Source organism: Cherax quadricarinatus, chromosome 5 (genome assembly GCF_038502225.1).
Source record: "Cherax quadricarinatus isolate ZL_2023a chromosome 5, ASM3850222v1, whole genome shotgun sequence".
Lineage (NCBI taxonomy): Eukaryota > Metazoa > Arthropoda > Malacostraca > Decapoda > Parastacidae > Cherax > Cherax quadricarinatus.
The window spans coordinates 43,599,502-43,671,590 of record NC_091296.1 but is presented as its reverse complement, the minus strand read 5'-3'; the positions used below and the strand labels follow the sequence as shown (position 1 = coordinate 43,671,590).

General features: G+C 41.5%; 1 protein-coding gene across 2 annotated transcripts; it reads left to right on the top strand.

Annotated features, from left to right (window-relative positions):
• The first annotated feature begins 26,972 nt into the window (after nt 1-26,972).
• On the top strand, nt 26,973-67,246 carry LOC128684766 (ATP-dependent RNA helicase DDX55). Of its 2 annotated transcripts, XM_070101697.1 has the most exons (3): nt 26,973-27,133; nt 63,211-63,414; nt 65,039-67,246. In XM_070101697.1, exon 3 carries the CDS (start codon nt 65,136-65,138, stop codon nt 66,936-66,938), a length of 1,803 nt encoding a protein of 600 aa, XP_069957798.1. In that variant the 5' UTR covers nt 26,973-27,133; nt 63,211-63,414; nt 65,039-65,135; the 3' UTR covers nt 66,939-67,246. The 2 variants fall into 2 exon arrangements, with proteins under 2 accessions (XP_069957798.1, XP_069957787.1); XM_070101686.1 differs by lacking the exon at nt 63,211-63,414.
• Nucleotides 67,247-72,089: the final 4,843 nt, after the last annotated feature.

Below are 72,089 nucleotides of genomic sequence, written 5' to 3'. Positions count from 1 at the left end.
CTTGAGGACATCGAGGGGTATAGGGAGGGACAAGACTTGGTGACAACGGAGGGGATGGGAGGGTATGTTGATTCTTGGCTTAGTGCACATATGAGGAGTGTGGGTGTGAGAGAGGGGGCTTTAAGAGAGACAGGGGGATGGGTGCGGAGTGTGCTGGACAGGGACGACAGGGAACAGTTACAGGGGCCTATTGTGGAGGACGAGGTGTGGACGGCTTTAATGAGTATGAGCAGGGGTAAGGCACCGGGGATAGATGGGCTGCCTGCAGAGTTTTACATACAGCATTGGGGAGTATTAAAAGATTTTTTGGTGCAATTATTTAATATCATAAAAGAGAGGGGTGCGTTGGGACCTTTGCAGGCGACAGCACTAGTAGTTTTGGTGCCAAAGGGTGAAAGTCAGTGCACAGTGAGAGATTACCGGATGATATCACTCATGTGTGCAGACTACAAACTTTTTGCAAAAATTTTGGGAAATCGTATAAAAAAGGTCATTGGAAAGGTAATAGTGAGGGGTCAATATGGGATTCCGGGGAGATCAATGTATGAGGGGCATGGGGTTATTAGAAGGTTTATTGAGGGTCCACAAGAGGGGGAACGTGGGGTATTGGCGTTGAATTGGAGAACGGCATATGACAGTGTCGAGAGGGAGGCTCTGTGGAGAATCATGGAGTGGCAAGGGTTCGGGGAGGACATTGTGAATTGGGCACGTACTTTATATCGGGGAGCTGGGATGTGTGTACAGATAAATGGGAGGGTGGGGTTGCATGTGAAAATGGGCAGGGGATTGAGGCAAGGTTGCCCGTTGTCACAAATATTATTTGCATGTTTACAGAACCCGTTTTATAGGGCAGTGGAAATGTGCATACAGGAGGGGGTAAGGGAGGACATACGAGGTGGGAGTCCCAGTATCATAGGTTACGTTGATGACACAACTGTCCTAGTGAGTGGGAGGGAGGGATTGGAGGGTCTGGAGAGAGTTATAGATGTTTTTGGGATGGCAACAGGTATGGCAGTGAATGTGCATAAATCAAAGCTCATGATATTGGGTGAATGGGATGGGCAGGAGGGCGGGGGTGGGGGGGTGAGGTGGAGTGTCGTGGACCGGGTGAAAATTTGTGGAGTTGTGTATATGGGTAATGCTCAGATGGCGAGGGAGAATAATTCAAAGGGTGTGGTAGATAGGGTATTGGGAAGATTGTCAGGATTGAGGCCGACACATCTTACGCTACACCAGAGGGTCATTGTGGTCAATGTGCTTTTGTACAGTAAAATATGGCATGTGGCAGCTTTGTACCCTTTGGTGTATGGGGATGTCCGGAGATTGTTGAGCAGAGTTTTCCGTTTTATCTGGGGTTCAGGATGCGATTGGTTGAAAAGAGAGGTGGTAACACTTCCGGTGGCCTTGGGAGGGCTGGGGTTAATTCATTTGGAAAGAAGGTTGAAGTGTGTATATGTGAAACATGGGTTGCTAAGGGCTCGGGGGGAAGGGAGTGGAGGGTTGGGGATGCTGCAGGGAGATCTTCGGAGATGGTGGAAGGGACAAGATTTGAGAGATGGTGAGGAGTTGTTGCGTCTATTGATGATGGTCAGAGAGCCGAGAAACATGCGGGTAGGGTCCATGGAGAGGAAGATATGGCCTAGGGTGGTAGTGGCAACGGAAGGAGTGTACCCGATGTACGCATGGGAAGACATTTGGGGCCGATTAAAAGGGTTACGCATCCGGCCACGCGTGAGGGAGGTAATGTATAGGTTTCTTCACGGAATATTGCCGTCTGGGGTTGTTTTACGAAATAGGCGAATAAGGGAGGGTGGGATGTGTCAGGTTTGTGGGGTAGATGAATCAGCTTTTCATGTAGTTTATTTTTGTGAAAGCCTAGGGATTGTGCGGGAATGGTTAGGGAAAGTAATCCGGTATGTGGGGGGAAAGGGTTGTCGGTTTTGAGAGCTCTTAGTTTAGATGTAGGTGGGGTTGGGGTAAAGGTTCAAAGGGCTGTGGCTTACTTAATGGTTGATTTTGTGTATATATCATGGGCAATGAGAGACAAAGGGGCGGAGGAACGTAGGATGGCCATAGCAGCATCCTTTTATAGAACAAAGTGTCGCAACAGGGAAATATATGGTAGAAGGTGGGAGAGGGATTTCTCGGAGGGCTACAGGGACTTTCTTTTGAGGGATTTATGGTCTTTATAAGCTGTCAGGGGAATGAACGGGCTGGCCTTCCCAGGGGGGGGGTGTTGCAGAGGTCGATTGTGTGAGTGTGTGTGTGGAATTGTGTGAGTGTGTGTGGAATTGTGTGAGGAAGGATGTTGAGGTGATATTCAATGTGGTATTCAATGTAATGTCTTGGTGTTATTGTGAACACCGATGATTATAATTTATCTAAGGATTCCTTCATGTTTTGTAAGGATGTACAAAAGCATGTTAGTATATAAGCATATTTTAACCTGTAATTATACATGTCTACCTATATATGAGCAATGTAACTTGTCATAATAATGAGTTTTCATACCTGTTTTTTAACTATTGGAACTTTTTGGTATTGTATATAATGTAAGATCTTGCCTGGGGTGTTTTTGCTTATATATTGTTACAGATGTTTTTTCACATTTTCATTATATATGTTCAAGTGAATGAGTTTTTGATCTTGTGTATAGCCAGGTGAAACTGGTCAGATTTTCACTTGGGGGGGGGGGGGTAGGAGGGTAAGTAATCTCTGCAATAGCAGGTCATGTGATACACATGTCATATTATTTTAGATGTCTAATGTTGTCCATTCTCTGTAGGATGTGATGTATAGATTATCTCCGACAGTGTAAATAATCTGTCTGCTGGAGGGAATAATGTGTAAATTTATTTATTATTGTGGTAGGTTTATGTGTGTAGCGTGTTTTTAGGGTGATATATTATAAGACGCTAATTACTATCAAGGACTGTTGGTGGTTATGAGGGGTGATGGCAGACACAGTTACTAGGCATGGGGGGGGGGTTGAAGTGTGCACGATATTAATTATTACCATAGGGTATATGAGGGTAGGGTGGATTGTGTTCTATGGTGGATGTGAGCCATCAGGTTCAGACATTCCTTGTATTATAGTGTCAGCCGTTTAGCTGGCTGGATTGTGTTTATATATATATTGTCATTGAAGTTTTTAATGCTTTTACAAATGTGTATGTATAAGAGATTTGTCACTGTGTATCTAAGGTGAAAGTGGCACGTTTTCATGGGGGGGGAGTGTAAGCTTTACTGGGTGGGTTGTATATGTATGTATGTGTGTGTATGTGTATATGTATGTATATGTGTATATGTATATATGTGTATACGTATGTATATGTATATGTATATATATATGTATGTATATATGTATATATGTGTGTGTGTATATGTATATATATATATATGTATATGTATGTATGACCACCTTTTCATGTGAAGCACAGTACGTACAAGCGGTGTTCATGTGAAGCACAGTACGTACAAGCGGTGTTTGATTTGAGTGCAGCAGCCAGTTCTGTCATTATATATGTGCTTCTTCAGTACTGTGTAGTCACAGTTGATTATTGTTCACTGCCTCTATCTTGTTACATATTGATTATGTACCCATATATTTTGTACCTGAGTTTGAAATAAAATATAAAAAAAAAAATTACAGAGTGTACCACTAGAACACCTAGCATGGCTAGGCATTTCGGGCAGACTTAAATTAAATCTTAAGTTTAAAATATTACAAAATTATGAGGTAAGTTGGTATTATGGCTAAGTGACTAAATACTAGTTTGTGAGTTTAGAAATGTGAATGCTTTTGTTTTGGCACTATACATAGTTTCAGTATTGGAGTATCACAGGCCAACTTATGACTAGTTAAGATTCATTATTTTGAGATTGAGATTGATATTTCTGTTTATGGTCAAATGGGTGAGTGAGTGTAAGTGTTAACCACCAGGTGGTATTCGTGTAATTAGTTGACAGGGTGTATCAGGGAGATAAGATGTTTTCTGTTGGTAGTTTTGAAGGTGATGAATGTGTCTGCAGTTTCAGAATTTTCAGGTAGGGTGTTCCAGATTTTAGGGCCTTTGACATACATTGAATTTTTGTAAAGGTTTAGTCGGACACGGGGAATGTCAGAGATGTTTGTGTCTGGTGTTGTGCCTATGGGTTCTGTCGCAACTATCAAGAAAGCGTTTTAGGTCAAGATTAATATTGGAATTTAAGGTCCTGTAGATGTAGTTTGCACAGTAGTAAGTGTGGATGTACTGAACAGGGAGTAAGTTTAGATCTATGAAGAGTGGGGGGGTGTGTTGCCAGGGATGGGATTTAGTGATTATTCTTACTGCGGCTTTTTGTTGGGTTATTATTGGCTTTAGGTGTGTTGCTGCAGTTGAACCCCAAGCACAGATAGCATAGGTGAGGTATGGATATATAAGTGAATGGTATAGTGTAAGAAGGGCAGTTTGCGGCACGTAGTATCGTATCTTGGAGAGGATCCCAACCGTTTTGGATACTTTTTTGGTTATGTGTTGGATATGGGTGCTGAAGTTCAGGTTGCTGTCGAGGTATAGGCCTAGGAATTTACCCTCATTATGCCTGGCAATTAGAGTGTTGTCGATCTTAATGTTAATTTGCGCATCTCCTGCTCTGCTACCAAACATAATTCAAAGTTTATTCTCTATAAGGATTACAATGCTGAGTTTACAGAAATTTGGTTATTGTGTGGTTTACATGTAGTAAAATTGTGATTACAGAGTGTACCACTAGAACGCTTAGCATGGCTAGGCATTTCGGGCAGACTTAGTTTTATTCTTAATTGTAAAATATTACAAATTATGAGGTAAGTTGGTATTATGGCTAAGTGACTAAATACTAGTTTGTGAGTTTAGCAATGTGAATGCTTTTGTTTTGGCACAGTACATAGTTTCAGTATTGGGGTATCACAGGATTCATTATTTTAAGACTGAGATTAATATTTCTGTTTATGGTCAAATGAGTGAGTGAGTGTAAGTGTGAACCACCAGGTGGTATTCGTGTAGTTAGTTGACGGGGTGTATCAGAGAGATAAGATGTTTTCTAATGGTAGTTTTTCTAATGGTAGTTCTAGAGTTCTCAGGTAGGGTATTCCAGATTTTAGGGCCTTTGACATAATGTAGTAGGTTTTGTCAGTGTTAAGCGTAAGTTTATTGACTGTCATCCAAGTCGATATTTTGATCAGCTCCTCATTAACAATGGTGTTGAGGGTGGCAAGATTAGGGTGAGAGATGACATAAGTCGTGTAGTCAGCAAAGGGAATGGGGTTCAGGTGTTGAGATACGTTTGGAAGATCATTGATGTATATGAGGAAGAGCAGGGGACCAAGGACACTTCCCTGTGGAACTCCAGTATCAAGTGGCTGTGTTGTTGATGCTGTGTCTTTAATGGTGACATACTGATACCTATTAGTAAGGTAAGATTTGAAATATGCAAGCGCATGGCCTCTTATACCATAATGGTCAAGTTTGTGGAGTAGGATGCCGTGGTCTACTGTGTCAAAAGCTTTACTTAGGTCAATAAAAATTCCTAGTGGATATTCCTTATTTTCCAATGCTGTGTAAAGCAGATCTAGCATTTTTATGATTGCATCGTTAGTGCTTTTGTTTTTCCTGAATCCAAATTGGCAGGGGTTGAGTATGTTTTGTGCCGTTATAAATGAATATAGTCTCCTGTGCACGAGTTTCTCAAAGATTTTGGATAGCAATGGTAAGTTTGATATTGGCCTATAGTTGTTTAAATCTGTAGGGTCACCACCTTTATGTATTGGTGTTACCCTTGCAGTCTTGAGTAGTTTCGGGAAGGTGCTAGTTTCTAGTGACTTGTTAAAAAGTAATGAGATAGCATGCGAGAGGACATGGGTGACCGGGTGTGGACATATGAATTGCTCATTACTCTATAATTGTTCATGATTGTAGCCATGTATAAACGTAAGTAAATTTACTTACTTACATGATTCATTACCTTTGTACCTTATTCAGCTATCAAAACTTTGGGGCCCAGTCCCTGGACCCATTATGTACCTCTGTAATTTTTTGACTACCGCCCACAGGATGGGTATGGGGTGACTATCGCCCACATAATGGGTATGGTGTGACTACCGCCCACATAATGGGTATGGTGTGACTACCGCCCACAGGATGGGTATAGGGTGACTACCGCCCACAGGATGGGTATAGGGTGACTACCGCCCACAGGATGGGTATAGGGTGACTACCGCCCACATAATGGGTATGGTGTGACTACCGCCCACAGGATGGGTATAGGGTGACTACCGCCCACAGGATGGGTATAGGGTGACTACCGCCCACAGGATGGGTATAGGGTGACTACCGCCCACAGGATGGGTATAGGGTGACTACCGCCCACAGGATGGATATGGGGTGCATAATAAACATATTAAACTAAGCTAACTCTAAGCTAGCGGAATTATAAATATAATATCTTTATTTACTACAAGTACATGTACAAGTATAGAGACCTAACAGATCTCAGTTACGTCCTACTAGCATGTAGAAAACCCTCTTGTTATGCAGAACATAATAATGTTTCCTAAGCTTATGTTTGAAAAAATAAAATTATACTCAACATTTACAATACAATACAATACTTTATTTGGACATGATACATAGTTGTACAATAATTATAGTGGTTGGGTGTACAATCCAAAAGCCCCTTGCATACAGAGCATTATGGGCAGGCTTAAAATTAACTTAAGATTAACTAAACAATGATATATTCAGTGGTAAAAAATAAAGTAAACAAATTACATGAAGTACAGATTAGATTTTTTATTTTGCCACCGAAGTGGCTAGTTTATTGTGCACCCCATATCCATCCTGTGGACGGTAGCTCGAGAGCATATGGATACACAAAAGGCCTAGGAACTAGGCCCCAAAGGGTTAACAGGAATACATATGGATTTATATCTACATATCTATAGTTCACTTATCTGTTACAAGCAAATTTAGGAAATTTGCTTAGTATATCTGGTATCTTATTTTCATTAATAAGATATCTTGACATGTCACATAGGTTATTATACTGTCTGTCTCTGTATTCCTCAATAAGTGGACAATTAAGCACATAGTGTTCAAGAGAGTGACCATATGCCTGATCACATAATTTACATTTAGTTTGATCATCATCTGTGTGTCTCCCAAACTGCCAGAAGTACTTGTAACCAAGCCTAAGCCTGGCCACTACAACATCAGTCAGTCTGTTCACATTGCAAGTTGCTCCATAAACATACTTATCTACGTTCATGTTATCATAGTGGGTTATAGATCTACTCAGGCTTCTAACTGCATTCCTATAACAATCATTTTCATTATTTACTTCTCTCCTAATATTATTCCTAATGCTAGACACAGTTATACCAAAGTTATATTCTACATTCTCCTTCTGGGTACTCTTCTTGGCTAACATATCAACTTTATCATGAAGGAGTAATCCAATGTGTGATGGGATCCATAGCAATTGTACATTAATTCCTTTGTCCCTAATTTTTGAGTATCTATACCTGGCTTCTCCAATGAGCATGTTGTTGGAGTCATTATATGAGCCAAGAGCCTTCAATGATGACATAGAATCAGTAATGATGATAGAGTCAAGCTCAGTGTCATAGGTTAGCTTTAGCGCCATTAGGATTGCAAACAATTCAGTTCAGTTTTGCAGTTTGAAGTACAGATGAATATTTTAAACAATGAAATTTGAACATTTCAGTTAAGAGGCATTATAGTCGTACAAATTTGTAGCATAACAATGTATAATATAAAAAAATGATCAATATACTATTTGAAGTGCAGAAACAGGTCATATGGTCATTAGGTAAGTTACTGTGCATTCAAGAGAATGGATTATTCTATTAGGTAATGTAATTAAAAGTAACATAGTTTGATAGGGTCACAGGTTACACTTTTATGAAATACAGTTATTCAATATTTATTTAGTTGTGGGTGAGTAAGTGGTTTTTAAGAAGAGTCTTGAATTGATAAACAGACAGTATTTCTTTTGTATTCACAGGTAATGAATTCCAGATTTTTGGGCCTTTTATGTGCATTGAGTTTTTACATAGTGTGAGATGGACACGAGGAACATCAAAGAGTGATCTGTGCCTTGTGTTATGGTCATGTGTTCTGTTGAGGTTGGTAAGGAGAAGTTTGAGGGAAGGGTTTATATCCGAGTTTAGTGTTCTATGTATGTAGTAGGCACAATAATAAGTATGGATGTTTTGTACGGTGAGTAAGTTCAGAGTTTTGAATATTGGTGGAGTGTGCTGCCTGGAGTGGGAATTTGTTATCATTCTGGCTACAGCCTTTTGTTGGGTAATTAATGGTCTGAGATGGTTTATTGTTGTTGAGCCCCATACATAAATTCCATAGGTGAGATAGGGGTAAATGAGTGAGTGATATAGGGCCAGGAGAGCTGATTGTGGAACATAGTACCGCATCTTCGATAGTATGCTTACGGTCTTGGAGATTTTCTTGGAAATTTGTTGTACATGTGTTTGAAATTTGAGTCTATTATCAAGGCGGATTCCTAAGAATTTTCCCTCTGTGAGCTTTGTGATAGGTGATCCGTTTATCATTATGTAAAGAGGAACATCTGTAGTTCTGTTCCCAAACTGAATGAAGTAGGTTTTGTCAATATTAAGAGTAAGTTTGTTAATCATCATCCAGGTAGATATTTTCTGTAATTCGGTATTTACAGTATTGGCTAGTATGACTGGACTTGGGTGAGAGAAGACGTATGTAGTGTCGTCTGCAAATAGTGTGGGTCTGAGTAGTTGCGATGCATTTGGTAGGTCGTTTATGTAAATGAGAAAGAGAAGAGGGCCAAGGACATTTCCCTGCGGGACACCAACTGTAATTGGTTGTGTGGAAGAGTTTGATCCATTTGTGTACACATATTGACTTCTGTTGCTAAGGTATGACTTTTTAGGTAGTTGAGGGAGTGCCCTCTTATACCATAGTGTGATAATTTTATGTGCAACAAATCATGGTCATCTGTGTCAAAAGAGAGAAGGGGTAAGTGTCAGAGAGAAGGGGTAAGTTGGATATTGGCCTGAAGTTATTCAAGTCAGCTTGATCTCCACCTTTATGTATCGGGGTGACCCTCACTATTTTGAGAATTGTGGGCTGGTTCATTTGGCTGATTCATTAAGTTTGTCATGCTTCTGGAGGTCAATGTGAGAGAGAATCCACAAAAGCTGAACTGGAATACCTTAAAAAAAAGTGTGTATATCTGTGCCTAGCTTCAAACACAAGCAAACCGCATTCAGGTCTCAAGCAATTTAGAGCAACTAATGAAGAGAGTCAATGTGAGCGTAGTTTCCATAAGCTTAAGTGGAACAAGTATGGCAAACAAACCAGTTTGTAAGATGGAAGCCTAATTATTAACTCTAATACACCTCTGTATTACAGTACCATCAGTCAGGTTTACAATAATAACACTTTCCATCCTCCCACTGCCAGGGTTCAGGTAGTAGTCAGCCTAGACAGTCTGTGTGATAGTATTCGTTGATCTAAGGTTGTGCATGTGTTCCAGAGCACTGATTTTAGAAACTGAAGTTGAGGATTGAGTATGACTTCGAACAGGCGATAAATGACATGCCTATGCACTCTCCCCCAGGGCCAGACTCATGGAACTCCGTGTTCATCAAGAACTGCAAGAAGCCCCTATCACATGCTTTTAACATCCTATGGAGAGGGAGCATGGACACTGGGGTCGTCCCACAGTTACTAAAAACAACAGACATAGCCCCACTCCACAAAGGGGGCAGTAAAACAATAGCAAAGAACTACAGACCGATAGCACTAACATCTCATATAAAAATCTTTGAAAGGGTCCTAAGAAGCAAGATCACCACTCATCTAGAAACCCATCAATTACACAACCCAGGACAACATGGGTTTAGAGCAGGTCGCTCCTGTTTGTCCCAACTACTGGATCACTACGACAAGGTCTTAGATGCACTAGAAGACAAAAAGAATGCAGATGTAATATACACAGACTTTGCAAAAGCCTTCGACAAGTGCGACCATGGTGTAATAGCGCACAAAATGCGTGCTAAAGGAATAACAGGAAAAGTTGGTAGATGGATCTATAATTTCCTCAAAAACAGAACACAAAGAGTAGTAGTCAACAGAGTAAAGTCTGAGGCGGCTACGGTGAAAAGCTCTGTTCATATCTGACATAGACAAGGATGTCAGCCACAGCACTGTGTCTTCCTTTGCAGATGACACCCGAATCTGCATGACAGTGTCTTCCATTGCAGACACTGCAAGGCTCCAGGCGGACATCAACCAAATCTTTCAATGGGCTGCAGAAAACAATGTGAAGTTCAACGATGAGAAATTTCAATTAATCCGATATGGTAAACACGAGGAAATTAAAACTTCATCAGAGTATAAAACAAATTCCAACCACAAAATAGAGCGAAAAACTAACGTCAAAGACCTGGGAGTGATCATGTCGGAGGATCTCACCTTCAAGGACCATAACATTGTGTCAATTGCATCTGCTAGAAAAATGACAGGATGGATAATGAGAACCTTCAAAACTAGGGATGCCAAGCCCATGATGACACTCTTCAGGTCGCTTGTTCTATCTAGGCTGGAATATTGCTGCACACTAACAGCACCTTTCAAGGCAGGTGAAATTGCTGACCTGGAAAATGTACAGAGAACCTTCACGGCACACATAACGGAGATAAAACACCTCAATTACTGGGAGTGCTTAAAGTTCCTGAATCTGTACTCCCCGGAATGCAGGCGGGAGAGATACATGATTATATACACCTGCAAAATCCTAGAAGGACTAGTACCAAACTTGCACACGAAAATCACTCACTACGAAAGCAAAAGACTCGGCAAACGATGTAACATCCCCCCTCCAATGAAAAACAGGGGTGTCACTAACACGTTAAGAGACAACACAATAAGTGTGAGGGGCCCAAGACTGTTCAACTGTCTCCCAGCATACATAAGGGGGATTACCAATGGACCTCTGGCTGTCTTCAAGCAGGCACTGGACAAGCACTTAAAGTCGGTACCTGACCAGCCAGGCTGTGGTTCGTACGTTGGATTGCGTGCAGCCTGCAGTAACAGCCTGGTTGATCAGGCCCTGATCCACCATGAGGCCTGGTCACAGACCGGGCCGCGGGGGCGTTTACCCCCGGAACTCTCTCCAGGTAAACTCCAGGTATAACAATGAATTTTTAGTATGCACAAGAATATCATCAGAAGAGCTAATTGTGATATTTCTTGGGGTATCTGTATAGATATAAGTAGAACATTAATTAATACATTAAACAGTGTAGGACTTAATACACCGCCTTGCATTTCTTTAGTTTCACTTTTGTATCACTGAAACAATGCAGTTGTGTATCTGTTAGTGAGCTACCCAAGTATCCACTGTAAAAGTGGACCACCAATGACTAGCTTAGCAAATTCGTTGGAAAATTACTCCTCTATCTGCAACAACGAAAGTATTTTTAATATCGAGAAGAGTTTTGTATTTGTTGCCAGTAACTGAAAAATTGTCCTCATTGAACTTCATGTTGCTTTCTGAGGCCCATTTAATGATTTGGTTAATGTTACCTGGAGAGGGTTTCAGGGATCAACCCCAAGCGGCCCAGTCTGTGACCAGGCCTCCTGGTGGAACAGAATCTGATCAACCAGGCTGTCACTGCTGGCCGCACACAGACCGACGTACGAACCGCAACCCGGCTGATCAGGTTCTGACTTTAGGAGCCTGTCCAGCACCTTCTTGAAAACAGCCAGGGGTCTATTTTTAATCCTTTTATGTAGTATGCTGGGAGGTAGTTGAACAGTCTTGGGCCCCTGACACTTATTGTGTTGTCTCTTAACGAACTCGTGGCGCCCCTGCTTTTCATTGGGGAAATGTTGCATCTCCTGCTGAGTCTTATGCTTTCGTAGGGAGTGATTTTCATGTGGAAATTTGGGACTAATGCCTCTAGGATTTTCCAAGTGTATATTATCATGGCACATAGCAGCGTGTCAGCGTGTCAGCGTGCCTCGTTGTGCTCCGGGTTTTCTGGTGTTTTCACGGTCGCTCTTACGTGCTAGAACTTTAATTTGTGCCATCAATCCTATACGATACATCCCTCTAGCGCCTGGAACCAATCTTGGGCGGAAAACATTATATACTGAGTCAAAAAAGGAGAATTAGTGTGCACTACCTAGCAGAATTTACTGCCAGAGGGAAATCATAGGCCTGTGTTCCGTGTGCAAAATAATAATAATAGAACTTTTCTTTGTCAGAGGAAAGAAAGTCTCCCTGATAACATTGTGTATACATAGTGTATAGTGTATACTACAGTGGCTCCCTAGTATATAGATGATAAAGGCTAAAGAGTCATTTGAAAACAGGTGAATTTGTAAATGAAGTGATAAGCCTATAGAGGCAGGTGCCAGAAGTCGCCAGAAACTTACCACAGTGGTCAGCTGTTTTAATAATCTTCCTGGCCTGCTAGTGTACTCGCATATAATCTAGTGATACCAGTGACTAGCAGAATACAGTGTTGTAGTAGCAACTAACCAGTATTATAATGGTACTTAGTGCAGTGGAGTGACTTTCATTAGTTTCTTTTTTCTTGAAATACCAGACGTATACTGTGAATTTCATATAACCTGTAGTTACCAGCGGTCGCAATATACACAACGAGAAACAATTATTACTACAGATAAAGCGTCCTTCCTCCAAAATTTCCACCAGTCAACTATAGTGATAATATAGCATTTATTGTGGTGGAGACGAGAAAAACTAGAAAAGCTAGACACGGCGATTCATAAACAAGGGTTGAGGCTCGACCGTTCGTCACTGTAGGAGCTGCCAGAAATCACCAGTTCTTCAACACGCAAGTTATACTTTTGTATCAATCAAATCACATATTACTCGGGTAGATAATTTCAAGTAGATCCTTCATGTGTTAGCCCAAATCACCGACCAGTATGTTTTAAATAAGTGACCCACTGATCAGATCAGATCGACTGATCCGAACCCTCGACTGGTCCGAACCCTTGATGGTCCAAACCCTTGACTGGTTACAAACGGTTTCGTTGGACAATAAAGCAGACTGTAATTGGATGGGGTTGTAGGCGCCCTTATCAAACACAAACAAATATAAATCAGGAACGTACACGGTAAGCTGTCCAATATACAAGTACAGTTAGAAATAGAAATACAAATAGCTAGAGCTTCATTTAAGGAGGTTATTAATAGAGTATTCAAGAGGTTGCTAGTAGAATTACAGTAAATCAACCATTCAAATCATTATGAAGCTCTGTGTAGTCTGCAGTTAATCAAACAAACGGGCTTCCACATGGATAAATTGTTATTTTTGTGGAAATTGGTGTCATGCCCCTTGTGCAGATATCCAAGAACTAGCTACAAGCAGTATTAAAACAGGGAAGTGTTTTTGGGTATGCCCAAATGAGATAAGTCTGTGGACTAAAATCACATTGGTATTAAAAGAGGATAACATCAAAGCTGCTTTCATAGACAACCTGTGTTGTGATAGAAACACAGGCCTTATCTCTAGGCTTTATTGAACATAGAATCTTCATAGTACTTCTGCAACAACAAAATATAATGACTAGTACATCTAATAATGGCTTCTACAGGGATGGTGATGTCTTGCATATGTCAAGAGAAAAGTTATAACTACAGGCCACATATTTAAACTCACCATGTAATCTGCATCGCTGATAAATGGATAAAGTAGGAGAGAATCACACACCATGTGTTGGTGCCCATGACACACACCAAACTGTTGTTGTTGTTAAGGGCCCCTAGAGGTGGTGCAGTATTATCCTGCTGCTGCTCCCCACAGGACCAGTATCACTACAATCTCCCCCTTCTAAAATATCAGAGACAGTAATCTCCCAAACTGTTAGGTGGGCGACGTACACGTCCCGACCTTCATAGCCCTTGAGCCTCTTCACCAGGTTCGATATTTTCCAGCGGGGTTTGATTAACTGCTGGAGCAGAATCCTCTATTTCCATAGGGGTAGTCTCAAGGGGCTTTCCAGGAGAAAACGAAGCATCTTTCACATCTATTGGTGTATCTTGAGATTCCACACTAATAGGGATTTCAACTGGGGCTAAATGTCTTGTAGATACTGTAGTCTCTTCACCATTTTGGTAGCGAATGTGGGCGTAATGTGGATTAGCTTGCAGGAGCTCTACCTCTTCCACTAAAGGATCCGTCTTGTTCATCCTACGGTGACTCTTCAGGAGAACAGGTCCAGGATGACATAACCAAGTGGGCACGGAGGCTCCCGTAGAGGAACGACGTGAATAGTTGAGGAGTCTTTCATGAGGGGTTGCATTAGTAGCTGTGCACAGCAGTGATCTAATAGAGTGAAGAGCATCAGGTAGGACAGTTTGCCAGTGTTGAACAGGTAGATTGCGCGACTTTAATGTCATTGTAACTGCCTTCCATATAGTACCATTGAACCGCTCCACTTGACCATTGCCTTGAGGGTTGTAGCTTGTTGTTCTGCTGCAGGCAATACCTTTGCTAGCCAAAAACTCCTGAAGTTCGTTACTCATGAACGAGGATCCCCTGTCTGAATGGATATAAGCTGGCATACCAAAAATAGAGAACAACTGTGAAAGACAACTAATAACAGTTGAAGCAGCCATATTTGCACAGGGGAATACAAAGGGAAACCTTGAATATTCATCTACTATGTTAAGGAAATACCTATTCTGATTTGTGCTTGGTAGAGGTCCTTTGAAATCTATATTCAATCTTTCGAAAGGCTGGGTGGATTTTATGAGATGAGTCTTCTCTGGCTGATGAAAGTTTGGCTTGCACTCTGCACGTACTCTGCATGCTCTGATCACTTGTCGCACATCTTCCACTGAGTAGGGCATGTTCTTTGATTTGACAAAATGGTACAGGCGTGTAACTCCTGGGTGACACAAAGCCTTGTGGAGAGCTGAGAGTGATTGCAAATCATGACATGCTGCTCCACAGTGGGACCTAGAGAATGCATCAGGTGAGATGTTCTCTTGACCCGGTCGGTACAGAATATCAAAGTCATAACACGATAGTTCCATCCTCCAGCGTAATATCTTGTCATTCTTTATCCTACTTTTGTGCCTCTTGTCGAACATATACATCACGGACCGTTGGTCAGTCCTTATGGTGAAATGTCTACCAGTTAAATAATGCCTCCAGTGGCGAACTGCTTCTATGATGGCCTGGGCTTCCTTTTCTACAGCAGCATAACATTTCTCTGATCCTTGAAAAGTTCTCGAAAAGAAGGCTACTGGTCGTCCTGCCTGAGATAAGACTGCAGCAATGGCAATGTCAGATGCATCCGTTTCCACTTCGAATGGTAGGGACTCATCAATGGCTTGAACTACTGAGTTTTCAATGTCCTGTTTGAGAGTATGGAAAGCGGCTTCTGCTTCCTTTGTCACAGGAAATGTGGTAGCACTCAATGGGCGGACTTTACTTGAATAGTTGTAGATCCATTGTGAGTAATAAGCAAAGAGACCAAGAGTTCTTCGGAGTGACTTTTTGTCTTGAGGCATTGGAAGTTCCCGTAGAGGTCGTAGTCGTTCAGGGTCTGGGAATATTGAACCTCCTTCCACTACATAACCAAGGATGCTAAGCCTTTTAGTTGAAAAAGTGCACTTTTCCTCATTGTAACTGATATTTTTCTTCTTGGCGGCTTCCAAAAACTTATCAAGGTTTGCATCATGTTCCTCCTGGGTCTTGCCACAAATGGTAACATTATCTAAATACGCGTAGGTTCCCATGAGTTGCTCTTCCTGAATGAGTGAATCCATAATTCGTTGGAAGCAGGCTACCCCATTGGTGACTCCAAAAGGGACTCTGGTAAACTGATACAGGCCATCACTAGCCTGAAACGCTGTGTATGGTTTATCTTCATTCCTTATAGGGACTTGATGATAGGCACTCTGCAGATCAATTGTGCTAAACACGTAGTACTGAGCAATTTTGTTCACTGTATCGTCAATTCGAGGTAGAGGGTACCCATCAAGAAGTGTAAATTTGTTGATTGTCTCAGAGTAATCAATAGCCAGTCTCCGTTTCCTATAACCATCTTTAACAACAACAACCTGTGCACGCCAAGGGGAATCACTCGGTTCTATAATACCCTCCTTCAGCAGCCTCTGAGTTTCTTTCTCAATGAACATCCGATCCTCATAAGAATAGCGGCGTGACTTAGCTGATATAGGATGGCAATCCGCGGTAAGATTTGCAAACAGCTTTGGTGGGTCTACCCTTAAAGTGCTAAGTCCACAGACAACAAGAGGAGGCAGTTCACCTCCATATGTTAAGGTGACACTACCATGCAGCTTCTGAAAGTCCTGACCAAGGATAACATCAGAGCACAGTTGTGGCAGAATAGCTAAATGTACATCTTGATAATCCTTTCCATTAACTCTGAGATTTACCTTACAAAACCCTAAAGTCTGAATAGAGAGAGATGTTGATGCCATGGAAACGGTACCTGATGAGTGATGTAGAGTCAAGGAGAGCCGTTTAACTAAGTCAAGGTTGATGAAACTCTCTGAGCTGCCACTATCAATAAGACCATCTACTTCTGTTCCTTTGATGAATATTTTCACAACTGCCTTTGACAGTGAATTTGGAGTAGCCGCAGAAGTCACTGTTGCTAGAGTCGCATGATCACTGGAATGTGTGGAGGCACTAGCTCTTGTTGATGCATTAGCACGACATACTTTAGCAAAGTGACCTTTCTTGTGGCATTTATGGCACATTGCTTCACGAGCAGGACACTTTGGACGTGGATGTCTTGAAAAACCACAAAAGAAACACACCGTACCTGCTGCTGCTGTCACTGAGGCAGGTTCCCCAGTAACTTCATTGCAAGAGTCTTGGTCAGGAATTGCAGCACTTACCACTCGAGAAGGCTGAGTGGTACTGTATACTTCAGAATTCTTCTGGGCTGAATCTAGAGCTCTTGCCTGGTCAAAGGCAGCGGCTAAGTCGAGAGTTTTATTCTCCAATAAACGCTGCCTTATTATTGGTGATTGCAGGCCACTGATAAAAGCATCCCTGATGGACTCTTCACAATACTGAGCAGCTGTCACTGCTTGGAAGTGACAGTCCTTACCTAAAATTTTCAGTGCTTGAAAGTATTCCTCTAAGGACTCATCAATCTGCTGGCGGCGAGTTGCAAGGCGATAGCGTGCAAAGATTTCATTTGTAGGTTTAATATACTGAGACTTGAGGGTTTTGATAGCATCTTCGTAGGTATTACACTCAGAAATAGCCTCATATATCTTACCTGGAGTTTACCTGGAGAGAGTTTCGGGGGTCAACGCCCCCGCGGCCCGGTCTGTGACCAGGCCTCCTGGTGGATCAGCGCCTGATCAACCAGGCTGTTGCTGCTGGCTGCACGCAAACCAACGTACGAGCCACAGCCCGGCTGATCAGGAACTGACTTTAGGTGCTTGTCCAGTGCCAGCTTGAAGACTGCCAGGGGTCTGTTGGTAATCCCCCTTATGTGTGCTGGGAGGCAGTTGAACAGTCTCGGGCCCCTGACACTTATTGTATGGTCTCTTAACGTGCTAGTGACACCCCTGCTTTTCATTGGGGGGATGGTGCATCGTGTGCCAAGTCTTTTGCTTTCGTAGTGAGTGATTTTCGTGTGCAAGTTCGGTACTAGTCCCTCTAGGATTTTCCAGGTGTATATAATCATGTATCTTAGGTGGCACAAAATTGATGAGCAGACTTAGTTTATCTAGATCTTCTTTAGGAAGGGCTCCCAAGAAGTTTTCGAAAGTCTTAAACCAGTGCTTCCATTCCTGAGCAGCCGTTGATAAGCTGGGGTCACAGTCTAGCCTCTCAGGTTTCAGTAAACGCTCCATGTTGTGATGTAGTCTAGCGCAGGATCACCACCAGGTAGCCCAGGATTCTATGTTCAATAAATTGTTGTGATAGAAACACAGGCCTTATCTCTAGGCTTTATTGAACATAGAATCTTCATAGTACTTCTGCAACAACAAAATATAATGACTAGTACATCTAATAATGGCTTCTACAGGGATGGTGATGTCTTGCATATGTCAAGAGAAAAGTTATAACTACAGGCCACATATTTAAACTCACCATGTAATCTGCATCGCTGATAAATGGATAAAGTAGGAGAGAATCACACACCATGTGTTGGTGCCCATGACACACACCAAACTGTTGTTGTTGTTAAGGGCCCCTAGAGGTGGTGCAGTATTATCCTGCTGCTGCTCCCCACAGGACCAGTATCACTACAACCTGGAAGCTTTCTACAACAGATGGGAACATAAAAAGTCTGGGCTGAATGGTACTGCCCTTGATACTGGCCATGTAGTCAGAAACTGTAAGGCTGGAGGTGATGTCCTGGTAGTCAGTAAATGTGGGGCTGATAGTGCTGTCTTGGGAGACAGTAATAGTGAAGCTGAGGTGCTGTCCTGGGAGACAGTAATGGTGACGCTGGAGGTGCTGTCCTGGAAGACAGTAATGGTGAAGCTAGAGGTGCTGTCCTGGGAGACAGTAATGGTGAAGCTGGAGATTTTGTCCAGGTAGTCGAGAATTATACGCAGGAAGGAATACATATAAATGACCTCATAGGGGACAGGAGCCGTAGTGGGGAAACAAGTGTAGTCAAAGATAAGATAAAACCAATATTGCAAACTAGAAATAACACAGGAAATAACAAACAAGAGGACTCCACTAGCAATAGTGAGGATATATTACCAAAAACAACTGGTGGGAGCTCCATTGTTGGTGCTAGGGAGGATAGGAATAAGACAGGGAAACATGCACCAACAGGGAATACAGTCACAGAAACCCAAGGCAAACGGAAACCAAGCCTGTGCACATACTATGCACTTGGTATCTGCAGACATGGGAAATCTGGAAAAACAGAGGGACATGCAACTATGACCACCCAAGAAAATGCCATGCCCATATGACAACAGGAAAATGCAAACTCCCTTCCTGTAAGCTTTTTCACCCTGAAATGTGTACCTCTTCAGTACAGGAAAGACTGTGCTATAATTTAAATTGCCAGGCACACCATCTAAAGGGGACAAAAAGATACAAAACATCCAGGCCATGAGAAAACCTGGGTAGCCACAGCCACTCAAGAGGGAGAGGTTTTTTAGTGCCAGGAAGAAAAAAAACTGGCAGGAAATGGCAGAAATCGTACACCAAATCCAGTCATTCCTGGAGTGGAACCACAATCGATGGCCTCCACTCCAAACCAACAGATACAGATACTAATGCCGGAAAAAATCCTCCCCCAGTACCAACAATACCACCAGTCCGATGACATTCTTCTTTGCAAATATACAGGGTCTAAAGCCAGCAACAAACAACAAAATACCTTTCATCCGTGGACTGCTTGCAGAGGCAAAGGCAATGTTCGCGGCTTTCACTGAGACCCACATAAAGGATCACTTGGACAACGAAATATGGATCCCAGGTTACAACCTATACAGATGTGACAGATTGAACAGGCAAAAGGGGGGGGGGTTGGCCTGTACATTGCAGAGTCACTTGTTTGCACAGAACTGCTTAATGCCTCAAATGATGTAGTGGAAGTTTTAGCAGTAAAGGTCGAGAACCAAAACCTAGTCATTGTGGTAGTCTACAAGCCTCCGGATGCAACATCCCAGCAATTCCAGGAACAGCTGTTAAAAATTGACCACTGTCTGGAAAATCTGCCAGCTCCTGCACCCAACATCTTGCTCCTGGGGGATTTCAACTTAAGGCACCTAAAATGGAGAAATATAGCAAATAATATTGTTGCAGTAATAACACCAGGAGGCAGCTCTGATGAAAACTCACACTCACACGAGCTTTTAAATCTCTGCACAAAATTCAATTTAAACAGAGTAAAGTCCGAGGCAGCTACGGTGAAAAGCTCTGTTCCACAAGGCACAGTACTCGCTCCCATCTTGTTCCTCATCCTTATATCCGACATAGACAAGGATGTCAGCCACAGCACCGTGTCTTCCTTTGCAGATGACACCCGAATCTGCATGACAGTGTCTTCCATTGCAGACACTGCAAAGCTCCAGGCAGACATCAACCAAATCTTTCAGTGGGCTGCAGAAAACAATATGAAGTTCAACGATGAGAAATTTCAATTACTCAGATATGGTAAACATGAGGAAATTAAATCTTCATCAGAGTACAAAACAAATTCTGGCCACAAAATAGAGCGAAACACCAACGTCAAAGACCTGGGAGTGATCATGTCGGAGGATCTCACCTTCAAGGACCATAACATTGTATCAATCGCATCTGCTAGAAAAATGACAGGATGGATAATGAGAACCTTCAAAACTAGGGAGGCCAAGCCCATGATGACACTCTTCAGGTCACTTGTTCTATCTAGGCTGGAATATTGCTGCACACTAACAGCACCTTTCAAGGCAGGTGAAATTGCCGACCTAGAAAATGTACAGAGAACTTTCACGGCGCGCATAACAAAGATAAAACACCTCAATTATTGGGAGCGCTTGAGGTTCCTAAACCTGTATTCCCTGGAACGCAGGAGGGAGAGATACATGATTATATACACCTGGAAAATCCTAGAGGGACTAGTACCGAACTTGCACACGAAAATCACCCACTACGAAAGCAAAAGACTTGGCAGACGATGCACCATCCCCCCAATGAAAAGCAGGGGTGTCACTAGCACGTTAAGAGACCATACAATAAGTGTCAGGGGCCCGAGACTGTTCAACTGCCTCCCAGCACACATAAGGGGGATTACCAACAGACCCCTGGCAGTCTTCAAGCTGGCACTGGACAAGCACCTAAAGTCAGTTCCGGATCAGCCGGGCTGTGGCTCGTATGTTGGTTTGCGTGCAGCCAGCAGCAACAGCCTGGTTGATCAGGCTCTGATCCACCAGGAGGCCTGGTCTCAGACCGGGCCGCGGGGGCGTTGACCCCCGGAACTCTCTCCAGGTAAACTCCAGGTAAACCAGCAAATAATAGAGCCTACTAGACTGGAGAATACACTAGACCTCATCTTCACTAACAATGATGATCTGATACGAAATGTCACCATATCAAAAACAATATACTCAGATCACAACATAATTGAGGTTCAGACATGTATGCATGGAGCCCCAGACCAACATAATGAGACTTGTCAGAAGGGAGCATTCACAAAATTCAACTTCAATAACAAAAACATAAAGTGGGACCAAGTAAACCAAGTCCTAACCGATATAAGCTGGTAAGATATACTAAGCAACACAGACCCCAACTTATGCCTAGAACGGATTAACTCGGTTGCACTCGATGTATGCACAAGGCTTATTCCTCTAAGAAAAAGGAGTAGATGTAAAATAGAAAGAGACAGGCGCTCCCTTCACAGGCGATGGAAAAGAATAACAGAGCGGCTAAGAGAGGTCAATATATCTGAAATGCGTAGGGAGACACTGGTCAGAGCAATAGCAAGCATCGAACTTAAGCTAAAGGGATCTTATAGGAGTCAGGAATCGCGGGAAGAACTAAAAGCCATAAATGAAATCGAAAGAAGCCCAAAGTATTTCTTCTATGCCAAATCAAAGTCGAGAACAACGTCCAGTATTGGGCCCCTACTTAAACAAGATGGGTCCTACACAGATGACAGCAAGGAAATGAGTGTACTACTCAAGTCCCAATATGACTCAGTTTTTAGCAAGCCGCTAACCAGACTGAGAGTCGAAGATCAAAATGAATTTTTTATGAGAGAGCCACAAAATTGGTTAACACAAGCCTTTCTGATGTTATCCTGACGCCAAATGACTTCGAACAGGCGATAAATGACATGCCCATGCACTCTGCCCCAGGGCCAGACTCATGGAACTCCGTGTTCATCAAGAACTGCAAGACGCCCCTATAACGAGCTTTTACCATCCTATGGAGAGGGAGCATGGACACGGGGGTCGTCCCACAGTTACTAAAAAAAACAGACATAGCCCAACTCCACAAAGGGGGCAGTAAAGCAATAGCAAAGAACTACAGACCGATAGCACTAACATCCCATATCATAAAATTCTTTGAAAGGGTCCTAAGAAGCAAGATCGCCACCCATCTAGAAACCCATAAATTACACAACCCAGGGTAACATGGGTTTAGAACAGGTCGCTCCTGTGTGTCTCAACTTTTGGATCACTACAACAAGGTCCTAGATGCACTAGAAGACAAAAAGAATGCAGATGTAATATGTACAGACATTGCAAAAGCCTTCGACAATAATAGCGTAATAGCGCACAAAATGCGCTAAAGGAATAACAGGAAAAGTCGGTCGATGGATCTATAATTTCCTCACTAACAGAACACAGTATTCTTCTCCTATGCCAAATCAAAATCGAGAACAACGCCCAGTATTGGGCCCCTACTTAAACAAGATGGGTCCTACACAGATGACAGCAAGGAAATGAGTGAGCTACTCAAGTCCCAATATGACTCAGTTTTTAGCAAGCCGCTAACCAGACTGAGAGTCGAAGATCAAAATGAATTTTTTATGAGAGAGCCACAAAATTTGATTAACACAAGCCTTCGACAAGTGTGACCATGGCGTAATAGCGCACAAAATGCGCGCTAAAGGAATAACAGGAAAAGTCGGTCGATGGATCTATAATTTCCTCACTAACAGAACACAGAGAGTAGTCGTCAACAGAGTAAAGTCCGAGGCAGCTACGGTGAAAAGCTCTGTTCCACAAGGCACAGTACTAGCTCCTATCTTGTTCCTCATCCTCATATCCGACATAGACAAGGATGTCAGCCACAGCACCGTGTCTTCCTTTGCAGATGACACCCGAATCTGCATGACAGTGTCTTCCATTGCAGACACTGCAAGGCTCCAGGCGGACATCAACCAAATCTTTCAGTGGGCTGCAGAAAACAATATGAAGTTCAACGATGAGAAATTTCAATTACTCAGATATGGTAAACACGAGGAAATTAAATCTTCATCAGAGTACAAAACAAATTCTGGCCACAAAATAGAGCGAAACACCAACGTCAAAGACCTGGGAGTGATCATGTCGGAGGATCTCACCTTCAAGGACCATAACACTGCATCAATCGCATCTGCTAGAAAAATGACAGGATGGATAATGAGAACCTTCAAAACTAGGGAGGCCAAGCCCATGATGACACTCTTCAGGTCACTTGTTCTATCTAGGCTGGAATATTGCTGCACACTAACAGCACCTTTCAAGGCAGGTGAAATTGCTGACCTAGAAAATGTACAGAGAACCTTCACGGCACGCATAACGGAAATAAAACACCTCAATTACTGGGCGCGCTTGAGGTTCCTAAACCTGTATTCCCTGGAACGCAGGCGGGAGAGATACATGATTATATACACCTGGAAAATCCTAGAGGGACTAGTACCGAATTTGCACACGAAAATCACTCACTACGAAAGCAAAAGACTCGGCAGATGATGCAACATCTCCCCAATGAAAAGCAGGGGTGTCACTAGCACGTTAAGAGACCATACAATAAGTGTCAGGGGCCCGAAACTGTTCAACTGCCTCCCAGCATACATAAGGGGGATTACCAACAGACCCCTGGCAGTCTTCAAGCTGGCACTGGACAAGCACCTAAAGTCGGTTCCTGACCAGCCAGGCTGTGGCTCGTACATTGGTTTGCATGCAGCCAGCAGTAACAGCCTGGTTTATCAGGCTCTGATCCACCAGGAGGCCTGGTCACAGACCGGGCCGCGGGGGCGTTGACCCCCGGAACTCTCTCCAGGTAAACTCCAGGTAAGCCTGCCTAAGACTATCCTGGAATTCACCATCCTCCATAGCCTGTAGCTCATATGCTGAGAATGCTTGTTCGTAGGCTTCCCATTTTTCCCCCAAATGCTTCAAGCAGTCTTGCAAATCATCGCAGTCTACTTTACTGCGTTTGCTAGTAGTCTTGCACCTGTTGTGCGTTCTGTTCAGATGCCCTTTGTATGCTGCCACTGATTGTTTTAATTTTGCTAACACTGCACCAGACTCTTCTGAACTCCCATCTGCCATTGTCGAGGTTTAATTAGGAGTGTGACACTAATTGTACTTTACTCAGTCCACCCCACAGCACGTCTCGGTGTTAGGCAAGAATGAACAAGTCTCTAGGCTCCTCAACAAGTTCAACAACTCCCTTTATTATATTGACTCTACTCTGAATCAAAATGTACACTGTTAGCTCTCAAATCCCAATCGAAATGTGTATCGATATGAAAGCTTAACCTAGCAATTTCCTGTATAATGTCAGCAAATAATTACAGGACTTAACCTAGTCTGCGGTACAAGTCACAAATCCCACATTAAAAAATGAATCAAAGACAATGAAAATCACACAATAAAAATGCAGTGTACAAATTAAAAAATCACTTGGTTCGCACAAATAAATTCAACAATTCAACTCGTGAAACAGTAAATAAAAATGTGTGTAAACAGCTTGGCCTAACTGTGCCCAGCTTACTCAGTCTAGCGTTGATGGTTGGATAAGGTAAATCCTAACCTAACCAGTGCGCTATAGCTTAAACCTGGCTTTAGAACTCCCTGTAAATAATAACTAGGTTAAATTTGTCCTAGCTACTATAACTGTTGTAAGTATTGCACAAGCCTAGCCTAACTGTGGCTACCTTGCAAATCCAGTGTAAGTAATTAACACACAAGTCTCCTACTCTAGATTACTTGTAATCACTGTAAATAATTAAATTCACAAGCTTCTCTAGCCTACCTGGCCTGCCTGTAAATTACTGCAAATAACAACTTCTGTGTATAGTCAGCTTGGCCTAGCCTCTGTGTAACTCTGGGCCTAGGTGTGCTAACTTAACCTAGCTCTGTTAAACTGGTTCCTAACTGTGGCCTAGCTATGTTAATTTTAACCTAGCTATTCCACATCCGGTTCGAAGGACCACTTGTGAAAATTTGTCTGGACTGCCTCCAAGTGAGTCGCCTACCCTGGCAAGCTCTGTTGACACTGAGCTCTGAGGTTGGTACCTCAGCCTCACAGGTGGTTTATAGGACAGATTTTCATAAATGACTGATGTTGCAAGAAATCTCGCCTGCATGCACGTTTAAAGGACTAACTTACTTGGTGATGTAGAAGCTATTCTGGTCTTCAACCTCCCACGTGCAACCGGGAGCCTGAGTTCCTGCAATATTCAATCGATATTAGTGACCTGCCTGCACCTCAGAAATTCCTGTATCCAAGAGGGTGTGTATCCTCTAGTATAACTATGCAGAAACGGACACTAGCTTCTAGGTTGACAAGAGACAAAGTACGTACTGGTCATGAACTGCTGGCTGCACAAAGGCCTACAGCTCAACTCACTCGCAACTTTCCCCAGACACTGGCCAGAATCCTAAGAAAAAGTGGAGGTCTTGTCTTACTGTATGGGCCTGACGGAGGAGGACATTACGGTAAGTCGAGGTGCCTCCACCAGGTTTCCCCAGGTCTCATATGTGAAGACACGTGGGGGCGCCGCCTGCTGATCACGGCACGTGTTGTTCAGATGGTGTCTAGTCATAGAAGAAAGCTCTGGCGTCTTCGAGACCTGCGCCTCGTCATTCAAACTTGGGCTGCCAGTTCTCCCTAGCTAACTTAACCTGGTGTTTGCCTACATTTGGCCTATTACTACCTTTGTTAAGGTCTTAGGTCTACATTATTATTATCTTCAATTGCCTCAATAATCCTAATATTAGTATACTAATAGTATAAACTACCTACTTCTTCCCTGAAGGGTAAATCTATCAATTAAGAAGTACCTTCCAACCACCTTCGCCAACCCGGGTGAGTGTGTTTGTGTTTTGGGTGGGTGTAAGGGCCCTCGAACGGTGTGTTGTTCCCCGTTGGGGCTTCTAGGACCAAATAAGTTCCAACTGTATGTATCCTGCCTCCACTACATCGCTTCCCAAACTATTCCACTTCCTGACTACTCTGTGGCTGAAGAAATACTTCCTAACATCCCTGTGATTCATCTGTCTTCAACTTCCAACTGTGTCCCCTTGTTGCTGTGTCCCATCTCTGGAACATCCTGTCTTTGTGATCAGTCATGAGGGTGTCTTCACAAAAATTCAATTTCAATAGCAAAAACATACATGTATCTCTCTCGCCTGCATTCCAGGGAACGCAGGCGAGAGAGATACATGATAATATACACTTAGAAGGTCGTGGAGGGATTGGTACCAAACTTGCACACGAAAATCACTCCCTATAAAGTGGCCTGGTGGCCTGGTGGCTAAAGCTCCCGCTTCACACACGGAGGGCCCGGGTTCGATTCCCAGCGGGTGGAAACATTTCGACACGTTTCCTTACACCTGTTGTCCTGTTCACCTAACAGCAAATAGGTAGCTGGGTGTTAGTCGACTGGTGTGGGTCGCATCCTGGGGGACAAGATTAAGGACCCCAATGGAAATAAGTTAGACAGTCCTCGATGACGCACTGACTTTCTTGGGTTATCCTGGGTGGCTAACCGTCCGGGGTTAAAAATCCGAACGAAATCTTAAAATCTTAAAAGACTCGGCAAGAGATGCAACATTCCCCCGATGAAAAGCAGTTGGAGCTGATGAAGACGCATTGTGACCTCTTTGTTTTTTCTCTGTCGTTCACAGGATGAGCATGAGGGGAGGGCACACTAAACTAGCTGCTGAAGCCGCACAACTGGACTAAGTGAATTACTAGAAATTTTTCTGTTGGAGAGATAGCCTTTGATCCAGTGGGAAAGCCATCCACCTGTATCCATACTGGTAAATTCGTTAATAATTTCTGGTTGGCTAGCCAAATCAAATATTGCTTTAAGGCTAAGGAAAGTAGTGTAGGATTTGTCACGGTGAAAAAAAAGTCAAGGATATGGTGAACGGTGTTTGTGAACCTAGGGATGACTGTTACCGACACCGCCGAGTGTTAGGGTTCACACGGCCCGTGGGCCGCCACAACCCTTACAACCCAACAACAATACCACCACCGGCACCACCTGGTTTTGTTGTCTGCCACTCACAACATATGCTATAATTCACGTCAGCTGGCTACAGTGACTTAGCATGTCGTTCTTCTGTTCGATCCAGGAACTATACAAGCATTTATCTAAAAGTATGTTAATCTTTGTTCTCCGTGCATGAGCTTGCTGGGAAATAAGTCACATTGATTTTATTGGGTTATCTTGGGTTTAGATCTACATATATGAACCATTTGTAAGTTTTGAATTATGTTTGTGGTCTAAATAACATCATAAAAAGGGGAGTAGGGTGCCTTGATGCTGGAGAAATGTTCTTGTATCATGGGTCAGTTGGTAGCCGTCTCAGTTCTCACACTGAGGGACCGAGGTTCGATCCCTGGTACAAGTGAAAACTTTAACCTGCTGTCTTTCTTCACCCACCAGTAAAAAGGTAGTAATAATGTTGGTAAATTTACCTACACTGGCATTGGTAATAGGACACACGTGCTCAGGTAGGTGTCTCATAGCTTAGTTGCTAGCACACTCGGCTCACACACTCAGGTCCTTGGTTTGATCCCCGGTACGGGTGAATACATTAGGACGTGTTTCCTTAAGATGCCTGCTGTCCATGGTCACCTAGCACTGAAATAGGTACCTGGGTGTTAGTCGACTGGTGTTTACCTGGAGTTTACCTGGAGAGGGTTTTGGGGGTCAATGCCCCCGTGGCCCAGTCTGATACCAGGCCTCATGGTGGATCAGAGCCTGATCATCCAGGCTGTTACTGCTGGCTGCACACAAGCCTGCATCCTGGGACAAAAGTGATCTAATTTGCCTGAAATGCTCTGCATTAACAGCCTGGTTGATGAGACCCTGATCCACCGCAAGGCTTGGTCTCAGACCAGGCAGCGTGGGCACTGAGACCCGAAACCCTCTCCAGGTATACTCCAGGAATAACATGGGGCTTGCTATATAGTAGTATGTCATTGATTTCAGCTAGGCTTGTATGCCTTGTACTTGTAGAAATAAAGATTATTATTATTATTATTATTATTATTATTATTATTATTATTATTATTATTATTATTATTATTATGACATTTTATTGTGGCAATGTGCTGCTATCCAGCAGCTTTGTCAAGCCATTGCCACATTGACTTGACACAGCTCCTGGAGAACGAAACATTGCCACAGTGAAATGTTACATTAGTTTCACATGTGTCCTTGTACCTAACAGTAAGTAGTAACAGTAAGTAGTAGTAGACAGAGATGTAAGCCACAGCACCATGTCTTCCTTTGCGGATGACACTTGAATCTGCATGACAGTGACCTCCATCGAAGACATTGCAAGACTCCAAGCGGACATCAACCAAATCTTTAAACGGGCAGCAGAAAACAATATGAAGTTCAATGATTCAATGATGAGAAATTTCAGTTACTAGAATATGGAACACTTGAGGAAATTAAAACTGTATCAGAGTATAAAACAAATTCCTACACACAATAGAGCAGAAAACTAGTGTGAAGGACCTGGGAGTGATAATCTTGGAGGATCTCACTTTCAAAGACCACAACAAAGTATCTACCACACTGGCTAGGGAAATTATAGGATGGATAATGAGAACCTTCAAAACTAGGGGTGCTAAGCCCATGATGATTCTCTTCAAATTGCTTGTTCTCTAGGCTGGAATATTGCTGTACAATAATGGCCCCCTTCAAGGCAGGCAAAATTACTGACCTGGAGAATGTACAGAGAACCTTCACAGCACACACAAGTATGTTAAAGCACCTAAATTACTGAGAACAGTTGAAGTCCCTTGATTTGTATTCCATGGAACAGGCGAGAAAGTTACATGATAATATACACTTGGAAAATCCTAGAGGGATTAGTACCAAATTTGCAGACGACAGCCACTCCCTACGAAAGCAAAAGACTCAGCAGGAGTTGCAACACTTCTCAAATGAAAAGCAGGGGTGCCATGAGTACATAAGAGACAACACAATAAGTATCAGGGGCCCTAGACTTTTTAACTGCCTCCCAGCATACATAAGGGGGCTTACCAATAGATCTCTGGCTGTCTTCAAGAAGGCACTGGACAGGCAACTAAAGTTAGTACCTGATCAGCCCGGCTTTGGTTCATACATCGGTTTATATGCGGCCAGCAGTAAGAGCCTGGTTGATCAAGCCCTGATCCACCACGAGGCCTGGTCACAGACCAGGCTACAGGGGCGTTGATCCCTGAAACCCTCTCCAAGTACAGTGGCACCTTGTGAGTCGAGGTTCCACTGTATAGTGGAACCTTGACTTATGAGTTTAATCTGTTCCTCAACTTAGCTCGTAACTCAATTTGCTCGTATATCAACTCAGTTTTCCTCATTTAAATTCACTGAAATGGAATTAATCTGTTCCAGTGGAATTCCAGGCACTTGCTACACTGTTATCGCTGGCTGGCAATCAAAATCATATCTATTTCTGTAATATATCTTCCATTCTTTCAAATGAGACCAAAAAAATGAGAATAGAACCATAAAAACCATACGAAAATATACCGCTAAGGGGCAGCAAATTGCTGAGAAGTGAACTCTGTTATTTATGGTCCCATTTCTTTCAATTTTGGTGTATGTCAAGAAGCATCTTTCCATCATACATTGCCCAAGTTTCAATGAGATAGTCCAACAAACAACTGGGATCCAATTCCCTAGATCAAGAGCAAGAGCCCCTCACCAGCCATTAATCCGTTCCAGCGGAATTCCTGCTCTCGTGAGGCAGGACAAAATACAGTGGACCCTCAACCAATGGCATTAATCCGTTCCAGAAAGCTAGTCGTTAGTCAAATTAATTTTCCCCATAAGAAAAAATGGAAATAGAATTAATCCATTCCAGACACCCAAAAGTATTAAACAAAATATTTTTTTTTACATGAAATATACATTTCCCTACACAAAAACGAATGGGACATGCAAAATAAACAATAATTAAATGCCACTTACCTTTATTGTGGAGTTGTTGATGAGTGATGAGATGGTAGGAGGGAAGATGATGCAGGTGTTTTATTATTTGGAAGGGGAATCCTTGGTGGGGTTACCTCCCTTCTTGGTTTTTTAACCCTTAAACGGTCCAAACGTATATATACGTTTTTTCAACATCTGAAAGTATGTAAAAAAATGTAGATCTTTTTTGTTTTACATTTGAAAACCTGTAAAAAACTTTTATCTACATTATTTTTTTGTTATATTTGAAAATATGTAAAAAACAGTAGATCTACTTTTGTAGCACTATGAATTTGAACGTCGATCTGTTTGGACCGTTTAAGGGTTAATGCCACTAGGACCAGCTTGAGAGTCACTGGACCCCTGTCGCACCAAAAATCTGTTCAGAGAGCTCTGTTTCTCACGTGCCCTTAGGATTTCCCTAAAATGGGACACAAGAGTGTCATTGTACATGTTGCCAATATGGCTTGCAACTTCTGTGACAGGATAAAATTCATCTATAAATGCTTGCACCTTTGTAAACTTTGAACACATTTCCCTAATCCTTGATGAAGTCATCTTCCTCTGTCTCTCTTCCTCCTGCCCTGCTGTTGCACCTGAAGCTCTTGCAGGTCTGCAGTGGTTAGTTCTTCCTCGTTGCTCTGCACCAACTCTTCCACATCCTCGCCATAAACCTCCAACCCCAAGGACTTCCCTGATGACACAATAGCTTCCACTACTGGCATAGGCTCCTAAGGGTTAGCCCCAAACCCTTCAAAATCCCTCTTGTACACATTGTGGCCACAGTTTCCTCCAAGCAGAGTTCAAAGTCCTGGTAGTCACTCCCTCCCAAGCCTTACCTATAAGGTTTATGCAACTGAGGATGTGGAAGTGATCTTTCCAAAACTCCCATAGGGGCAATTGAGTGTCTGAGGTCACTTCAAAGTACTTTTGAAACACTGCTTTTATGTAGAGTTTTTTGAAGTTTGAAATGACCTGCTGGTCCCTGGGCTGGAGGAGAGGAGTTGTATTAGGAGGCAAAAACTTAACTTTAACAAAACCAAACTCCCCTGCAGTTTCCTCTTGCAAGTTGCATTGTTCATTACCAGGAGGCACTTGAATGATAATTTCTTTCCCTGGAGGTATTTTGTCACAGTGGGGCCAAACACACCATAAAACCAGTCCAAGAAAAATTCCCTAGTGACCCATGCCTTACTGTTTGATCTCCACAGTACACACAGATTACCCTTGATGATATTGTTTTTCCTGAACACGCTGGGAGTTTCAGAGTGATACACCAATAAAGGCTTCACTTTGCAATCACCACTAGCATTACTACACAACATTAATGTCAGCCTGTCTTTCATAGGCTTATGTCCTGGGAGTGCCTTTTCCTCCTGAGTAATGTAGGTCCTGTTTGGCATTTTCTTCCAAAACAGGCCTGTTTCATCACAATTAAACACTTGTTCACGTTTTAAGTTTTCAGTCTCTATGTATTCCTTAAAGACCTGCACATATTTTTCAGCCGCTTTTTTGTCTGAACTGGAAGCCTCACCATACCTTACCACACTGTGTATGCCACTACGATTCTTAAATCTCTCAAACCAGCCTTTGCTGGCCTTAAATTCATCATCATCACTATTTTGAGGCATTTTCTTAATGAGATCATCATGCAACTGCCTTGCCTTTTCACAAATTATTGATTGAGAAATACCATCTCCTGATAATTGTTTTTTGTTTATCCATACCAATAACACTCTCTCTACCTCTTCAGTTATTTGCGGTCTCCGTTTTGAAAACATACTTGCACCTTTCGAAACAAAAGCTTCCTTGATTGCCTTTCTGTTCGCCAAGATAGTACTGATGGTTGAATGGGGGTTTGTTGTATAGCCTTTCCAACTCGGACATGCGCGCTCCACTTTCGTATTTTTCAATTATCTCTTTCTTCTTTTCTATTGTAATTCTCACCCTTTTTAACACAGGCTTGGCACTAGAAGCTTTCTTGGAGCCCATGGTGGCTTATTTAGTGGTTACAAGCACTAAAAACACTGGAATAATCCAAAATATATGGCAGGTACACATGGAAGCGACTGCAACAGCTTGTAAACAGTGGCACACTGAGTCTTGGAGTGGCTGGGCCCGCTCAGGCCATGCTCCCGCCGCATGTACACGTTCCGGACGAACGCCATTAGACGAGTTTTTCGTTGTTGGTAGAGCCATTTTTTTACGCCAAAGGGCGCCGTTAGACGAATTTGCTGTTACTTGATGCCGACATTAGGTGGGGGTCCACTGTACTTCAATATGATGCTAATATCAGCTCTATGGCTTATTTATCTATCACAATTCATCTGATATAACATAATAAACAATATAAATAACATAGAAACATGATATATACTTTAGAATGAATAAAATACGTCATGTGACTAGTAATGACGGCCATTCCTGCTCTGACCATTCTTCCCATGCTCTTATTATATTATTATTACATTATTATTAATTATTATTATTATTATTATTATTATTATTATTATTATTATTATTATTATATAAATTTAGGGAGCTGGAGCACAGATCCAATTCCCTAGATCAAGAGCCTCTCACCAGCTTCAAGGTTCCTTGATGCTGGTGAGGGATTCTTGATCTAGGAAATTGGATCTGTGCTCCAGTTCCCTAAATTAATAATAATAATAATAATAATAATAATAATGTAATAAAGTTGGTAGAATTACCGACAATATGTAAAGTAAAGGAACACAAGTGCAACTAATGTGACATTTTTATTGTGGCAACGTTTTGCTCTCCAGGAGCTTTGTCAAGGCGTAACAAACAGTACATGGACACAGAGGGTATATATAGGCTCAGAGTGAGGTGCAATACTAGTGGTAGTAGTAGTAGTGATATAAGTTGTAGTAGTAGTAGTAATACAATATGTTAGAACAATTAACTCGCACATGAGTAAAAGGATATAAAAACTATAACTTGGGTATCATAAAAATAAGTTAGAGAAATATTTATAGGAGACTGGATAGAGAAGGCCTCTTTTAATGCTCATTCTCTGTAATGTGCTTTGTGTAGTATTAACAGGAGAGACTATGTGATGGCAGGGTTTACTGTTTTCATTAGGATTCTTGCTAAGACTTCAGAGATGGTGAAACTGCCTTTGTTTTGTTTAATTGTATTAGAAACTGCTATTAGTGAAGATTCAAGGCACTTGCGTCTGCGGAAATTGGCTTCTTTGATCACTAATTGGGCGTCCCTGAATTTCATGAGATGATTGGTGGAATTTCAGTGTTGTACACAAGCGTTGTTCAAGTTATCGTTCCTACATGCGTAAATGTGTTCATTGAGGCAGGTGTTGAGGTTTCTTGCTGTTTCACCTACATAAATCTTGTCGCAGCCTCCACAGGGTATAATGTAAACCCCTGCATTGACTGGTTCGTGTTGCTTGGATTTTGTTCTGGTTAGATCCTTTATTGAAATGCTGGAAGTGATGGCGACTCTGGTGTTAGCTTGTGAAAGTACTTTAGAAACATTCAGTGCAACCTGACTGTTGGGAAGAATTATAACTTTGTTAGGAGAGGTGTTGGTGCATGGAGAATTAGTGATCTGAAGAGCTCTTTTCTTGTAATCTTTAATGAAAAAGGTAGGAAAATGTAAGTCAGTGAAGGTTTGGTGAATGTATGTACATTCCTCGTCAAGAAACTCAGGACTACAAATTTGGTATGCTCTCAGGAAAAATCCGATGATGCCTGTTTTGGTCCTAGTATCTTGGCTGGAATAGAAGTGTGTGAGATCATTTTTATTTGTAGGCTTCCGATAAACTTGAAATCTTAGATTGTTGTCTACTTTGTGGATGAGAATGTCTAGGAAAGGTAGCTTGTCATTGGACTCTTCTTCTAGTGTAAACTGGATCGCTGGTTCGACTGCGTTGAGCCTTGCCTGAAGATTCCGTACATCAAAACATTTGGGAGTTATTACGAGGATGTCGTCCATGTAACGTAACCAAGTGACGCCCGAAGGGATAATGTTGGTGAAGTGTTCAGACTATAGGTGTTCCATGTATAAGTTGGCTAGGACAGCACTGATAGGGGACCCCATTCCCATGCCGTAGGTTTTTTTGAAGAGCCTGTTATTGAAAGAAAAACAGTTGAAATTGACACAGAGTTCATTCAAGTCAACAAAATCTCCAGGAGGTAGAGGAAGATTAAGGCCCTGATTGACTTTACATTGTAGAGCCTCGATGGCTTTAGTGGTAAGAACTTTTGTGAAGAGGAAAGTCATGTCCAAACTGCTTAGTTTCTTGTTACGGATGGAGAGGTTCCGGATGCGGTTGAGAAGGTCGCCTGAATGCTTAAGATGAGCTGGACTGATGGTCCCCAGAAGACAGGAAAGATGTTTAGCAAGAACTCCGGCAAATTTGTGTGGTGCACTGCCTATACCTGACGTGATTGGTCTGAGAGGAATGTTATGTTTGTGGGTTTTGGATAAACCATACATGTGTGCTGGTTTAGGGTTGCTGGGTAACAAATACAGAAGTTTCTTCCCTTCTCTAGTGCGTTTGAGTATTTGTCTGGTTTCGTATAGAAAATCCTTGGTGAGTGTCTCCCACTGTTGAGTGCTGATGGGTCCGTATGTAGATTGATCATTCAAAAGGTCCATCATTTTGGTGTTGTAGTCACTGGTGTTGAGTATGATGACTTCACCTCCTTTGTTGGCGGTGGTGACGATAATGTTGGGGTCATCGCCAACGACTCCACCTCATGATAGGGGCTTCTTGCAGTTCTTGATGAACACGGAGTTCCATGAGTCTAGCCCAGGGGCAGAGTGTATGGGCATGTCATTTATCGCCTGTTCAAAGTCATTTGGCATCAGGATAACATTAGATAGGCTTGTGTTTACCAAATTCTGTGGCTCTCTCTTAAAAAATTCATTTTGATCTTCAGCTCTCAGTCTGTCTGGTTAGCGGCTTGCTAAAAACTGAGTCATATTGGGACTTGAGTAGCTCCCTCATTTCCTTGCTGTCATCTGTGTAGGACCCATCTTGTTTAAGTAGGGGCCCAATACTGGATGTTGTTCTCGACTTTGATTTGGCATAAGAAAAGAAATACTTTGGGTTTCTTTCAATTTCATTTATGTCTTTTAGTTCTTCCCGCGATTCCTGACTCCTATAAGATTCCTTTGCCTTAAGTTCAATGTTCGCTATTTCTCTGACCAGTGTCTCCCTACGCATTTCAGATATATTGACCTCTTTTAGCCGCTCTGTTATTCTTTTCCGTCGCCTGTAAAGGGAGCGCCTGTTAAAGAATAATTTTACTAGTAAAGATTATAAAGTATTGTATGTGTTTTTGTACTCCGGACTATGTTACATGTTTGGTAATGGGCTAGTTTATTAATTATACTAGAGGCTTATTAATTTAGCTTCCCCTAGAAGCTTCATTGCCAAATTTGTAATATTGTAATATATGAGGGTCTGTCCAGGATGATGATCCAGGAGGATCATTGTTTGGGATGAGTTTGTCCGAGAGTATTTTATCTAAGAGTATTTTGTTCAGGGTATTTCTCTTGTTGACATAGATACATCTTCACCATGCTAACCGTTATCTTGTGTTGGGGGTGTTGCGAACCCAGAAACAAATAGAGAGAGGTGGTTGACTGACCACTTGGGTGCTGCTATGGTTGTTACCTGGCAATACCGTGTGACGTCAGCACACCCACTGTAGGGGGTTGCTTAGTCGGCCTCAGTGTCAGAAAGAGTATTCTCCACAGTGTGTTCACCATCACTCACTGAGCCTGACGGCCTCAGGAAGAGTGTATTCACCAGTGTGTTCACTTCTGCTGTTCACCACTGCTTGACACGCACCGGCTGTACTTGGTTTACTGCTGATTATCCTATGACGTTGTGAAGACACGGTCTAGTTAGTGTCGTTTGAAGACATGGTCGAGTTAGTGTCGTGTGAAGACACGGTCAAGTTAGTGTCGTGTGAAGACACGGTTGAGGTAGTGTCGTGTGAAGACACGGTTGAGGTAGTGTCGTGTGAAGACACGGTTGAGGTTGTGTCGTGTGAAGACATGGTCGAGGTAGTGTCGCATGAAGACACAGTCGAGGTAGCGTCGCGTGAAGACACGGTCGAGGTAGTGTCGCGTGAAGACACGGTCGAGGTAGTGTCGCGTGAAGATACGGTCGAGGTAGTGTCGTGTGAAGACACGGTCGAGGTAGTGCCGTGTGAAGACACGGTCGAGGTAGTGTCGTGTGAAGACACGGTCGAGGTAGTGCCATGTGAAGACACGGTCGAGGCAGTGTCGTGTGAAAACACGGTCGAGGCAGTGTCGTGTGAAGACATGGTCGAGGTAGTGTCGTGTGAAGACATGGTCGAGGTAGTGTAGTGTGAAGACTCGGTCAAGGTAGTGTCGTGTGAAGACACGGTCGAGGTAGTGTCGTGTGAAGACACGGTCGAGGTAGTGCCGTGTGAAGACACGGTCGAGGTAGTGTCGTGTGAAGACACGGTTGAGGTTGTGTCGTGTGAAGACATGGTCGAGGTAGTGTCGCATGAAGACACAGTCGAGGTAGCGTCGCGTGAAGACATGGTCGAGGTAGTGTCGTGTGAAGACATGGTCGAGGTAGTGTAGTGTGAAGACTCGGTCAAGGTAGTGTCGTGTGAAGACACGGTCGAGGTAGTGTCGTGTGAAGACACGGTCGAGGTAGTGTCGTGTGAAGACACGGTTGAGGTAGTGTCGTGTGAAGACACGGTTGAGGTTGTGTCGTGTGAAGACATGGTCGAGGTAGTGTCGCATGAAGACACAGTCGAGGTAGCGTCGCCTGAAGACACGGTCGAGGTAGTGTCGTGTGAAGACACGGTCGAGGTAGTGTCGCGTGAAGACACGGTCAAGGTAGTGTCGCGTGAAGACATGGTCGAGGTAGTGTCACATGAAGACACGGTCGAGGTAGTGTCGCGTGAAGATACGGTCGAGGTAGTGTCGTGTGAAGACACGGTTGAGGTAGTGTCGCGTGAAGACACGGTTGAGGTAGTGTCGCGTGAAGACATGGTCGAGGTAGTGTCGCGTGAAGACACGGTCGAGGTAGTGTTGCGTGAAGACACGGTCGAGGTAGTGCCGTGTGAAGACACGGTCGAGGTAGTGTCGTGTGAAGACACGGTCGAGGTAGTGCCATGTGAAGACACGGTCGAGGCAGTGTCGTGTGAAAACACGGTCGAGGCAGTGTCGTGTGAAGACATGGTCGAGGTAGTGTCGTGTGAAGACATGGTCGAGGTAGTGTAGTGTGAAGACTCGGTCAAGGTAGTGTCGTGTGAAGACACGGTCGAGGTAGTGTCTTGTGAAGACACGGTCGAGGTAGTGCCATGTGAAGACACGGTCGAGGTAGTGTCGTGTGAAGGCACAAAGTAGTGTTAATGGTGTCGTGTGAGAATTTGTCAGTAATAACACCGGTGAAGGGTGTAACACAAATCATATGCCATTTGCAAGGTGTCATGTAACCCTGTACAAAAGGTAGTGTCTTAGGACACAGAAGGAGTATCATGACACAGAGAACAGGGTGTCGAGTGACACAGAGAGGAAGCGTGTTATGATGCGGAGAACAGGGTGTCGTGTGACTCGGAGAGAAGGCGTGTCGAGTGACAGAGAAAAGGGTGTCTTGTGACGTGGAGAGCAGGAGCGTCTTAACACAGAGACAAGGGTGTCTTATGACATGGAGTAGTATGAGTGTCATGAGACTTAGGGGAAGGTAGTGTCTTGTGACACCGAGTAGGTAGGGTCAGGACTACATTGTTGGTGTAATGTGATATTAATGCCAAAGAATATACTCTTATTTCATTATGTTTGTGTAAATCAAAAATACTCTTTTATATTAAAGAATAATTTTACTAGTAAAGATTATGAAGTATTGTATGTGTTTTTGTACTCTGGACTATGTTGCATGTTGCAGGTTTGGTTATGGGTGAGTTTATTAATTATACTATAGGCCTATTAATTTAGCTTCCCCTAGAAGCTTCATTGCCAAATTTGTAATACGTATTGTAATAGGTCTTAAGAAAGTAAGTGCAAGGGACAGTGCTGAGAAGAAAAAGATGATGTCCATGGAATTAAACAATGAAATCATAGATAAACAAGCGAGGTGTGTGGGTTGTGGGTTGAGGGGGAAGTGGGGGAAGCTCGTTTGTAACTCGGATGTTGGCTCGTATCTCAGAGCAAAAAATTGACAGAGCAACAGCTCATATCTTAGAAAACTCATATGTTGGGACGCTTGTAAGTTGAGGTTCCACTGTACGAGCAAATTGAGTTACGAGCTCGGTCATGGAACGAATTAAACTTGTAAGTCAAGGTACCACTGTATTTGTAGTCTTAATGTAGGGTGAGAGGTGAGTAGTATTTATTGTGAGAAGTCAGGTGTGGGAGGTATGGTAGCTAGCCAGGACACCCCACACACACATAATATACTACAACATTTAAAGCGCCCCAGTGGGATAAAATGCACATACAGTACACTCATTACTTACCTTAAAATATTTGTAGTCTTAATGTAGGGTGAGAGGTGAGTAAACAAGATAAAACAAATAGACGAGAGAGAGCGAGTAAATGAGAGAGGAGAGAGATGCGGAGTTATGTAAACAAACAGATGAATGCATTTGGTTTAACTCATTCACATTTATCTACATGTAACATCTCATATTTATGTTAATTTTATTCGACTGTGGGTGTATTTATTATGTTTATATGTTATGTAGCATGTTTATTATATAATTTTGAGAAAAGTATCATATACGTACCTACCCTCCGTACGACCTGCTCGACATATGACCACTTGACTTACGACCATTGTTTTATGCCAGTTTTCTGGAAAATAAACAACTATTTGTGTTGTACACAGTGTTTATCCTAAACCTTACAGTATAAAATACAGTACTAACAGCATAAAAAGTAAAGTAAAAGATGAAATATCAAAATAAAACAATAAAATAAAATCATTACAAAAGTTCGATGTTGATATTCAGTAATAAGGCTCGACTTACATTCATTTTGACTTACGACCGGTTGGTTGGAACCAAGGTTGGTCGTAAGTCAGATGGTACCTGTAGATGGATTAATGACAATGCATGTACAGTAGGGTCCTGCTTTTCAGCATTTCACCTTACGGCATTTCGCTAATACAGCAATCTCAAATTATGACCAAAACTTTCTATATGGCAAGTGGTCTTTCAAATACGGCGTGTGCCATCTGGTTTGTTTACATTCTCCATGAGCACATCTCTCTATTATGTAATACAGTGGATCCCCGGTATTCGATGGCATCGGTATTCGATGGCATCGGTATTCGATAAAACCGGTATTCGATGCATTATATCGCAAAAAATTTTCCTCGGTATTCGATTGAAAACCCGGTATTCGTACGAGACCTGCCCACATGTGGCCTGAACTGCCCCTTGTGTGCCAGTGCTTACAAGCCAGCCAGTGTGCGCGCATCTAAGGATACATTCGGTACATTCCATATTATCACTGTGTTTGGTGCTTGTTTCTGCAAAAAAGTCACCATGGGCCTCAAGAAAGCTTCTAGTGCCAACCCTGTGGTAAAAAGGGTGAGAATTAGTATGGAAATTAAGAAAGATTTTGAAGGGTTTGGGGCTAACCCTGAGAAGCCTATACCAGTTGTGGAATACATTGTGCCTACTTCAAAAATTAAGGAAATGTGTGCTCAGTGGGTTGAAGTGCAAACCTTTATGGATGAAAATCACCCTAACACAGCTATTACAATGACAATGTTGTGGCCCATTTTAGACAAATCGTAAAGGAACGGGAGGTACAGAGCTCTATGGACAGATTTGTTGTGCGACAGAGGTCCAGTGACTCTCAAGCTGGTCCTAGTGGCATTAAAAGAAGAAGGGAAGTAACCCTGGAAAAGGACTTGCTACCTCAAGTCCTAATGGAAGGGGATTCCCCTTCTAAACACTAACACCTCTCCCCTCCTTCCATCCCATCAATCATCACTAGATCTTCATTAAAGGTAAGTGTCAATTATTTTATTGTTATTGTAATTATTCTATTGCATTAAACTTAATATTTCATGTAGTAAAATTTTTTTTCGTATTTTTGGGTGTCTTGCACGGATTAATTTGATTTTCATTATTTCTTATGAGGAAAATTGATTCGGTTTCCGATATCGGTATTCGATGAGCTCTCAGGAACGGATTAATATCGAATACCGGGGATCCACTGTAATAATCACTCTTGGGCACATTAAATGTCTAATTTTACATCAATATAGAAATTTTCATTAATCCATCTATGATATTTTCTTCAAAATTATATAAGAAACACGTTACATAGCATATAAACATGCTGCTTATATGCTATGGAGGTGTGGTTCCGGGTGGAAGGAAAACATTATGTAATACTAATAATAATCACTCTTGGGCACTTTAAATGTCTTATTTTACGTTAATATAGACATTTTCATTAATCCATCAATTATATTTTCTTCAGAATTATGTAAGAAGCACGTTACATAACATATAAACATTTTGTTTTTATACGTACTAAGGAGGTGTGGTAGCCGGGCGGAGAGAAAACATTACGTCACTCCCCTTAATACATAATGCTTTTGTTTACAATTCTTGGCATGAATTATTCTTTACTTCTTCATTTGTTTATGATGGCATATAAAGGTAGCTGATAGAAACGATTAAACTCAGTGAACATGGTATGTCGATGGTAATAATATGGCTCTCTGCCACATTAAATATCATGTAGCTATGTAGGTAGGTGTAGGTATGTAACCCAGGCGGACTACATGCCTACATTATTATTATAACTGATAATTATACGTATGTGTACCTGCACCTAAGTAAACTTACACACTGTGCTGGCATGCAGGTATACATTAAAATCACTAAGAGTGTCTTATTAGTCTTCAAGATGCCATATTAATAATGATAATAATAACATAATCACTCTAAGGAGCATTAAATATCGTATAAAACGCTAATTTTGCTTGATCCATCTAAATAAACCCCACAGTAGAATAAATTAACATAAATGTGAGATGTGGTAGCCAGGTGACTTGTAGGACTTGTGGTAGCCAGGCGACTTGTAGGACTTGTCATAGCCAGGCAATTTGTAGGATTTGTGGTAGCCAAGCAACTTGTAGAACTTGTGGTAGCCAGGCAACTTGTAGGATTTGTGGTAAACAGGCAACTTGTAGGACTTGTGGTAACCAGGCAACTTGTAGGACTTGTGGTAGCCAGGCAATTTGTAGGACTTGTGGTAGCCAGGCAATTTGTAGGACTTGTGGTAACCAGGCAACTTGTAGGACTTGTGGTAGCCAGGCAATTTGTAGGACTTGTGGTAGCCAGGCAATTTGTAGGACTTGTGGTAGCCAGGCAACTTGTAGGACTTGTGGTTGCCAGGTGACTTGTAGGACTTGTGGTTGCCAGGTGACTTGTAGGACTTGTGGTAGCCAGGTGACTTGTAGGACTTGTGGTAGCCAGGCAATTTGTAGGACTTGTGGTAGCCAGGCAACTTGTAGGACTTGTGGTAACCAGGCAACTTGTAGGACTTGTGGTAGCCAGGCAATTTGTAGGACTTGTGGTAGCCAGGCAACTTGTAGGACTTGTGGTAACCAGGCAACTTGTAGGACTTGTGGTAGCCAGGCAATTTGTAGGACTTGTGGCAGCTAGGCAATTTGTAGGACTTGTGGTAGCCAGGCAACTTGTAGTCCAACATCAGAGAAAATGTGTCACTATAATATTACTGGGGGTAACTAGAAAATTATTCCTTTCGTATGCCTTCACTCAGGATGTCATTTCTTCTAAAAATGGTGTTACATGAGAATGGGAGTGTTTCTCTTTAATTATTCTACTGTATCAACGTGGAGACAACTTGTATACAATGTAAAGTGACAAAAACCAGACACGTTCATCTGGTTTGTTTACATTATGTGTGGGTGGGGTGGCGAGGGCTGCCCTTCCTGGCTACCCATACTTCTTAACTTGACGTCATACAAATAAAACTCACGTCTCACCCTACATTAAGACTACAAATATTTTAAGGTAATTAATGCGTGTACTATATATGCATTTTATTGCTCTAGAGAGCTTAATGTCATAGTAGGTATAAGTGGCCAGGCAGGATGCTATACCTCCCACATGACTTTCTGCAAATAAATACTTTTCACCTCTCACCCTACATTAAGACGATTAACCCCTTGACTGTCGCAACTCCAAATCCTGAGGTGTCTTCTGGTGTCGCAAAATTTCCGAAAAAAAAAATATTTTTTCTTATGAAATGATAGAGAATCTTTTCTGGATTGTAATGATACCAAAAGAACGAAATTTGATAGAAAAGTGACAGAATTACGCTCTCGCAAAGTTAGCGACCTCGGCGATATATGCGAATCGGCGATATATGCGAATCGGCGATTTTGCCCACTTTGAGCCCTATTTTTGACTAATTCCATTGTTCCAGTTGACCAAACTCATAGCTATTTCTTTAGAACTCCATTTTTTCTATCGTTTGAGTACAAGAAACTGCCCATTTACCGATTTCAACTACCCAATAACATGGTCAGAAATTTGCAATTTGGCCAATTTCACGAAAATTAAAAAATATGACAATCTCAAAATAGGGTCCAGGATGAGCAATGCAGACATTCCTGGCTCTAAAATAACATTTTCTTTGTTCATCAGTCACGTCTCCAGGCCCCTCTGATATTACTCTTGCCTTCTATTTTGAATTTTTATTCAAGCAGAAAATAAAAGATTTACTGTTATGCAGACTACTGCAATATTGTAATAATTGTATAAATAATGTCAACCCATTCACGACTGCATATTAGAATGGCTACTTGGACATTTATTGGAAAACGACATCATTTGTTCACTTTTGAACATCGCCAAAAATCAAACATTTCTTCTACTTTGAGCTCCGTTTCAAGGTTCTTTTCATAGTAAAACCAATCAAAATCACCCCTATTTCTATAACATGTTTTCTATTCTATCAAATGAGACCAAGAAAACGAGAATGCAACCATAAATACTATACGAAAATAGACCACAAAGTCGGCATTTTAATTAAAAAAAAGGTCGGAGTTTTTTTTTCTCATTATGCAATGCGTGCTGCAGGATTTATTTTATATGGTGCACACTGACCACACAGACCCATTCTCTCACATGTGAGCCTACCAGCTTTCTCCTGTTTGATTTGAAGATGCTAGAATTTATGAGTATGTATACGTCAAACACAGTGGCTCGTAAGACAAATATATACGACCGAAACAGTCAAAGGGTTAAGACTACAAATATTTTAAGGTAAGTAATATGTGTACTGTCTATGCATTTTATCACTTTAGGGAGCTTTAACCCTTTCAGGGTCCGTCCCGTAGATCTACAGCTTTACGTTCAGGGTCCAAACCGTTGATCTACACCATGAGCTCAGGTCACTCTGATAAACTGTGAGTGGTAAATTTGGGCCTAGATATGAGAGAATACATCTATGTGGTATGTGTGCACCACATACAACAAATCCTGCAGCACACTGTATAATGAGAGAAAAAAAAACTGAGACCGTGATTTTCGATAAAAACAGGGAATTTGCAGTGTTTTCTCGTATGATTTTTATAGTTGTATTTGCAATTTCCTGGTCTCATTTGATAGAATGGAAGACATATTACAGAAATGGAGATGATTTTGATTGGTTTTAGCACTGGAAATGGCTTGAAACTGAGCTCAAAGTAGCGGAAATGTTAAATTTTTGCCGATGTTCAAGAGTAAACAAACGACCTCACACGTCTAATACACCCCAGCTGGTGGGTCTAATATACATTCACAAATGTGGTGATTTTATTTATACAATTATTACAATATTGCATAACAGTAATCTTCTATTTTTTGGTGTGAATAAAAATTCATTATGTGAATAAAAAATCAAAATGGAATTTATTTGTAAAGCCTCAAAAGTAACTAATGAACAGAGGAAATGTTAGTTTAGTGCCAGGAATACCTACATTGTTTATTCTGGACCCTATTTTGAAATTGGAATATTTTGAACTTTGTGTTAAATTGGCCAAATTACCAATTACCGATCACTTTATTTTATAGTTGAAACAGTTGACTTGGTGATTTCTTGTGCTCAATCGATAGAATAGACGTAATACTAGTGAAATAGCTAAGAATTTGGTCGACTGGAATAATGTAATTGGCCTAAAATGGGAGTCAAAGTTGGCAAAATCGCCGATTCATAAATATTGCTGACACATCAAAATTCGCGAGAGCATAATTTCGTCAATTTTCCATAAAATTTCGTACTTTTTGTATTATTACCTTCACAAAAAGATTCTCTACCATTTCATAAGAAAAAATAACAAATTTTTTTTGAAAATTCTTGGACACTGGGGCACCACTTCAGATTTTGGCCTTGGACCCTGAAAGGGTTAAGCATCGTTGTATAGTAAATGTGGGTGGGGTGGCCAGGAGGGCTACCACACCTGACTTCTTAGAGTAAATACTATTCATCTTTTGCCCTACATTAAGACTACAAATATTTTGAGGTAAATAATGAGTGTACTGTGTGTGTACAGGTACCATCTGACTTACGACCGAGCTTGGTTCCGACCAACTGGTTGTAAATCAAAATAGACGCAAGTCAAACCTTTGAAAATTGCCAAAAACGGCCGAAACCCTGAAAGGGTTAAAGTAGTTAAGTTCATATTTTATTCATTCTAGAGTGTATATCAGGTTTTTGTTATTTATATTGTTTTTATGTCATATTAAATGAATTGTGATAGATAAATAAGCTGTATAGCAATATTAGCATCATTGATAAATTAGACACATGTGCAACTCCTGGGTATCTTTATTGAGGAAACTTTTTGCCACACAGTGGCTTCATCAGTCCATACAAAGGAGAATCTTGAAGAACAGGAGGAGAATGAGGTAATCAGTCCCTCAACCTTGAGTCGATGCGGTCAGTCCATCAGTCTTGAATAGAATACGGCATATGTGTGGAGAAGGAGCTTATAAACCGTAGGCAGGAGAGGTGCAGCAGTCGTAGGTGGTGTCACATTTGTTCAATGTGGAAGTAGGCCGTGCCCAAGGGTTAGGCAAGCGAAGAATTCCCAAGTATTAAGACCCCAAGAAGTTGCAGTGTCTGACAGGATTGTAGATGAATGGTTCAGAACAAATGTGACGCCACCTACGACTGCTGCACCTCTCCTGCCTACGGTTTATAAGCTCCTTCTCCGCACATATTCCGTATTCTATTCAAGATTGATGGACTGACTACATCGACTCAAGGTTGAGGGACTGATTACCTCATTCTCCTCCTGTTCTTCAAGATTCTCCTTTGTATGGACTGATGAAGCCACTGTGTGGCGAAACATTTCCTCAATAAAGATACCCAAGAGTTGCACATGTGTCTAATTTATCAACGTGTTGGTTCTCTAAACCAGTCATCTACAATATTAGCATCATATTGAAGATGTGACAACTCTGCTTCGTGTGTAATACCTGTTGGTTCATGAATGGCTCTGAGACAGAGAGAGAAGCAGACAGAATGAGAGACACACAGGTAGACAGACAGACACACATGTAGAAGGAAAGACAGACAGACACAGTTAGACAGAAAGACAGACACACACAGGAAGACAAAAGACAGTCAGAGACAGATACAGACACATATACAGGCAGACAGATACAGATTTATGTGCAACGGTGAAAACAAGTAGTGTTTGAGAGTAAGAGCCTTTCTTGCCTTCTTGTCACAATCTCCAGTGCAAAATTCAGACTTTCTCTTAGGGACCATGGTGAAATCTACTGTTCATTTAGTACAGTTATTACAGTACGTATGATGCTGCTGATAGGGCAGGGTTACTCAAACTGATGCTGCCTGCATGGCGCATTGCCGGTGCGAGTATCGTCAAATATTGTACAGTGGCATGCATCAGCCGGCCCAGCCCAGCTGCCAGATGTACGGTCGTAAGTCGAGTGGACGTATGTCGAGTAGGTCATAAGTCGAATGGTAGGTGTATTTTACTTTTTAACCCTTTCAGGGTTTCGGCCGTACGTACTAGTATGGCTTATGTGCCAGTGTCCATGACGTACTAGTATGCATAAATTCTAGCGCCTTCAAATCTAGTGAGAGAAAGCTGGTAGGCCTACATATGAAAGAATGGGTCTATGTGGTCAGTGTGCGCAGTATAAAAAAAATCCTGCATCACACAGTGCATAATGAGAAAAAAAAAACTTTGACCGTATTTTTGGAATAAAACAGCGACTTTGCACTGTATTTTCGTATGGTATTTATTGTTATATTCTAGTTTTCTTGGTCTCATTTTATAGAATGGAAGACATATTACAGAAATTGAGATGATTTTGACTGGTTTTACAATGAAAAGTACCTTGAAATTGAGCTCAAGGTAGCAGAAATGTTCAATTTTTACCAAAGTTCAAAAGTAAACAAATCATGCCAAACGTCTAATACACGTCAACTGGTGAGTCTAATATTCTTTTACAAGTGTGCTGATATTATTTATACCATTTCTACACTAATGCAGCAGTCTGCATAACAGTAAATCTAATATTTTTTGTAAGAATAAAAATTGAAAGTGGAAAGCCAAAGAAATATAAGAGGGACCTGGGGATGTGACTAACGAACAGAGGAAATGTTATTTCAGTGCCATTAATGTCTTTCTTGTTTATTCTGGGCCCTATTTGGAAATTGGCATATTTTGAAATTTGTGTGAAATTGGCAAAATTGCTAAATTCTGACCACTGTATTGGATAGTTGAAATCAGTAAATGGGTGGTTCTTGTACTCATTCAATAGAAAAAATGGAGTTCTAGAGAAATAGTTATGATTTTTGTCGACTAGTACACTGGAATTGGCCGAAAATAGGGCTCAAAGTGGGCAAAATCGCCGATGCATAAGCATTGTTGAGACCGCTAAATTCGCAAGAGCATAATTCCGTAAGTTTTCCATCAAATTTCATACTTTTGGTGTCATTATGATCGGGAAAAGATTCTCTATCTTTTCATTAGAAAAAATAATTTTTTTTTTTAAATTTGGCCGACCCTGAGAACAAGTCTCGGAGAGGGCCTGTCGACCCTCAAATGGTTAAGTGTGCAATAAGAACATAAGAACATAAGAATGTAGGAACACTGCAGAAGGCCTACTGGCCCATACGAGGCAGGTCCTTATCAAAACGACATCTACCTAAAGCTACTCAAGAAACAACTCCCGCACCCCCCAACACCAATCAAACCCAGCCCCTCCCACTCATATATTTGTCCAGTCTCTTCTTAAAGCTACACAAGGTCCTAGCCTCTATCACCCCACTGGGAAGACTGTTCCACGCATCTACAACTCTGTTAGAAAACCAGTACTTACCTATGTCCTTTCTAAATCTAAATTTATCCAACTTAAATCCATTATTCCTGGTTCTTACCTGGTTCGACACCCTCAGTACTTTATTAATGTCTCCCTTGTTTATGCCCGTCATCCACTTATACACTTCAATGATATCTCCCCTCATTCTACGCCTCTCCGGAGAGTGGAGATTTAAGGCTTTAAGTCTATCTTCATACGGGAGGTTCCTTACACAGTAAATCATTTTAGTCATTCTTCTCTGTATGTTCTCTAATGAGTCTATGTCCATCCTGTAGTAAGGGGACCAAAACTGAGCAGCATAATCTAAATGAGGCCTCACTAGTGATGTATAGAGCTGTAAAATAACTTTTGGACTTCTGTTACTTATACTTCTTGAGATAAATCCAAGTAATCTGTTGGCCTTGTTGCGCACACTGAGGCACTGCTGTCTTGGCTTTAGATTTCTGCTTACCATGACTCCTAAGTCTTTTTCACATTCTGTATGACCAAGCTCTACTTCACCTAGATTATAGCTTCGAGGGTTATTTTCATTACCAAGGGCAAGTACCTTACACTTATCCACATTAAACTTCATCTGCCTTTTCTCAGACCAAGACATTAATTTGTTCAAATCGTCCTGGAGTTCATTGATATCCTCCTCAGAGTGAATTATACGGCCTATCTTTGTATCATCAGCAAACTTACTCATGTCACTAGTAATCCCTTCATCTAGATCATTAATGTAAATTATGAACAAGAGAGGGCCTAAAACTGATCCTTGTGGAACGCCACTAGTGACTAATCCCCATTCAGATTTCACTCCATTAATGGTAACTCTCTGCTTTCTATTGGTAAGCCATGCCTCAATCCATGCTAGAACTTCACCTCCTATACCATGAGCTGACACTTTTCTTAAGAGTCTCTTGTGAGGTACTCTGTCGAAGGCTTTACTAAAATCCAAATAAACAATATCATATTCCTTATCACTGTCAACTGCCTCAAATGTTCTATTGAAGAACGTCAGTAAGTTTGTCAGGCAGGAACGACCTCTTGTGAATCCATGCTGAGATTCATTTATCAAGTTATGCTCTTCAAGGTGACTTCTGATAATGTCAGCTATAATTGATTCTAATAACTTGCCCACTATAGATGTCAGGCTTATTGGACGGTAATTTGAAGGAGTGGACTTATCCCCTGATTTGAATATAGGAACCACATTAGCCATCTTCCACATCTCTGGCACAACACTGGTAAGGATGGACGCATTGAATACACTCGTTAATGGCTGACTAAGCTCCATCTTGCATTCCTTAAGTACCCTTGAAAACAACTCATCGGGTCCCGGGGACTTATTTTGTTTCAGTTTGTCTATCTGTTTAATAACCATGTCCCTCGTGACAGTAATATTAGTTAACTTAAATTCATCAGGAACTAAATAATTGTTAATTACTGGAATCTCATTTACATCTTCCTGTGTAAAAACTGACAAAAAATAGTCATTAAATAAGGAACACATTTCCAGTTCATTATCCGTCAGCTGTCCATTCCCAGATTTCAGAGGTCCTACTTTTTCCTTCACCTTCGTCCTATACACTTGAAAGAACCCCTTTGGATTAGTCTTAGATTCATTAGCAACTCTAATTTCATAGTCACGTTTAGCCTTTCTAATCGCCTTTTTTACTTCTCTTTTAAGCTGAACATATTGGTCAGTAAGGTTAACCTCTCCTCTTCTGATGCGCCTATAAATTCCCCTTTTCTCCCCTAATAGATGCTTTAGCCTCCTGTTAACCCATTTGGGATCGTTATTATTAGACCTAATTTCTCTCTGGGGAATGTATATACTCTGGGCACTGTGTACATTATTAAGAAAACAATCATAAAAGCAGATCCCTTCATATTCATAAGTATGATTATCGTCAATAAAATCATTAGCTAGATAACCCCAATCAAGATTAGACAGATGTTCCCTAAGTCCATTATAATCGGCAGAACGAAAATCGGGGATTTTTACTGTATTATCATTATTCTTGCATTCCCAATTAATGCTAAAGGTGATGGATTTGTGATCACTTGCGCCAAGCTCTTCAGTGATCTCCAGATTATTCACGAGTGTTTCCTTATTTGACAAGACTAGGTCTAGCAAATTATTACCCCTGGTAGGTTGAGTTACACTCTGTTTCAGAAAACAGTCCTGAACTGTTTCCATGAAGTCACTGGACTCTAGATTACCTGTCAAAGAATTCCAGTCAATTTGGCTAAAGTTAAAGTCCCCTACTATGACTACGTTACTGTGTACAGAAGCCCTAACAATTTCGTCCCAAAGAAGTCTCCCTCTATCGTGATCCAAGCCTGGAGGTCGGTATATTACACCTAGAATTAGTTTTTCTTGACCCTCAACGAACTCTACCCAAACAGACTCTGTTACTGCTCCATCTATTTTTATACCTGTTTTTATGCAACAGTTAATATTTTCTCTAACATACAATGCAACTCCTCCCCCCTTCCCATTACATCTATCCACATTGAATAACTTAAATCCCTGAATATTACACTCAGCAGTCATATCCCGACTCTTTAAATCATACCACGTTTCAGTTAATGCAATGATATCAAAGTTCCCAGCACATGCTACCAAACGTAGTTCATTAATTTTATTTCTTGCACTTCGACTGTTAGCATAAAATACCATCATATGTTTTTTCTTCTGCACATTTTTCCTATTCATCTTTGTTTTTACACAATTTCTGAAATTATCATTACCCAGAGTTACTCCATGACAGTTACAATTAAGATTCTTAATATCAGAGCATAAGTCAATATATCCATACTCATTATTAATCATTTCTAAACCCATACCTCTAACTAATCCTAGTTTAAAGTCCTAACAACCCCCTCAACTGAGTTAGCAAGAAAACCCACACCTGCCCTTGATAAGTGAACCCCATCCCTGGCATACATGTCATTTCGGCCATAGAAGTTGTCCCAGTTGTCAATGAATGGTACTGCATTATCCTTACAGTGTTTATCCAGCCAACAATTAATACCAATTGCTCTGGACAACCATTCATTACCAACACCTCTTCTTGGCAAAATGCCACATATAACAGGGCGCCCCCCCCTTCTTCCTAATCATGTCTATAGCTGTCCTGAACTTTCTAACTAAATCCTCACTTCTACGCTTGCCAACATCATTGCCTCCAGCACTGAGGCAAATAATAGGATTGATCCCATTACCGTTCATGATGTTGTCAAGCCGGCTAACAATGTCCTCCATCCCAGCCCCAGGAAAGCATACGCTTTGTCTCCTACTCCTGTCCTTCAAGCAGAATGCCCTATCCATGTATCTAACCTGGCTATCCCCAACAACAACAATATTCTTACCTTCCTTGTTGTCGTTCGTCGTGACGATCCCAGTAGTAGACTCGCATTCGTCGGGTAGCACCGAGAATGCGTTGGAGGTTTCCACGGGAGTTTCCACAGCAGTCTCTTTCTTCTTCATCGTTTCTGGCTTTCCATTCGTCTTCTTGATCGTCAACTTCGTTGTCCCCTGCTGTCCAGCCACTGACCACGATCCCTTCTTGACCTGAGGACTCGAAACAGGAGGACTACTACGAATCCTCTTGTTTTCCTCGGTCAATCGCCGTATCTCCATCTTCGCTGCCTTCAATTCTTCCTTAAGTTGCTGGTAAAGTTGCTCGATGGAGGGCATCTTGGTTCAGTCCACGGGAGCAAACAAGACACTTCTTCACAGAGTTAAGTACAGGTCAGCAAAAGGAATGTAAAAAATTGCGAGAATAGAGAGATGCAGAGTGCACAAATTCTTGAAACAAACTGAATCTGTTATGCAGGCTACTGCATTAATATGAAGAGAATTTGTATATAAAGTAAGGTGTATTGTGGGGGAGAATGCTCTATAAATGTATACTTGTACATAATGTCAGTGTTTTGGGTGGACACACAATGGACACAGTCAAATTAACATATATTGAACAAGCATGGGACATCCAACTGGGAGTGACTAATGACACTAAAGAAATTATCTTCGCATTAATGCAGTACAGCAACACACCCTTGATCACAGCAACATACCCTGGCTCACTGCAACACGCCCTGGCTTACTGCAACACACCCTGGCTCTCAGCAACACACCCTGGCTCACAGCAACACACCCTGGCTCACAGTAACACACTCTGGCTCACAGCAACATACCCATGCTCATGGCAACATACCCTTTTGAGGGCAAGTGATGCTATTTCTAAGTGTTTTTCAACAGTTACCCCATGTCTTATTGTAATTATTGTCATACACTCCTTTACACCCACCTGACTACCACACCTCACAATTACAGACACTCCTCACTTAATGACGAACCTGTTTAGCGACTGCACGGACTTATGACCAGCCCTCTGACCGGTTGGTATTGTATGCTGTATGAGAATTTTGGTCATGGAAATTGCAATGCAGCATCTTGTTGTCAAGCATCTCATCTCACATCACTCTTTCCCAGTTTCATTTCTGCAGTTGGTTAGTATTCACTACACTAGAGTTCACAATCTTCAAGACTACATATTTCGTTTATAAATTTGTACTCTGAAGAATTAGTGGAATATGTCGAGGGAGAGCTAACTAAGGAAGATTTAATAGAGTTGGAAATGCAGCAGCACTTGCAAGAGGAAGAAGAGGAAAGAATGGAAGAGGTATAAAAGAAGTTCACTGGTGTGTTCTGGAAAGTGAATGTGGCTATATTAGAACTAGAGGGTATGAATCTGAATGTTGATCGCTTCACAAAAGTGGAACAAGAAATGGATGAACTTTTACGATGCTATCGTGAAATTTATGAAGAAAAAAAGAAAATTACAAAGCAGACCACACTAATGGGATTCTTCTTGAAAGCTACACCCTGGACCCCTACTACTACAAATCCTTCTGTTTCCTTGCCATCATCTCCCTTACCTGGGCCCTCTACAGCTCCTGATAACCCTGCTGATGATACTGTTGACATTTCCTTTATTCAGAATTAATGAAAATGATTACCTGTATTTACAGTATGCAAACCCAAGTAATGTATATTAGAGCTGATTTCCTCTATTCTGTTTATTACAGTATACATTACACTATTATATAAACATTTAAAAATATACTAAGAATGTTTTAAATAGTGCAAAGGTGGCATTAAAATAATATGTGAAGATGGTTGACACAAACCCACTACAAGTACAGCATGCTTGAAATATTGGTAAAGGACTGTTCCTTGCTCATTGACCAATTCACTTAACCCTTTGAGGGTCGACAGGCCCTCTCCGAAACTCGTTCTCAGGGTCGGCCAAATTTAAAAAAAAAAAAAAATTTTTTTTTCTTATGAAAAGATAGAGAATCTTTTCCCGATCATAAAGACACCAAAAGTTTGAAATTTGATAGAAAACTTAAGGAATTATGCTCTTGCAAAGTTAGCGGTCTCGGCGGTGTTTACGCATCGGCGATTTTGCCCACTTTGAGCCCCATTTTCGGCCAATTTCACTGTACTAGTCGACAAAAAACATGAATATTTCGCTAGAACTCCATTTTTTCTATCGAATGGGTGCAAGAAACCACTCATTTATGAAATTCAACTATCCAGTACAGTGGTCAGAATTTAGCAATTTTGCCAATTTCACACAAATTTCAAAAGATGCCAATTTCCGAATAGGGTCCAGAATAAACAAGAAAGACATTCCTGGCATTAAAATGAAATTTCCTCTAGTCATTATTCACGTCTCAAGGCCCCTCTTATATTCTTTTGCTTTCCACTTTGAATTTTTATTTTCACAAAAAATATAAGATTTACTGTTATGCAGACTACTGCATTAGTGTAAAAAATGGTATAAATATTATTGGTGCACTTGTGAAAGAATATTAGACTCACCAGTTGACGTGTATTGCACGCTTGGCATGATTTGTTTACTTTTGAAGTTTGGTAAAAATCGAACATTTCTGCTACTTTGAGCTCAATTTCAAGGCACCTTTCTTTGTAAAACCAGTCAAAATCATCTCTATTTCTGTAATGTCTTCCATTCTATAAAATGAGACCAAGAAAACTAGAATACAACAATAAATACCATACGAAAATACACTGCAAAGTCGCTGATTTATTAAAAAAAAATGGTCAAAGTTTTTTTTTTCTCATTATGCACTGTGTGCTGCAGGATTTTTTTAGACTGTGCACACTGACCACATAGACCCATTCTTTCATATGAAGGCCTACCAGCTTTCTCCCACTAGATTTGAGGCCGCTAGAATTTATGAGTACTAGTACGTCAAAAACCCCTACGCGTAAGACGTACTAGTACGACGAAAACCCTCAAAGGGTTAACAACCTACTTGTAGGAACGGAATTCGATTATTAAGTGAGGAGTGCCTGTATGTCAATTTGTTCTAGTATTGTTGTATGATTTGTTATGTAATTTTGAAAAACATGTCGTAAATGGATTAATGATAATGTCTATAATGATGTAATGTATGACATTTAAAGTGCCCCAGAGTGATTATTATTATTATTTTTTATTAACACTTCAGCCATTCCCATCAGTGCAAGGTAACATCAAAAAGAAGAAACATTTTTCATCATCACTCACTCACTCCATCACTGTTTTGCCAGAGGCATGCTGACACTACAGTTCAAAAACTGCAACTTATCTCCACCCCTCATTTAGAGTGCAGGCACTGTACTTCCTACCTCCAGGACTCAAGTCTGGCTAACCAGTTTCCCTGAATCCCTTCATAAATGTTACTCTGCTTACACTCCAACAGCACATCATTATAAAATTCATTTTCTGCCACTGATGCATCAACATTATGTTATGTAGAAGTGATACATCATGGCTGAGGGATTGAATACCTCAGAATGACTTCTTTAAGGCTGAGGAAATTAACACCTCCAAATTATTTCTTCACTTCTTCCACTGTCTCCAGTTTTAAAACCCCTTCTGTATTTGACTGAGGAAGCCTGCTGTGCAGGTGAAACATTTCACCAGTGAAGATCACCAAGTGTTGCTCATGTGTCTTAATTCATCAATTATTACATCTATTGTAGGGACCGCCCAGGAGGGCATTACATTCTTTGTTGCAGAAAGCACCCTGAAGGGTACTGTGTCTTCTGCTACAAGAATTTCTGTGCCCTCCCTTATTGCTTTAATGATAATTTTCTGTTGTTGTTCACTCCTTTTTGTATGCCCATCCTCTACACTGCTCATAGTGGTAATTTAAATGGGAAGTCTGTCATTGCAGCAAGACCCTTCTTTTTCTTGACACTTTTGTTAATGAATTGTTACACTCTTTTATTGCTTCCTTCTTCTCAGCTGCCTCAGTAGCTATTCTACAAACCCTGAGGATATGCCCTCATAAATATGTATGTTGGTGGTAACCTGAGTGTCCACAAGCTTATTTGCCTAAAGCAGGGGCTCATAACTGGGGTATCCTTATACCTTGGGGATATGGGAACGAAATAATGGGGGTATGGGACTTGATTTCTGAACAGTTTAAAAAATTTGTTGTTAGATTAGAATAAACTATCACGTCCCCCCCTATCCCTCCTGTCCTCCAGTGTCATAATAATCTTTATTTTTACAAGTACAGTGGACCCCCGCCTTACGATATTAATCCATTCATGAGAGCTCATCGTAAGACGAAATTATCGTATGGCAAATTAATTTTCCTCAAAAGAAATAATGGAAATCAAATTAATCCGTGCAAGACACCACAAAGTATGAAAAAAAAAAATTTTTACTACATGAAATATTAATTTTAATACACACTAACTTAAGAAGACATGCACAAAGAATACAATACATGATGCTTACCTTTATTGAAGATCTGGTGATGATTGATGGGATGGGAGGAGGGGAGTGTGGAAGTTGTTATTGTTTAGAAAGGGAATCCCCTTCCATTAGGGCTTGAGGTATCAAGCCCTTTTCTGGGGTTACTTCCCTTCTTCTTTTAATGCCACTAGGACCAGCTTGAGAGTCACTGGACCTCTGTCGCACAACATATCTGTCCATAGAGGCCTGTACCTCCCGTTCCTTTAAGACTTTCCTAAAATGGGCCATAACATTGTCATTGTAATAGTCACCAGCATGGCTTGCAGTAGCTGTGTCAGGGTGATTTTTATCCGCAAAGGCTTGCAGTTCAACCCACTTTGCACACATTTCCTTAATCTTTGAAGTAGGCAACTTCCTCAATTTCTCTCTCCCTTCCTCTGAAGCAGTTTCCTCAGGTCTGGCCTCTTGCTGTTGAAGATGATCTTGCAGCTCATCAGTGGTTAGTTCTTCATTGTCCTCCTCCACCAACTCTTCCACATCCTCTCCACTAACCTCCAACCCCAAGGACTTCCCCAATGCCACAGTGGATTTCACAACTGGCATACGCTTCTCAGGGTTAGCCCCAAACCCTTCAATATCCCTTTCTTCTACACATTGTGGCCACAGTTTCTTCCAAGCAGAGTTCAAGGTCCTCTTAGTCACTCCCTCCCAAGCCTTACCTATATGGTTTACACAATTGAGGATGCTAAAGTGATCTTTCCAAAACTCTCTTAGAGTCAATTGAGTGTCTGAGGTCACTTCAAAGCACTTTTGAAACATAGCTTTTGTGTAGAGTTTTTTGATGTTTGAAATGACCTGCTGGTCCATGGGCTGCAGGAGAGGAGTGGTATTAGGAGGCAAAAACTTGACCTTAATGAAGCTCATATTCCTAGAAAGTCACTCTGCCAAGTCTGAAGGATGACCAGGAGCATTGTCTAATACCAGGAGGCACTTAAAGTCCAATTTCTTTTCCATTAGGTAATTTTTCACAGTGAGGGCAAATGCATGGTGTAACCAGTCATAGAAAAGGTCCCTAGTGACCCATGCCTTACTGTTTGCCCTCCACAACACACACAAATTAGCCTTGACAACATTGTTTTGCCTGAACGCTCTGGGAGTATCAGAGTGATACACCAATAAAGGCTTCACTTTGCAAGCACCACTAGCATTAACACACATCAGAAGAGTAAGCCTGTCTTTTATAGGCTTATTTCCTGGGAGTGCCTTTTCCTCCTGAGTAATGTAGGTCCTGCTTGGCATTTTCTTCCAAAACAGGCCTGTTTCGTCGCATTTAAACACTTGTTCAGGTTTCAATTCTTCACTGTCTCTGTAATCCTTGAATTCCTTCACATATTTTTCAGCCGCTTTTTGGTCCGAACTGGCAGCCTCGCAATGCCTTATCTCACTATATATGCCACTACGATTCTTAAATCTCTCAAACCAACCTCTGCTGGCCTTAAATTCATTCACATCACCACTAGTTGCAGGCATTTTTCTGATTAAATTGTCATGCAACTTTCTAGCATTTTCACATGATCGCTTGAGAGATGCTATCTCCTGCTATCTGTTTTTCGTTTATCCACACCAATAACAGTCTCTCAACATCATCTATCACTTGCGATCTCTGTTTCGAAAACACAGTTGCACCTTTTGCAAGAACAGCTTCCTTGATTGCCGTTTTCTTGGCCACGATAGTAGCGATGGTTGATTGGGGTTTGGTATACAACCTGGCCAGCTCCGAGACATGCACTCCACTTTCGTACTTAGCAATTATCTCTTTCTTCATTTCCATGGTAATTTTCACCCTTTTTCCTGCAGGGTTGGCACTAGAAGCTTTCTTGAGGCCCATGGTGACTTATTTTGTAGGTACAATCACTAAAAACACTGTGATAATATGAAATGTATCGAATGTATGCGTGGATGCGACTGCACTGGCTGGCTTGTAAACACTGGCACGCATGGGGCAGCTGAGGGCACGCGTGGGACATGTCCCTCACGAATCGCGTGAGGCGAGGCAAAATTTTTGCATTAAAATGTATCGTATGGCGGATTTAATGTAACGCGATGCCATCGTAAGGTCCACTGTACATACATGATGCAACTTACACTGACCTAGCTGACATCAATTTTATTTTTTTATTAACACACCAGCTGTCTCCCACCAAGGCAAGGTGGCCCGAAAAGAAAAACTTTCATCACATTCACTCGATCATTGTCTTGCCTGAGGCACACTCACACTACAGTTATAAAACTGCAACCTTAACACCCCTCCTTCAGAGTGCAGACATTACCTCTCATCTCCAGGACTCAAGTCTGACCTGCTGGTTTCCCTAAATCCCTTCATAAATGTTACCTTGCTCACACTCCAACAGCATGTCAGGACTTAATATTATTTTGTCTCCACTCCTATCTAACATGCTCATGCATGCTTGCTGGAATTCCAGGCCCCTCGCACACAAAACCTCGTTTACCCCCTCCCTCCAACCTTTCCTAGGCCAACCCCTACACCACCTTCCTTCCACTACAAATTTATACGCTCTCCAAGTCATTCTATTTTGTTTCAGCTTCTGTAAATGTCCGAACCACCTCAACAACAGCCTCTCCTCAGCCCCCTGGATAATACTGTTAGTAAACCCACACCACCTCCTAATTTCCAAACTATGGATTCTCTGCATTATATTCACTCCACACATCTCCCTCAGACGTGACATCTTTACTGCTTCCAGCCTTTTCCTTGTTACAACATTCACCGTCCATGCTGCACACCTATATGAGAGCTTAGGTGTAACTATGCTCTCATACATTCCCCTCTTTTCTACTATGGATAATGTTCTTTGTCTCCAGAGACTCCTCAGTGCACCACTCACCCTTTTTCCCTCATCAGGTCTGTGATTCACCTCATTTTTCATAGACCTATATCCTAACATGTCCACTTCCAAATATCTGAATACATTCACCTCCTCCATACTCTCTTTTGTTACCTAAATTTTTTATTATCCTCATCACCTTACTCTTTCCTGTATTTACTTATAATTTCATTCTTTTACATACCCTACTAAACTCGTCCACCAACCTCTGTTACTTCTTTTCGGAATCTCCCAAAAGCACAGTGTCATCAGCAGAGAGCAACTGTGACAACTCCCACTTTATGTTAGATTCTTTATCTTTTAACCCCACACCTCTTGCCAACACCTGAGCATTCACTTCTCTTACAATCCCATCTATAAATATATTAACCCTTAAACTGTCCAAACATAGATCTATGTTTGCTTGTGTAGTGCTCCAAATGTAGAGCTATGTTTTTTGTTACATTGTTTCTTATGGAGAAAATCAAGGTCGGAGCGCTACGTGCGCAAACGTAGATCTACGTTTGGACAGTTTAAGGGTTAAACAACCATGGTGACATCACACATCACTGTCTAAGGCCTACTTTTACTTGGAAATAATCTCCCTCTCTCCTACATGAACCTGAGCCTCACTATCCATGTAAAAACATTTCACTGTTTCAGTAATCTTCATCCTATTTCATACATTTTCAACATCTGCCATATTACCCCCCTATCCACCCTTTCATATGCCTTTTCCAAATCCATAAGTGTTACAAAAATCTCTCTACTCTTATCTAAATACTGTTCACTCAAGTGTTTTACTATAAACACTTTGTCTACACACCCCCTACCCTTCCTTTGGAGATCAAAGGGAGGGGGATGGGGGTAGCTTTGAGAGAGGACTTTGCACTGGGAATGTAGTTGGGGGAGGATAGAGTTATTGTGTTTGAGTGGGAAGGGTTGGGGGATTGAGGGATTATTTGAGTCTGAGTTTGGTGTTTATCCTGAGGCAGAGCTTCCATGTAGTGAGGCTGAGGATGGTGTCCACCTGGATGCAGAGCTTCTTCACTTTTTATCTCTGTCACCGGTTCTCCTCCTTGTCTTTAACTTTCCTTAGCTGTGCTTTCTCTGGTAGTGTTATGTCCTGGCAGAGGTACACATGATATCTCTCCATCCCCCCTTAACAGTAGTTTCCACATAAAGATATGATCTTATTCCATTTTTGATGCAAGGGTCAGTTTGGCTGTATTTTGTCACTTTCATACTTCCCAAGTCTCTGACTTTCATACTTCCCAAGTCTCTGAAAATTTTCCATCACATGTACCTCAGCCTTCTTGTCATACACTGCCAATGTTTTATTAGTTCATTTCCCCTTAAGTCTCCCAAAGGCTGTGGATAATGTGACTTTCTATTTTCTTTCCCTCGAGAGTTCATTGTCTTTCATTTTCATTTCCTTTCCTGCTTCCTTTATCATCTTCCCTTTCTGGTTTCCTGAGAGCATATCTGCGGGGATCTTCGCCTTCTCTGCCCTTCCTCCTGACTCTCCACCAGTTGAATTTATTATCTCTGTCTAACACCTCCTTTCCTTCAACTCTAGTTTTGTCTTTTTTTCCAGTTATAGGAAATGTAGCTTTTCTGTATCAATAACTCTTCTCTCTTTCCTTGCCTGCCTTCAGTACTTCCATCATCTCGCCATCCATCATGTGTTGTAACTTAGTCAACGTCTCTGTCCATGGGGTTCCTGACCATACATCCTCAGCATCTCCACTTTACTTATTTGGCCTCTGGTTTCCTATTTCTTCTTCCCTGGCTTTGAGAACCTTATTGTTCTTCATTTTAAAGCTATGTATCAGGTTAGGTAAGGTTTACCAGGGAACAGGACAAGTGTTACCACTTCCTTACTAAGGCTGTGACTTTTAACCCTTTGAGGGTTTTGGACGTACTAGTACGGCTTACAACCCAGGGTTTTTGACGTACTAGTACGCCTAAATTCTAGCGCCCTCAAATCTAGTGGGAGAAAGCTGGTAGGCCTTCATATGAAGGAATGGGTCTATGTGGTCAGTGTGCACAGTCTAAAAAAAATCCTGCAGCACACAGTGCATAATGAGAAAAAAAAAACTGACCATTTTTTTGGAATAAAACAGCGACTTTGCACTGTATTTTCGTATGGTATTTATTGTTGTATTCTAGTTTTCTTGGTCTCATTTTATAGAATAGAAGACATGTTACAGAAACTGAGATGATTTTGACTGGTTTTACAATGAAAGGTACCTTGAAATTGAGCTCAAAGTAGCAGAAATGTTCGATTTTTACCAAATTTCAAAAGTAAACAAATCGTGCCAAGCGTGCAATACACGTCAACTGGTGAGTCTAATATTCTTTCACAAGTGCACCAATAATATTTATACCATTTTTTACACTAATGCAGTAGTCTGCATAACAGTAAATCTTATATTTTTTGTGAGAATAAAAATTCAAAGTGGAAAGCAAAATAATATAAGAGGGGCCTTGAGACGTGACTAATGACCAGAGGAAATGTCATTTTAGTGCCAGGAATGTATTTCTTGTTTATTCTGGACCCTATTTGGAAATTGGCATCTTTTGAAATTTGTGTGAAATTGGCAAAATTGCTAAATTCTGACCACTGTACTGGATAGTTGAATTTCATAAATGGGTGGTTTCTTGCACCCATTCGATAGAAAAAATGGAGTTCTAGCGAAATATTCACGTTTTTTGTCGACTAGTACAGTGGAATTGGCCGAAAATGGGGCTCAAAGTGGGCAAAATCGCCGATGCGTAAAAATCGCCGAGACCGCTAACTTTGTGAGAGCATAATTCCGTAAGTTTTCATCAAATTTCAAACTTTTGGTGTCTCTATATCGGGAAAAGATTCTCTATCTTTTCATAAGAGAAAATAATTTTTTTTTTTTTAAATTTTCTCCGACCCTGAGAACGAGTTTCGGAGAGGGCCTGTCGACCCTCAAAGGGTTAAGGTTTCAACTTGCAGCTGTGCACTCGTGTTCTTGTTTCCCAGCTCTCAGTCTGCCCCTATTCACCCTGTGTGTGTGTGTGTGTGTGTGTGTGTGTGTGTACTCGCCTAGCTCCTGACCCCGCCTCTTCACTGGTCGCCACTAGATCCATTCTCTCCTTACTGTATGAGCTTTATCATACCTTTTCTTAAAACTATGCATGGTACCTGCCTTCACTACCTCACTTTCCAGTCTATTCCACTTCGTGACAACTCTGTGACTGAAGAAATACTTCCTAACATCTCTGTGACTCATCTGAGTCTTCACCTTCTAGTTGTGACACCTTGTTGCCGTGTCCCATCTCTGGAACATCCTGTCTCTGTCCACATCGTTGATTCCTCTCAGTATTTTATATGTTGTTATTATGTCTTCCCTGTCTCTCCTGTCCTCCAGTGTCGTCAGGTTGAGTTCCCTTAACCTCTCCTCGTGTGTGTGTGTGTGTGTGTCTGTGTGTGTGTGTGTGTGTGTACTCACCTATTTGTGGTTGCAGGGGTCGATCCATAGCTCCTGGTCCTGCCTCTTTACTGATTGCTACTAGGTCTTTTCTCTCCCTGCTCCATGAGCTTTATTGAACCTCATCTTAAAACTATGTTTGGTTCCCACCTCCACTACGTCACTTTCTAGGCTATTCCACCACCTGACAACTCTATGACAGAAGAAATACTTCCTAACATCCCTTTGACTCATCTGAGTCTTGAACTTCCAATTATGACCCCTTGTTTCTGTGTCCCATCTCTGGAACATCCTGTCTTTGTCCACCTTGTCTGTTCCGCACAGTATTTTATATGCTGTTATCATGTCTCTCCTGACCCTCCTGTCCTCCAGTGTCATCAGGCCAATTTCCCTTAACCTTTCTTTGTAGGACAATCCCCTTAGCCCCAGGACTAGTCTTGTTGCAAACCTTTGCACTTTCTCTAATTTTTTGACATGCTTGACCAGGTGTGGATTCCAAACTGTTGCTGCATACTCCAGCAGTATAGGCCTGACGTATATGGTGTACAGAGTCTTGAACGATTCCTTGCTGAGGTATTGGAACACTATCCTTAGGTTGGCCAGATGCCCATACACTGCAGCAGTTATCTGATTGATGTGCACCTCAGGAGATGTGCTCGGTATTGTACTTACCCCTAGATCTTTTTCCTTGAGTGAGGTTTGCAGTCCTTGGCCACCTAGACTATACTGTGTCTGCAGTCTTCTTTGCCCTTTCCCGATCTTCATGCATTTGGCAGGGTTAAACTCAAGGAGCCAGTTGCTGGACCAGGCTTGTATCCTATCCAGGTCTCTTTGTAGCCCTGCCTGATCCTCGACCGATTTGATTCTCTTCATTAACTTCACATCATCTGCAAACAAGGACACTTCTGAGTCTATCCCTTCCGTTACGTCATTCACATGTGTCAAAAACAGCACAGGTCCTAGGACTGACCCCTGTGGTACCCTGCTTGTCACAGGTGCCTACTCTGACACCTCGTCACGTACCATGGCTCGTTGTTCCTTCCCTGTTAGGTATTCTCTGATCCATTGCAGTGCCTTTCCTGTTATGTGTGCCTGATCCTCTAGCTTTTGCCTTAACATCTTGTGAGGAACTGTGTCGAAGGCCTTCTTGCGGTCCAAGAAAATGCAGTCCATCCACCCCTCTCTCTTTTGTCTTCTGTCAATTTGTCATAAAACTCCAGTAGGTTTGTGACACAGGATTTTCCTTCCCTGAAACCGTGCTGGTTGTCAACTACACGATTATATGTGTACTCACCTATTTGTGGTTGCAGGGTTGAGTCATAGCTCCTGGCCCTGCCTCTTCACTGATTGCTACTAGGTCCTCTCTCTCTGCTCCATGAGCTTTATCAAACCTCATCTTAAAACTATGTATGGTTCCGGCCTCCACTACATCACTTTCTAGGCTATTCCACTGCCTGACTGCTCTATGACTGAAGAAATACTTCCTACCATCCCTTTGCTTCATCTGAGTCTTCAACTTCCAATTGTGACCTCTTGTTTCTGTGTCCCATCTCTGGAACATCCCATCTTTGTCCACCTTGTCTATTCTGCGCAGTATTTTATGTCGTTATCATGTCTTCCCTGACCCTCCTGTCCTCCAGTGTCATCAGGCCGATTTCCCTTAACCTTTCTTTGTAGGACAATCCCCTTGGCTCTGGGACTAGTCTTGTTGCAAACCTTTGCACTTTCTCTAATTTCTTGATGTTCTTGACCAGGTGTGGATTCCAAACTGGTGCTGCATACTCCAGTATGGGCCGGACGTAAATGGTGCACAGAGTTTTGAACGATTCCTTACTGAGGTATCGGAACGCTATCCTTAGGTTTGCCAGACGCCCGTACGCTGCAGCAGTTATCTGATTGATGTGCACCTCAGGAGATGTGCTCGGTGTTATACTCACCCCCAGATCTTTTTCCTTGAGGTTTGCAGTCTTTGTGTGTGTGTGTGTGTGTGTGTGTGTGTGTGTGTGTGTGTGTGTGTGTGTGTGTGTATGTGTGTGTGTGTGTGCGTGCGTGTGTGTGCGTGTGCGTGCGTGCGCGCGTGTGTGTGTGTGTGTACTCATTGTGGTTGCATGTGTACTCACCTCACCTAGTTGTGTGCGTATGTGCATGTGTGTGTGCATGCATGCACGAGTGTGAATGTATGTGCGTGTGCATGTATGTGTATGTATGCACTTAAGTCACCTAATTGTGGTTGCAGGGGTCGAGTCTTGGCTCCTGGCCCCACCTCTTCACTGGTTGTGAGGTCCACACACACCTTGCTCCATGAACTTCGTGTGTGTGTGTGTATGTATTTGTGGGTGTATGTGTGCATTTGTGTATATGTACGTGTATTTATGTGTGTGAACACGTGTAATTTTCTACGTGTTGCAGGGGCCGAGTCTCAGCTCCTGGCTCCATGTTTTCCTGCATGTTTCACATGTGCATATGCAAGTTGTGTGTGTTCATGTGTGTATGTGTGCGTATGCAAGTGTGTGTGTGTGTGTGTGTGTGTGTGTGTGTGTGTGTGTGTGTGTATGTGTATGTGTATGTATGTATGTACTCACCTGTATGTGGATGCAGGGGTCTATTCACAGCTTCTGGCATTGTGTGTGCATGTATGTGATTTGTGTAATTATATATTTATCAGTTTAATATTTGCCCAGTATTATGTACTGTTTAATTTTTTATCAGTTATATTCAGAAAATCTTTAGTTATCTTGCCTGCTTCTTATTTCTTATATTTTTTATAATTAGTCTTTTGTTTTGCATACTACTAAACATTTCTCTGGGAGACAAGTACTGTACTGCATACATTTTTTTCCTGCAGTATATGCTTCCCATGCTTCTCCACTCAGAAATGTTGCTAATGATCTGATCAAAATGATGAAAGTAATAGTGTGTGTGCATATGTACTTCCATTAATCTAGATGCACTACTTGACTAAGCAGATGTGACAGATATTATATTTGCATTTTGTTTCCACTACAGAAATATCACAAGCTGTGTTTAGATGATAATACAAAGTAAACTGAAGTGGCACAGGTAATGCCAAGTAACATTTCCCTCCAACCACTTGATGGACAAATAGTGACCTTATATACTAATACTGTATATAAATAACCAGCAGAATTGAAGATATTACTAAGCAGCATTTGTCCCCAACTAGATGGCTATTAAATAGTGACCTTAACTAATCTATTAGTAAACAGCAGCATTTAAAATAATGCTAAGTAGCATTTGCCCCCAACTAGATGGCTATTAAATAATAACCATAAAATATTGACAAGCTGATCTGTGTGCATGACCACCTGTGTTTATCACAGAAAGATGTATCAGACACAGAAGGGCTACATTAAACTAGTTTTTCACTACATATATAAGTGGTGGGCAGAAAAATTAAGAAGCAGGTGGAATAGATCCCTGAGTTTCCTTCCCTTTTACAACTAGGAAACATGAGCAATTATTCCTACTCAAAATGAATCTGTAAACTTAAAATAATCTTAGCAGTTAAACCACCTTAATACTGTTTGTATTAATGCACAAAAAACATTTATTTTATTTCAGAAAAGGACTGATGATTTAGCAGCAAATTTTGGATTTGGTGTGCTTGCCAGATTTACTGAAGTTCCCAATTTACAATACTTATCAAGCAGCCAAGATTATGGATACCTCATGGGATAATTTGCCAGTTAAACTCATTGCTCCTGTTCGGCATACTATCCATGACTTTGGGTTCAAGAGCATGACCCCTGTACAGGCAGCCTGCATACCATTACTCCTTAGTTACAAGGATGTTGCAGCTGAAGCAGTGACTGGGAGTGGCAAAACTCTGGCATTCCTGATCCCCCTCGTACAGATTCTGGAACAGCGCAAAGAACCTTTAAGGAAGCATGACATTGGAGCTGTAATTGTGTCGCCAACCCGGGAGTTGGCCACACAGATCCATGAGGTGCTACAGGGCTTCCTGAAACACATACCACAACTCACCTCAATGTTGACAGTTGGAGGATCATTTGCTGGTGATGACCTCCAGACATACAAGAAAACAGGTGCCCACATTATAGTGGCCACACCTGGACGCCTTCAGGACTTGCTGAGTCGTAATGCATTTGAAGGTCTCAGTCTTGCTGCTGGTGTAAGGGCTTTAGAAATATTAATTCTTGATGAAGCTGACAGACTTTTAGACTTGGGTTTCTTCAACACCTTGAATACTATCTTTGCTTATCTACCTAAACAAAGGAGAACAGGTTTATTTTCTGCTACACAAACCTCAGATGTGATCAGTCTTGTACGTGCAGGACTGAGGAACCCTTTACAGGTGAAGGTAAAAGAAAAAGAGGCAACAGGGGATGAAAGAACACCACTTTCTCTTCAGAATTACTACATGGTGTGTGAAGAGGAAAAGAAATTAGGGATTTTAGTCAAACTACTAAAAGAAAGGGATTCCATGAAAACAATGATCTTTCTCCCTACTTGTGCTTGTGTGGAATATTTTACAGATATACTCAGAGCATTATTATTAAATATAAAGATTTTATCTTTACATGGCAAAATGAAGGAGAAGAGGTTTAAAATATTTGATAAATTTCGGTCACTTGAGGCAGGAGTTTTATTATGCACAGATGTAATGTGTCGCGGCGTAGATATCCCTAGTGTTGATTGGGTTATTCAGTACGATCCACCCTCTACAGCATCTGCTTTTGTTCATCGTTGTGGTCGTACTGCAAGAAGTGGCAATGAGGGATCAGCTCTTGTCCTTCTGCGTCAGTGTGAAACAGATTATGTAGAATTTATCCATCTTAACCAGAAAGTTACTTTGCATGAAATGGAGCCCCCAAAAGATGTACCCGAGCTTCTGAATAAGTTGAGGAAATTTCAGCTGGAGGACCGTTCGGTAATGGACAAAGCAAATCGAGCATTTGTTTCATTTATTCAGTCATATGCAAAACATGAGTGTAATGTGATTCTTAACATCAAGCATTTGAATTTAGGTCATACTGCTGCTAGTTTTGGTTTACTAAGATTGCCCAGAATGCCTGAATTGAAAGGTGTACATATTACTGATTTTGTGTCTGTTAAAATGAATTATAACACAATTGCTTATAAGGATAAGCAGAAGGAAAAAAGTCGACAGCAGAAACTCAGCACCTATAGAGAGACTGGTCAGTGGCCTGGTATGAAGCCTTACAAACCAAAAGCTGAAGCTTGGTCTCAAAAAAAAGAAAGAAAAGAAAAGAAGAAAAAGAGGAATGAAAAGAAAGTGAAGAAGCGTGGGCACAGGTTTACTCAAGAAGAATTAGATGATTTGGATGAAGACTTTCGTATGGTAAAAAAACTGAAAAAAGGAAAAATCAAACCCACAGATTTTGACAAACATTTTGGTTGTGAAGTTGAAGGTGAAACAGAAGAAAATAACGAGGGGAAGCTGCTGGTGGATGTTAGTGAGGAGAATGTGAAATGTTAAATCATGGTGGATTTCTTAAAGTTCATGTTCATTGTAATTTAGTTACTCAAAGTTTATGATTCCTTAACTCCTGAACCAGTACCAATTATACCTTATCAATATATGTACAGTATTTGTATAACTTACCACTATTTAGATGTTCTATAAAGTGGAAAGGTACTTGAAAAAATATATTTTGATAGGCGACAGCAAAAAGTCACTTTTTTTATACGACAGGTTGTTATAAATTCTACATAACTAACTGCATTGCAAGAATTACTGTATTTTAAATAAAAACACTACAGTATAAATATGTATATGGAGTGTTACATATGAGTTTTATTAATCAAAATTTAATAGTTCTATTTAAATTTTATTAAAGAATATTGGTGAAACCTCCACAAAATGGACTAATAGGGAGGGGGTGTCCACTGTAACAAAAATCTCTTACATTCAAATTAAAGTGCTTTATTTCAGATTTTTGTACAAAAATATAATAATTAGACATGTCATATAATAACATAAGAAAGAAGGAACACTGTAACAGGCCTACTGGCCTATGCGAGGCAGGTCCAATTCTAACACCAGCTTAAGCCAACGTCTTGACCTAGTCAGGTCAGTCATGTCACTTAAGGGGGGAGCACAAGCTAGTCAGGTCCGACTCACACCCACTCATGCATTTATCCAACCTATTTTTAAAAGTACACAACGTCTTAGCTTCTTTGACGGTACTCGGAAGTTTGTTCCACTCACCCACAACTCTATTACCAAACCAATGCTTTCCTATATCCTTTCTGAATCTGAATTTTTCCAATTTAAAACCATTGCAGCTAGTCCTGTCTATGTTAGATATTTTTAGCACACTGTTTACATCCCCTTTATTAATTCCTGTTTTCCATTTATACACCTCAAACATATCCTTCCCTAATTCTATGCCTTTCTAGAGAGTGCAGATTCAGGGCCCTCAGTCTATCCTCGTAGGGAAGCTTTCTGATACATGGGATTAACTTTGCCGTCCTCCTTTGTAGGTTTTCCAGTGCATTTACTATATCCATTCTGTAATACGGTGACCAAAACTGAGCAGCATAATCTAATGAAGCCTAACCAAAGATATATAGAGTTGAACAACCTGAGGACTTCTATTATTTATACTTCTTGCTATGAAGCCAAGGATTCTGTTAGCTTTATTGCGAACACTTATGCACCGTTGTCTTGGTTTCGGATTACTGCTAGCCAGAACTCCTAAATCCTTTTCACAGTCCGTAATTTTAAGATCTACATTATTTAGTTTATATGTGGCATGGTTATTTTCATGTCCAACACCTTTAGAACTTTGCATTTGTCTATATTAAACTGCATCTGCCACTTCTCCAACCACTGCCTCAGTCTGTTCATATTATCCTGGAGTGCTCTTTTGTCCTCATTAGAATGAATTGGATGGCCTATTTTGATGTCATCAACAAATTTGCTTATGTCACTATTTATTCCCTCATCTATGTCATGTAAATTGTGAGTAACAACGGGCCCAACACTGACCCCTGTGGAACACCATTTGTGACGTGCCCCCATTCTGATTTCTCCCCATTAATGCAAACTCTCTGCTGCCTATTTGCCAACCATGCCTCTACCCAGGAAAAAAATTCCTCCTATTCCATGTGCTTTAAGTTTTCTCAACAGCCTTTGATGTGGAACTCTATCGAAAGCCTTACTGAAGTCCATATACACAATATCATATTCAATACCATGATCTATCTCCTCAAATACCTTAGTGAAGAAAGTAAATTCGTAAGACAGGACCGCCCCTTTGTAAAACTGTGCTGAGATTCATTAATCAGTTTATGCCTTTCAAGATGGCTATGAATTGCTTTGGCAATTATTGATTCCATAAATTTACCAACTATGGAAGTAAGGCTTATTAGTCTAGTTCGAAGCTAAGGACCTGTCACCTGCTTTGTTAACAGGTATAACATTTGCCATTTTCCACTTGTCTGGCACCATGCCAGTTTGTAGTGATATATTGGAAAGATTAGCCAAAGGTAGGCTAAGTTCCTCTTTACATTCCTTTAAATCCCTTGCAAACAGCTCATCAGGACCTGGGGATTTGTTAGGTTTTAATTTCTCTATTTGTCTGAGGACCATGTCACTAGTTACCCTAATCATGCATAGTTTATTATCCTCCTGTTCTACATAACTTACTATTTCTGGAATTTCGCTAGTATCTTCCTGAGTAAAAATTGAGAGGAAGTAGGTATTGAAAAGTTCACACATTTCCTTATTACTGTCAGTGATCTGACCTGAGTTACTCTTAAGTGGGCCTATCTTGTCCCTAATCTTACTTCTGTATACCTGGAAGAACCCTTTTGGGTTAATCTTCGAATCCCTTGTGACTTAGCTTCATAATCTCTTTTTGCTTTTCTTATTCCTTTTTTTTTATTTCTCTCTAATTGAATATATTGATTTCTTAACTGCCCTTTCCCTTGTTTGATGTGCCTATATATGCCTCTCTTTTGACCAGTGAGGTGTTTTAACTTGTTATTTATCCATTTGGGATAATTTTTGTTAGATCTAATTTCCCTACTTGGGACAAAAGTCGCCTGGGCAGCTAGTACTATACTCTGAAATATGTCATATTGTCAACCACCCCTACCTGCTTGACCCATAGTAAGGTCATCCCAATTTAGCCCAGCCAGGTAATTTCTCAGTCCCATGAAGTCAGCCAAGTGGAAATCTAGGACAATGACTCGATTGCAGTTATCTGGGTAATTCCATGATATATTGAAACTAAGTGATTTGTGATTGCTTTCCCCTAGCTCATCATTAACCTTAAGATTATTAACTAGTGATTCTTTGTTGGCAAGAACCAAGTCAAGCAGGTTGTTGCCTCTAGTTGGTTCTGTCATAAACTGTTCTAAAAAGCAGTCCCGAACCATATCAAGAAAGTCACTAGACTTAAGATTTCCTGTCACATTGCTCCAGTCAATTTGTCTAAAGTTAAAGTCTCCCATTAACACAACATTTTCATATCTAGATGCCATATGAATATCATCCCATAGCAATCTACCGCACTCGCTATCAAATTTTAGGGCCTATAAATCACATCCAGAATTAATTTTTCACGACCTTCGAGAAATTGCAGCCAAACAGATTCTGTGTCCGATGTTTCTAATCTTACATCTTGTCTTACACAACGATTTAAATTATCTCTGATGTACATAGCCACTCCACCACCCTTCCTGTTGACACTATCAGTGTGGAATAGTTTATAACCCTGTATGTTGCATTCAGGAGGCATTTCTCTATACATAAATAACCCGCACATAGAAGAGAGGAGCTTACAACGACGTTTCGGTCTGACTTGGACCATTTACAAAGTTGCACTAACGAGAAGTAGAGCAAGACGGGTATATACGTATAGGCAGGAAGAGGTGGTGGTGGTAGTAGTGGTAATGGTAGTGGTAGTAGTAGTAGTAGTAGCGGCAGCGGCGGCGGCGGCGGCGGCAGCGGTGGCAGAGGAGATGGAAGTAGAAATGGGGAAGTAAGGAGGAGGAGCCAGTCAAATGCAAAGAAAGGGGAGCACTGCAAGGGAGCTAGGTGCCCACAGAGGGAGAGCAAGAACACGGAGGTGGGGGGGAGGGGAAATAAATAATGAAGGAACAGAAACAAGACAGAAGAAAGAAAGACAACCCAGAAGAGAAAAGAGGAAAGGGAAAGAGGGAGAAGAAGAAAAAAGGAGGAATCAGGTTAAGTCACGGGTGTTCTGAAGTTTGGAGCATTTTACAATGTAGTGGGAGAGGAAGGCATCTACAGAGACGAAGCCAGGACTAAGAGTCATACAAGGAAAGTTGTGTATTAGGGAGGATTCAACCAGACGGTGACTGTTAAAGTTGGAAGTAGGGAAGACAGTTTTAGCAGAAGACCAGTGATCTCTGACGTGACAGAAAAGAGCATTGTTAGAGTCGGCAAGCCTACCACTATTTTTGTGCTCCCTAAGTCCATCAGAAAGAGATTGGCCAGTTTCTCCAAAGTATTAAAGAGGACAGGAGGAGCCAAGAAATAAGAGTAGACACCAGAAACATCTGTAGAGGGAGGAGAGGTGTGAAGGCTTACTCAGCCCTGTAACAACTTCAGACAGTATTACTCAGGCTGGCTCCTCCTCAGGAAAATTAATGAATAGAAAAAGAAATAATAATTCACAAAGATAAACACTTTATTATTTATTAAATCAAACATAAAACAATAAAACATGAAAGGTATATCCTATTTGAAAGAAAAATGAAAAATTAAATGAATAAAATAACATTTGAACTCAACGCTAATATCTACTGGGGTGTCTGGTGATGGTGACACTGTTGTTGAAATCGTGGCCGTTGCTGATGATAGGGGGGGGGGTCGCAGGTGTTGGTGACCATCCACTGGCTAGTTCTTCACAGTATACCAGCGAGTAATCTCTCCCAATGACAGGAAAGCAGGTTCTTTACCGCTGCAATGATGTGGGGTTACGTCCTGCAATTTCATACAGGTGCACAGGTACTTAAATGCAAAATGGGGAAGTCTCTGGACGTTAGTCCTCCTTTTCTATTCGATTGCCAGGTGACCCTCTCTGACATCCAAGAGTAGTGTTGGGAGCTGTGAGTCGAGTGATTTACTGTTTGACCAGAGCCCCACACGTCACCTTTCGAGGGGGGGGAAGAGGGAGGGGAAGGGATAGCGGGAGCTAGACTGACCCTACGTTAACAAGCAGCCGGCAATCAAACTATCACTTTAGGGGTGGGGGAGAAAAGGCGGGAAAAATGGGAGCGTGACTCACCCTACCTTAACTAGTAGCCGGCAATGAAACTATCACTTTCGGGGAGGGGGAAGAAGGCGGGAGCGTGACTTACCCTACCTTAACTAGTAGCCAGTAATGAAACTATCGTTACTATATTGCTACTCCTATCTATTGAACTTTTCCCTCACACTCCCCCATACCAAGACTTATAGTCAAGGAGTATAAGAAGAATAGACGAGGAAAAAGTTCTAACATGTGGAAGTCGCGTAAGGCAACAAATCTTCTACTGACTGTCACGACTTAACCAGTCAGAGAAATAATTGGATGAACCATTGTTATACACAATATGGAACTTAAAAGCCTGGAGTGCCAATGTCCACCTCAAGAGGCGACTGTTGGTTCCC

Bases quoted from the DNA above. Each gene is read 5' to 3' on its own strand.
- LOC128684766 (XM_070101686.1), top strand. From the start codon at position 65,136: ATGGATACCTCATGGGATAATTTGCCAGTTAAACTCATTGCTCCTGTT.